The sequence below is a fragment of the Heterocephalus glaber genome, unplaced genomic scaffold (genome assembly GCF_053883595.1).
Source record: "Heterocephalus glaber isolate CG9 unplaced genomic scaffold, H.glaber_assembly_v1.0 deba00001569, whole genome shotgun sequence".
Classification (NCBI taxonomy): Eukaryota; Metazoa; Chordata; class Mammalia; order Rodentia; family Bathyergidae; genus Heterocephalus; species Heterocephalus glaber.
Window position 1 is genome coordinate 1,264,865 of NW_028258354.1, and position 72,089 is coordinate 1,336,953.

At 37.0% G+C, this 72,089-nt stretch overlaps 2 protein-coding genes and 1 pseudogene across 2 annotated transcripts; all 3 read left to right on the forward strand.

Moving 5' to 3' along the window:
* Positions 1–9,795: 9,795 nt before the first annotated feature.
* LOC101704875 (olfactory receptor 6C2-like) lies at positions 9,796–10,749 on the forward strand. The gene has a single exon (XM_004861386.2). It carries the CDS (start codon positions 9,811–9,813, stop codon positions 10,747–10,749), a length of 939 nt encoding a protein of 312 aa, XP_004861443.1. The 5' UTR covers positions 9,796–9,810.
* A 29,651-nt stretch (positions 10,750–40,400) lies between these two features.
* On the forward strand, positions 40,401–41,333 carry LOC101726225 (olfactory receptor 6C2-like; annotated as a pseudogene).
* Positions 41,334–50,640: 9,307 nt separating this feature from the next.
* LOC101725865 (olfactory receptor 2AP1-like) lies at positions 50,641–51,600 on the forward strand. Its single transcript, XM_004861404.2, has one exon. It carries the CDS (start codon positions 50,665–50,667, stop codon positions 51,598–51,600), a length of 936 nt encoding a protein of 311 aa, XP_004861461.1. The 5' UTR covers positions 50,641–50,664.
* Positions 51,601–72,089: the final 20,489 nt, after the last annotated feature.

Here is a 72,089-nt window from a genome sequence, read left to right on the forward strand (position 1 = left end):
GGGTTTTTCTGGGCATCTAACCAAGAAAAAAATATCCCAAGAAAAGAAAATTGCAATCCAATGTTCATGATGAACACACATCTAAATATTCTCAGTACTAGAAAACTTATTTCAAAGGCACATTAAAAGGACCACACACACCATGATCAAGTGCCATTTATCTATGGGATGCAAGAAGTGTTCATCATGTGCAAATCAATAAATGTGACATATCACATCAATAAAATGAAGAACAAAAACCATATGCTCATCTCAATAGATGCAGGAAAGGTATTGGCAAAACTCTAAATCCCTTCATATTAAAAAAACTTCCAATAAATCAAGAAAAGAAAGAATGTAATTTAAAATGATAAAAGCAATATATCATAAGCCATAGCTAAAATCAATCTCAATGGTGAAAAACTGAAAGATATTCTTCTAAGATTAGGAACAGGATAGAGATTCTCATTCTCATCACTTCTCTCAACAAAGTACTAAAAATCCTAGCCAACACAATTAGACAAGTAAAAGGAATTAGCTAAATTGAAAAGGCATAAGCTAAAGTTCATCTCTGACTGAAGATAACATTATTTTTCACATATAAAAAGCCATAAAATCTCCAGACATAAGAAAATCTATTAAAAAATGAACAAATGCAGTAAAACTGAAGTATACAGAATCAACATAGAAATATCATTTACATTACTATGCACAAGAAATTTGCAACAGTGTTTCACCAATGTGAAAAAGAATCCAAAACACCAATATCCTTTACAATAGCATCAAAATGAACACAACACTTACAAATAAATTTAACCATGATGAACAATCTATACACTGAAAGTTGTATGACAAGGAAAAAAAAAGTTGAAGACACAAATAGAAAGCTATTCCATGTTCATGGATCAGAATTAATGTTAAAATAGCCATAGTAACCAGCAATCAATAGATTTTGATCACTATTAAAATTCCAATAACATATTTCACAGAGAGAGAAAAAGAAATGCTAAATTTTATGTAGAACCACAAAAGGTCACAATTAGCATGAGAAATCTTGAGAAAGAATAAAGCTGAGGGTATCACACTTCATAAACTCAAACTGTATTCTAAAGCTGTAGTAATCAAAACACAGTATTAGCATCAAGACATACATATGAGCCAGTGAAAAAGAATGAAGTTTCCAGAAATCAAATTATGTGTGCATATACCAATCAATCAACATTTGACAACAGTACTATATGTGAAATAATGAAAGTGGACCCTGCCTTACATCACTTACAAAAATTAGCTTGAAATGGATTAAAGACTAAATATTAAGACCTTATGCCATAAAACTCATGGAAGAAATATAGAAAACAAATCCCTTAATGTTGATCTTGGCAATGGCTTTTTGATATGATAGCAAAAGCACAGACAATGAAAGAAAACATGGATAAATGAGAATGTGTCAAAATAAAAATCTTCTGCACAGTGAAGAAAGCAATCAATAGAGTGATAGGAGGGTGTGGACCAGAGCCACACAGCTGCCAGGAGATTCCAAGCAGGGCCCCGCCCCAACCAGAGAGCACTGGGCACACAAGCCCAAGCCTAAGGGCCACCCACAAAAGAGCTGCACAGGCATACATGCATCAGCCAGAGGCCCACCCCATATCATCAGTAAATGCATGGAGACCCTAGCCAGAAGCCTGCTCAGACAACAGGGTCTGGGGTGCACAGCCCCCAGCCAAAGGCCCTCACAGACAACAACTACATAAGGGGGCAGAACCTAGCCAGAGTTATGCCTAAATACCATCCCAAGTGTGCACAGGCGCCAGCCAGAAGCCCACTCAGACAACAAGGTCAGCTCAGGAACCCAGAAGTCAACCATGCTGAACCCAGGAATTGATACACTGCTGGGTAGAAGACAAACAGTTGCTCAGTAGCTTGCTGACAATTGAACACCACTGGGTGATCCAAAAGTTGCCTCAACAAAGGAACATCAGGCTGCATCTGTTGAAATGAAAATACAAATAAATAAAACTCAAAACCAGACTTTCAGATCACCAAAGGCAACCTCAAAGGGAAAGAGATGGAACAATCTGATACTCAACCACATGGACTCCCTGAACAGGCAATGAAAGAGGATATGGAAAAAATGAAATCAGAGATAATTTCTCAGGTAACAGCAGAAATTGTGCCCATAGTGCAAGATATGATTAATAAATCTAGAGAGGACACAGATAGAAAATAGAGGAGCTAAGGAACATGATGGAATCTCAACATAGGAAACAAAAGGAATCCTTCAAACAGATTTTCAGGAAATTAAAAACTCCATTGAAAGTTTACAAAGCAGAATGAGCAAGAGTGAGGATACAATATCAGATACAGAAGATAGGATTGCAGTTAGTGATCAGGAAAAGAAAAATTTCTCAAAAATAGTAAGGGATCGGGAGAAATCAATCCAGCAGCTGCTAGATGATGCAAAGAAGAATAACATATGCCTGATCAGAGTCAATGAAGAAACAGGAGAGAGTGCAGATGACATTAAAAAAACTGTTCACAGAAGTAATGGCAGAAAACGTCCCAAGCAGGGGGAAAGAACTTGACATACAGATAACTGAGGCATACAGGACTCCAAATAGCCTTGATCAGAAAAAATCTATACACAGGCATATAGTAGTAAACATTCCAGAAACCCAACAGAACAAAATTCTACAAGCAGCTGGATAAAAGAAACAAATCAAATACAAAGGAAAGCCCATCAGAATCACAGAAGACATTTCAACACAAACCCTCAAGTCAAGAAGACCTTGGAGTGAAGTATTTCAAGCCCTAAGAAAAAACAACCTCCAACCCAGATTGATGTACCCTGCAAAACTAGATTTCAAAATTGATGGAGAAATAAGATACTTTCATGACAAAGAGCACCTTGGGAAATTCATAAATACAAAACCAGCACTCCAAAGAATTTTAAGCAATATCCTAGGTAAAGACAATGAGAATGAAAACCCCAGGAAGCCCAGCAGAATGAATCCCTTAGCAACAGTGATTAGACAAGAGAAAGAAATAAAAGGAATAAAGATAGGAAATGAAGAAGTCAATTTGCCATTATTTGCAGACCATATGTTACCCTATATAGAAGACCCCAAGAACTCCACCAGAAGTCTTCTAGACTTAATAACCAAATTCAGTAAAGTAGCTGGATACAAGGTCAACACACAAAAATCAATAGCTTTCCTCTACATGAACAACAGACTCACTGACAGAGAAACAGGGCAAATAATTCCATTCACAACAGCATGCAAAAAGTTGAAATACCTATGAATCAACCTAACAAAAGAAATCAAAGATCTCTAGTCTGAAAACTATAGCACTTTGAAAAAAGAAATCAAAGAAGATAAAAGAAAATGGAAAGGCATCCCCTGTTCCTGGGTAGGAAGAACCAATATAGTTAAAATAGCCATACTTCCAAAACTACTATATAGATTCAATGCAATCCCAATTGAAATTCTAGCAGCATACTTCACAGACCTTGAGAAAACAATCCAAAAATTCATTTGGAACAAGAAAAGACCTAGAATAGCAAAAGCAATTCTAGGCAATAAAGAAAAGGTAGGAGGTATCACAATCCCCAACTTGAAACTATACTACAAAGCTAATGTGATAAAAAGTAGCATAGTACTGGCAAAAAAAAAAAAAAACAGACCTGAGGATCAGTACAACAAATTAGAAGATGCAGAAACAACTGCAGACACACTCAGCCACCTCATGTTTGACAAAGGAGCCAAACACCCTCACTGGAGGAAAGATAGCCTCTTTAATAAATGGTGCTGGAAACACTGGGTTTCAACTGCCAACAATTAAAACTAGACCCCTATCTTTCACCATGCACTAAACTAAAATTAAAATGGATTAAAGATCTAAATACTAAAACAAAAACCCTAAACCAGCTGGAAGAGAGGTTAGGTAGAACTCTTGAAGAAATTGGCATAAGAAAACATTTCATAATCAAAACTTCAGTTGCATGTGAACTAGCACAAAGAATCAACAAATGGAATCTCTTCTCATGAAAAACCTTCTGCACAGCAGAAGAAACCACCAACAGAGTGAAGAGACAACCCACAATTGGGAAAAAAATTTCATCAGTAGTTCCTCAAAGGTCTACTATCTAGAATCTATAAAGAACTTTAAAAAATCAGACTTCCCAAATTTAAAGATCCAATCCAAAAATGGGCATCTGAATTGAACAGACATTTCTCAGACGAAGAAGTGGATACAGCAAATAAACATATGAAAAAATGTTCAACATTACTGGTCATTCGAGAGATGCAGATGAAAACAATGCTGAGATTCCACCTCACCCCAGAAAGAATGGCTGCTATCATGAAATCAACCAATAACAAATGCTGGCAGGGGAAGAGGGACACTGCTCCACTGCCAGTGGGAGTGTAGACTTGTGCAAGCACTGTGGAAATCAGTATGGAAATACCTCAAAGAACTAGGATTGGAAGTCCCATTTGACCCAGCTATTCCCCTGCTGGTTATCTTCCCAAAAGAATTAAAAGAATCATACCACAGCAATATATGTTCATCCATGTTCACAGCACCACAGTTTATAACAGCTAAAATTTGGAAAAAACCCAATTGCCAATCAACTGGAGACTGGATTAAAAAAAATGTGGTTTTTCTAGAAAATGGAGTACTATTCAGCCATAAAGAACAAGAAATTAGTGACATTTATACTTAAATGGATGCACATTGAGGGAATACTCTGAAATAAATAGAGCACACATGTAAATACAGAATAGTTCCTCTGGTTTGAGAAACTGAAAGTGTAAATAAGGACTAAAAATTAAAATAGATAATGTGATATAGTAAGAAAAGGAGAAAAGGGGAAGGGAAAATGAGAGGGGTAAGGAAAAGGAAAGAAGGGAATGGAATTAATATGAGAAAAGCAAAAACACGGAAACAAAGTCTTTGTAAACAGGGAGGGGTGGAGGGGTTGAAGGGAGAGCAGGGAAATGAGGGGGAAAATGAGAACCAAGTTAGAGTATGTAAAGATGCAAATTCCCAATGATAAATATCATATTATATACCTAAAATGTACCAATAAAATTAATGTAACAAATTTTTAAAATAGAGTGAAAAGACAACCTATGGAATAGAAGAAAATAATTGCAAAACATTAATCCAAGAAAAGGTTGACATCCAATATACATAAGGATCTCATGCTCCTCAATGGCAAAAGGTTTTTTTTTTAATGGGCAAATACTTGAGCAGATATTTCACCAAAGAATTATCCAAATGTTCAACATGTATATGAAATGGTATGCAACTTCACAGAGCATCAGGAAAATTAAATCAAAGTCACAATAAAATACCACCTCATACTTGTTAGAATGGTACTATCTGAAAGACCTATGATAGCAAGTCTTGGAGAGCATTTGGAGAAAGAGAATCATTGTATAGCACGGGGAGTGTGAATTGGCTCAGCCTTCCTGGAAAGCAGTACGGAGTTTCCTCAATAAGTTAGAAATAGAACTAACTTACACTCCAGCAATCCACATTTGAATATATATCCACAGAAAGAATATCAGTATAAAAAAATCTATACACATGTTTATTTCAGCATTTTCATAATAACCAAGATATGAAAGCAACCTAAATATCTGTTAGTGGTTTATGGATAAAGAAAAGGTGATACATGGATGGTTGGTTGAAAGAAAGGAAGGAAGGAAGGAAGGAAGGATAGGAGCACACCTGTTAGCCGCTTCTCCATCATCTCACAGGATCAGCATGAGCAACAGGAGGGAGAGTATTCAGCAATGACAACAGAAAAGGTCAAAGAAAAAGCTTTACTCACATTCACTGGGTTGGGATAAGTCAAAGAAAAATTGAAACATATCTGGGATCCAAGCAATTTTTTATTCTGTTCTTAAGGATGCAAAACTCTGTTGTTTCAAAAACCAAAAGTAGTTTGACTACCTAGCTGAAAAGATAGAAGTAAGAGGGTGAATGATGAAAATTTAGACCAGGTAACTTTAGGAGAATATCAAGTTTGAAATTTACATACTGGTGAGCCTCTTAAGTATAGGAAATAGTATAACATGCTAATAAGAAGAATATTTGAATTGAAGTAAATTTTTGTTCAAAAAATCTGCACTACCACTTGAGAAATTCTGACAGATTAGAATGCCTTGGGATTTTAAAATTTTTATTTGAAGAAAATATTTTTATTTTATGTTAAAATTATGCCAAAGAATATATAAATATATACATATATATGAAGGTACCCCAAATAATTGCAAAATTAAATCAAACAGAATTCAGATGACATCAAACCACCTTCAAGGTCTCTGAGGAGGTTGTCCCCATTGCTACATGTGTTCTTACATTGTTGATTACACTGCCACCAATTTGTTAAGCAAAGAGTCGCCAAGGAATTTTTTGTTGCTCATGCAGATGTTCCCTGTGCACTAGTGACAACATAAAACAAATGTTCCTATAACAAATTGCAGGAAACCCTGCCTCCCTGTCCAAGGAAGATCAGATGTGCTCCTCTGACAAAGCTACAAAGAAATTTTCCTTTTTCTTTACACTGCTCTAACAAGACAATTGGTAAGTCTTGTGTAAGGTGTCCTTTTAGATGTGGTAAAGGAAAAAGAGGTGCAACTGGTCTCATACACAAAGCAATGAAAAATCTAGGCAACAACAGTCTGATGTCAGACTTCCCTGGGAGTGTATGTGACCATGTGCATATGTGTGTACCTGTGTGTGTGCATTTGTGTGTGTGTGTGTGTATGCTATTAATGCTTGTGCTTGTGTGGAGGCTGAGGTTGGGGTTTGAGACAAGTGAAATGTAGCAGTAGGGAGAGATTCCCACAAACCTTATCAAATTGAAATTTAGAAATGATTAGAACCGATGTCACAAGAAACTTTACCTTGTTATCAAACAGTAACTTAAACCATTTTTTCCAATTTTAGGGACATACAGAATTTAAACTCTTCTTAAACCTAAGCCATCCAGTCCATGAGCAGCCTCTGTCCCAAATGAAGTGAATCACCTTTGTCTCAAAAAGAAGATCAAAGGGCCTGAAACACATTTTTAAATTCACTAAATAAAGAGACTATGCTGCCTCTATGTCCATGAACAGATAATGGATAAAGAAGATGTGGTATTTATACACAATGGAGTACTACTCTGCTTAAAAGAAAGATAAATTTGAGCTATTTGTAGGTAAATTAATGCTCTTTGAATCCATAAAGTGAAATAAAGCAGACACACAAGATTAAATATTATATGGTTTCTCTTATATGAGAAACCCAAAGTAAAATAAATTAAAGAACAAAATAAATGACAGATAATAGCGTACAGGGAGATGGATCTTTTGCCATTTGGAAAGGAACCAAGAGATGAAGGTAGGGAGAGAAGATATAAAAAGAATTAAAATGTGTCACATACATGTTCCAACTACCCATAATGAATGTATTCATTATGTACCACAAATATGTACTAATAAAAAAAGAAGAAAGAGTCTGTAAGAAAAAAACTGAGTCTTGCTCACTCTTTTTTACCACATTGATTGATGATAGGTAGTTTAGCATAGGTTAAAACTATGTTAGGGTTTTAGGACTGTTAGGGTTAACTGTAAGCACTACTTAAGTGAGGAAGATGGCAAAAGTGTATTATATATTTAATAACATTGTTTCAAACTTTAATTTGTCCAAAATCAAATAATAAATAACACTCAGGCTCCCAGGAAAATTTCCCAATGTAGCGTAGAGCATTGGTGTTGTTGCTGGTAGATAAAGGTCAAATGAGGTAATCTTACATCTAAATGATCTGCCACCAGGCTTACTAGCATTTATTTAAGAACCTTCATGAATCAAAACACAGTGTTCTAACAGATTATTATCTTAGACACTTTAAACATTAAATTAATAAGCATTCAAGTCCTACTATGATTAAGTTCACCAGTCTATCCTAACAATATACTTTAGAAGAGTAAGAGTTCTGATAAGAGAAGGGGAGAGGCTAGAAATATCGTAAGAGAAGAGCAGCTGAAGTGAGAATGTAAGAGACTGTTACAAAGATTTAAAACATTCTACAGTGGAAGAAGAAAGGAAGGAAAGAGTGAAGGAGGGAAATTAGGGCTGCAGAAATGAATCTGACCTGTTGCTGGGGGTGCTGGCATACACCTGTAATCCCAGCTCTTGCGAGTCTGAGACAGGAGGATTTCCATTAGTTCAAGGCCAACCTGGGCTACATAGTGTAAGGCCAGCCTGAGTCGCTGATATCATGCTCTGTAAATAATAGATGGGCATTAATATTTATTTGAATAAATGAATAAATGATTGAATGTTGATTGTTTAGTTGAACAGTAAGAAAGAAGAAATACTTAAAGTGTCTTTGATTCTCAGAGACAATTCTTGGGTACATACATATTGGGTACAATGGGAGCAGTTGTTTAAATGCACAAGGAACTAGGGTTTTTTTCACTGATATAGAAGTTTGCATAGTTTTTCTGTGAAACCTTGGGTTATACCTAAAACTGCTTTTTTAACAATTTCCCCTAATAACACAGAAACATATTATAGAGGAATATAGTATTATTAACTACTAATATCCTTGTGACATTTACTTACATTTTCTTTTACAAGGTGGATATCTGAAAGCAACTGCTTGAAATAGGAATTTAATGAGGATTCAGTTTTAACACACACACACAAAAAAGGAGAATTCTTTGATCCTGTACCTGAGTCCTGAAAAACATACAAATTTTAATACAAGGAGGCTTAAAACTCCTGGAAGTGCTGGAATGGAGAGTAATAAAAGCCAAAGGGAAAGGTAGGGTACTTTTTAACTTCAGTTGGATTTGTATTGGGTCCCTTTGTTCCTAGATGTTTCTTGAACAAGTTATATGCATCAAAAACCCAGAGAATATAGCAGTAGGCTTTGGGAGATTATTGGTAAATTGCTGGGGAGAGTGATGTGAGGAGGGATGCTGCAGAAATTATTCAAAGAGGTCAGGGGCAGACTCTGAAGACTGAGTGCTGCTAAAAGCACAGGGTTGATCAGACTGGCAAAGAAACAACTCTGCACATCATTCCTCCTGGGCTCTGTCCTTGACTCAAAGCCTCATAATAGGACTATAAGCTTATGCTCAGCTTCCAGAGAAATGTTTCTTTACCTGGCTTCAGAGGGTTCAGGAAACTCTCTGCCTCATCCAAAAACTGGCTTGGAAATCCTCTCCATTCACCAAATGCAGGAATAACAAAACAAAGATACAATCTTGTGTTTTAAACTTTTCACCTCCTTATTTAGAAATAATTTGTAGTTCAAAGAGTAAAATTAACACTTTAAAAGGAATAAGCTACTGTTAAAATTCACCATGAAAATATAAAATGATCAACATAAAATCCTCTTTAACAGATACTTCTTGATTTTTAAAATGGAGCATTTCAGTAGGGTAGGAAAACTAAAGAAAGATGGAGAGAAAAGAACTCCAAAGATATCATAATTTCTTATAGAATAAGGAGAATTAAAATCTGCACCTCAAGGCAATATTGTCGAGAAAATACAAACTGGGCATATGATTTATGTAGTGTTTGTTTTTTGACATCTTCATGAATATGACTTCTAATGAGCATTAGATCTATATTGGATATTTCCTATAGTTGCCCCCAGTAAGATGTAGATAGCATGCTATGTTAACAAATTGATTATCAAGTAAAATAACAATAAATGCATGTGAGCAGGCTGGCTGAGATGACTCCAGTCAGGTTCCAATTCCAGTTTCTCATGACACTTTTCTCTTCAGGTCCAATCGCTTGTGACTTGGCCAGGCAGTGATGAGAAATCATACAGCAGTAACAACATTCATCCTGCTGGGACTGACAGATGATCCAAAACTACAAATTCTCATTTTTATATTGTTGTTTCTCACCTACATGTTGAGTGTGGCTGGGAACCTCACCATTATTACCCTCACGCTTTTGGATTCCCATCTTAAAACTCCCATGTATTTTTTTCTCCGAAATTTCTCTTTCTTGGAAGTCTCATTTACCACTGTCTGTATTCCCAGATTCCTATACACTATGGCAAGTGGAGATAATACTGTTAGCTATAACGCTTGTGCTATCCAATTATTTTTTGTTGTCTTCTTTGGAGCGACAGAATTTTTTCTCCTTGCTGCCATGTCCTATGACCGCTATGTGGCCATCTGTAAGCCCCTGCATTACACAACCATCATGAACATCAAAGTCTGCACTATACTTGTTCTCTGCTGTTGGTTTGCTGGTCTGTTGATTATCCTCCCACCTCTTGGCATAGGCCTTCAGCTGGAATTCTGTGACTCAAATGTGATTGATCATTTTGGTTGTGATGCCTCTCCCATTCTGCAGATCACCTGCTCAGACACAGTGTTCATAGAGAAAATTGTCTTGAGTTTTGCCATCCTTACACTCATTATTACTCTAGTGTGTGTTGTTCTCTCCTACACATATATTATCAAGACCATTCTAAAATTCCCTTCTGCCCAACAAAGAAAAAAGGCCTTTTCCACCTGCTCTTCCCATATGATTGTGGTTTCCATCACCTATGGCAGCTGCATCTTCATCTACATCAAACCTTCAGCAAAGGAAGGAGTGGCCATTAATAAAGTGGTGTCTGTGCTCACTACTTCAGTTGCTCCTTTGTTTAATCCATTCATTTACACACTTCGAAACAAACAAGTAAAAGAAGCTTTCAAAGATACAGTACAACGGATTGTATTTCTCACAAGGAAGTAAGAGCCTACTGATGTTTTTTAAGCTAATTTAAAGTAAATTTAAATCTGAATAACCGTGAGTAACATTTATGAATTTAACAAATACATAGTTTCTCCCTATTCTGTAGATTCATCAAGCTAATCTCCCAGAAACATTTTTCTCTGAAAAAAAAATCAAAATCAAACAATTTATTTCACCTTTTTTAAATTTAAACTTTATTCAGAATGTTTTCTTTAATTACAGTATGCTCCAGAGATCAGATTCCCTCAATATTCAATATCATAAAAAGGAAATGCAAATGAAATAAAGTCACATCTCTGGCCATAGGATCTTCTCATGATGTGGAATCTATAAATGCAGAGACCACTTCTCAATTCTTGGAAACATTTCAGTATCTAGCCCCAATTGCTCAAGAGTAATTAAAGATCCTTTAGTGAAGCTTAAAAGTGTTGTAAGACAAAATGGTACACTCCAGAGCTCTTCCTTATTTTAACATGTCCATTTTTCAGATATATATAAAAGATATTAATGGGGCAACTTCAAAATTAGTGAAGATAATTATTCTTTCTTTTCAACTAATATCCACAAAAGTGTTTCCACTAGCTTTTCTGGAAATTATTTGGGAATACTGCATCTTAAAATATTACACAACTAAGAAAGAGAAAAAATAACTTCCAAGTGTTGAATGTCTTCAACAGCATTGCTACTAAAGATGTTTAGACATAGATTCCAAGAGTACAAGCCCTGAACTTAGAGGCAGGGTAGCAAAATCCTGATTGGGTACATTGTCTTTTGACTTGCTTCATCTCTTGGCTCAAGAAAAATGTTAAAGCTTAGGAGGACTGATGAATATATCATAAAAGTTCATAATTTGGGAAGAACACTATAATGTGCATTTCATGACCTGGCATAGGCTAACTTGTAAGATCCAGGTATAGCATAAAATCATACGGGAGTTGATCAAAATATATCATGTGTGTTTACATTTCAACAAATTTATTACAGTAAAAGACATATTGCCATTAAGTCCCCTCAAAATACTCCCCTTTGTTCCTAACTCACTTATCCCATCATTCTTGCCACTTGGTGAAGCAGTCTTGGAAGTTGTCTTTCATGACTGTTTTTATGAAGTTTGATCAAAAATACAGTGAATGTTGCTAGCAAATGCCATTCACTGGCGAGGCAGGCCCTTCAAAACATTCTGGTGTATCTTCATCTACTTTATTCATGAAATCCGGTACCATGTGACTTCTGACTTGTCCCCAAAATCAAAATGACTATGAAAGGCAGACATTTTGAATTAATTCAGGACATCAAGACAGCCACAACAATGCAACCAAGGCACACCTAGAATGGTCCAGAAAAGAGAAGGAAATGCAAGCAATAGTTATTCAGAAAAATTGAACCAAATAATTGGGATTCTTCCTATTAAATGATTTTTTTTAAGTTTTTTATTGTTTGCATGATTTGTGATTGTGAAAATAGTTTTATACTCTCAGTGCATATACAACTATTATCAATATTCATTAAGCATCATCCAGCTGCTGAAATACACTTTAAATTTTAACATAATTTTAATTGTTCATATGAAGTCATGGCCTTAGCTTCTTTAATACTTCAAAATATTTGGAAATAATAAGACTATTTCTCAGGCCTTTCTTTTTTTCACTTTTAAGATTTCAAACACACACACACACAAACCTCACAATTAAATGTTCTCTAGCTTCTCTTCTGTTAGTTAATTTAAGCATAATTTATGATGTATGTATTAACTCAATAATTGGATTAATAACTTCCTGTGAAATGTGAGTCATTAACAAGCACAGTTTATGCCTATTAATCTCATTTTTTGCTTTGAATGATGATGGTGAAAGTTGAGAACATTCTGAAGATTTTTTTATAATCCTACTCAGTTTACTATCCAAGAATCAAATGCATCTGGGTGGGACAAATATTTGAAATGAAGTAGGCTCAGAAAAGTTAATGATCTACTCTGTTCTGGGTAATGAGGCTATTCTCCTCATTTTCACTTACTGACTAAGAAGTAAATGAAGTGAGTGGCACTATGTGACTAGAGCCTCAGCATGGAGCAGGGACCAGTGTATCAACTAAACAAGGTCACTGGTGGGCCAAATTTGGTTCCTAAAAATGATCCAAATACTATTAAAACTAATACTATTAAAACTAATTTTAACTTTGCAAAGTTTGGTCAATAAAAAATGTTCAGAACTTTCTGAAGTTTAATTTTATATGTAGATTAGAGGAATTTGACATGAAGTGATAAACGTTTTCCACATATGTACAAAAACGTGTATATCTGTGCCACTCTGCTCTCAGTTCTTCCTTTTAGATCTGCTATTTCAGTCTCTCAGCATTACTAGTTTCTGCTAACAAAAGTTCATGCTTGCAACTCATGATGCTGTTATTGCTATCAGAGTCTTAAAATTTCAATCTCTCAGCTAGAATTATATTCACAGCTAACTGAAGATACACTACTCCTACTAGACACAGTGGTACACACCTGAAATGTCAGCTACTCAGGAGATGAGGCAAGAAGATGGCAAATTTCAATCTAGCACCAGCAACTTAGTGAGACATTAACTCAAAATAAAGTTTAACAAACAAAAAGCTGGGGAGGTGGCTCAGTGGTACAGTGCTTGCCTAGTGAGTACAAGGCCCTGGGTTCAATCCCCCATACCACACATAAAAGATATTTTTGTAATTCTTTATTAGTATATGTTTCCAGTACATGACTGCATTCCTTGTGTGGAGTTCATACATGTACATAACACAACTTTGTTATTTTTTCATCCCTTCCTCCTCTCTCTCCCTCCCTCCATCTCTTGGTCCTCTTCTCTTTTGCAAAACATCTATATCACTATTTCTTATTATCTATGGGTTTCTTTGTTTGTTTTTTGATACCAGGGATCAAACTTGGGACCTTGTGCTTGCGAGGCAGGCTGCAGAACCACTGAGCTAAATCACCAGCCCTCTAATTATCTATGTTTTATAGATGATATAGGAGGGGAAAAAAGAGGAGGAGAAGGAGATGTAAAAAGAATTAAGATGTGTCATGTATGTGTTTCAACTACACACAATGAATGTATTCATTATGTACCACAAGCATATACTAATATGAAAAATAAAATTTGAGAATCTCTCACAACCAAAAGAAGCCTAAAACTATGTAACAACTCAGTGTAATGTGGTATCCTACATGATTCTGGAATATAAAAAGGCTTGGGGTAAAAGCTTTAAAAACCTGAATAAGGCTGCCATTCCACCCCTCACAGCCCAGAGGTAGGGGCTTCTGGGCTGCCATTCAACCACTCCCAGCCCAGAGGTAGGGACTTCCAGGCCACCACTCCACCACTCCCAGCCCAGAGGTAGGGGCTTCTGGACCGCCATTCCAAGGCCGACAGCCCAGAGGACTTGAGCCATGTGGGCACCAATAGCACCCCAGCTCCCCCATTGAAATGAGAAGACACATAAACAAGTCTCAAAAACAAACTTCCAGATCACCAACAGCAACCCCTAAGGGAAATGAGATGGAATACTCTGATACTCAAACAACTGGACTCCCTGAACTGGCAACAAAAGAGGATCTGGAAAAAATGAAATCAGAAATAATTTCTCAGATAACAGCAGAGATTGGGCTCATAGTGTGAGACATGATTAATAAAATTAGAGAGGAGCTGTGGAACATGATGGAATCCCAATATAGGAAACAAATGGAATCCATAAAACAGATGCAAACAGACTTCCAGGAGATCAAAAACTCCATTGAAACTCTACACAGCAGAATGAGCCAATGTGAGGACAGACTTTCACATAAAGAAGATAAGATTGCAAGTAATGACCAGGAAAAGAGAAATCAATCCAGCAGCTACTAGATGATGCACAGAAGAAAAACATAAAATGGACTGGAGGCAACAAAGAAACAGGAGAGAGTGCAGATGACATAAAAAAAAATGTTCACAAAAGTAATGGCAGAAAACTTCCCAAGCAGAGGAAAAGAAGTTGACATACAGATGAGTGAGGCATATAGGACTCCAAATAGACTCCATCAAAAAAAATCTACACATAGGTATATAATTGTTAAATTTCCAGAAACCCAACAGAAGAACAAATTACTACAAGCAGTTAGAGGAAAGAAAAAAATCACATACAACGGAAAACCCATCAGAATCCCAGCAGACTTCTCAACACAAACCCTCAAGGCAAGAAGAGCTTGGAGTGATGTATTTCAAGCCCTAAAGGAAAACAGCCTCCAACCCAGACTGATGTACCCTGCAAAACTATCTTTCAAAATTGATGGAGAAATAGGATACTTTCATGACAAAGAGCACCTTAGGAACTTCATGAATACTAAACCAGCACTCCAAAAAATTTTAAATAATATCCCAGGAACAGACAATGAGGATCACAACCACAGAATGCACAGCAGAATGAACCCATTGGGAGTGACAAGAAATTAAATGTAAAGGGGGAGAATTCAACAAAATGAAAAAGTCATGACAATGATGTCAATATGTATCAGTTATAACCATCAATGTTAATGGTGATAATTCACCAACCAAAAGAAATAGAGTGGCAGAATGGGTCAAGAGGCAAAATCTAACAATATTCTACATATAATAAACACACTTAATTCAAAATGAAACTCATAGACTGAAAGTTAAAGGGTGGAAAACAATGCTCCAAGTGATGGGAACACAAAAAAAAGCAGGAGTAGCTATCCTCTTGGCAGATCAAGTAGATTCCAAACCAACACTGATTAAGAGAGACAAAGAAGGAAACTACATCCTTGTAAAGGGAACAATCCAACAGGAAGAGAAGACAATCATAAATATCTATGCATGAAACATTAGTGCACCCAACTATATGAAACAAAAACTAATGAACATGAAAAGTCATATATGCACAAATACAATTCTACTGGGGGACCTCAATACCCCACTGTCACAAATAGATCAACTAGACAAAAAAATAAGTACTGAAATACTAGAACTCAATCAAACTCTTGAACAAATGAACTTAACAGATGTTTACAGAGTCTTCCACCCCACAAAATCAGAATACACATTCTTTTTCAGCTGCACACAGGTTGATCTCTAAAATAGACCACATACTCGCTCATAGAACATGTTTAAGTGAATGCAAAGGAATTGAAGTTATCTTCTGTATATTATCAAACCATAGTGCAATAAAATTGGAGATCAATAGCAAAAGAAACTGCAAGAATTTCATAAACACATGGAAATTGAACGGCACGCTTCTGAATAACCAGTGGGTCACAGAGGAAATTGAAGAAATCAGACAGTTCCTTCAATTAAATGACAATGACAATACATCATATCAGAATCTATGGGACACAATGAAAGCAGTCTTAGGAGGGAAATTCATAGCAGTGAATGCACATATTAGGAAAACAGAACGAGCCCAATTAGCAACCTGATGCTGAACCTCAATTTTCTAGAAAAAGAAGAGCAGGACAAACCCAAAGCTCATACAAGGGAGGAAATTATAAAGATCAGAGCAGAAATCAATGGAGACTAAGAGAATGGAACAAAAAAATTAATGAAGCCAAAAGTTGGTTCTTCAAAACAATCAACAAAATTGACAAACCCTCAGCCAACCTTGTCAGAAAAAGGAAAGAAAAGGCCCAAATCCATGCAATTAGGAGTGAAAAGGGTGAAATTACAACAGACCCAGCAGAAATCCAGAGAATCATCAATACCTACTTCCTGAACCTATATGGCAATAAGATGGAAAACACAGAAGAAATAGAGATTCCTAGATACATATGAATTACCAAAGTTGAACAAAGAAGACCTAAAAATTCTAAACAACCCAATATCAAGCAATGAAATTGAAAATGTAATTAAAAGCTTAACAACTAAGAAAAGCCCATGTCCTGATGGCTTTATTGCTGAATTCTACAAGACATTTAGAGAGGAACTACTGCCACTACTGTTTAAACTCTTCAATGAAATTGAAAAGGAAGCAATACTCCCAAATTCCTTCCGGAAAGAAAGCATCACCTTGATTCTCAAAGCAGGGAAAGACCCAACCAAAAAAGAGAACTATAGGCCAATCTCACTAATGAACATAGATACAAAAATCCTTGATAAGTTACTGGCAAATAGAATACAGAAGATCATCAAGAAGATCATACATCCTGATCAAGTGGGATTCATCCCAGGGATACAGGGATGGTTCAACATATGCAAATCAATCAATGTAATACACTATATCAATAGACCTAAGGACAAAAACTATATGATTATCTCCATAGATTCAGAAAAAGCATTTGACAAAATCCAACATGCATTTATGATAAACACCCTACACAAATTGGAATAGACGGTCTCTACCTCAATCTGATAAAAGCCATCTATGAAAAACCAACAGTCAGTACACTAAATGGTCAAAAACTGAAATCAGGAACAAGACAAGGATGTCCACTGTCACCACTCTTCTTCAATGTAGTTTTGGAACATTAGCCACAACAATTAGACATGAGAAAGGAATAAAAGGAATAAAAATAGGAAATAAAGAAGTCAACCTGTCATTATTTGCAGATGACATGATAATCTATATAGAAAACCCCAAGAATTCCACCAAAAGTCTTCTAGACTTAATAACCAAATTCAGTCAAGTAGCTAGATACAAGGTCAACACACAAAAATTAATAGATTTCCCCTACACGAACAACAGACTCACTGAGGCAGAAATATGGCAAATAATTCCTTTCACAATAGCATCCAAAAAACTGAAATACCTAGGAATCAACCTAATGAAAGAAATCAAAGACCTTGTCTCTGAAAATTATAGCACTCTGAAAAGTGAGATTGAAGATGATATCAGAAAACAGAAAGGCATTCCATGCTCCTGGGTAGGAAGGATCAATATAGTGAAAATGCCATACTTCCAAAACTGCTGTATAGATTCAATGCAATTCCAATTGAAATCCCAGCGGCATACTTCATGGACCTTGAGAAAACAATCCAAAATTCATTTAGAAGAAGAAGAGACCCAGAATAGCAAAAGCAATTCTAGGCAAAGTGACATGGCAGGGAATATCACAATTCCCAACTTGAATCTGTACTACAAAGCTACTACAATAAAAACTGCACGGTACTGGCAAAGAAACAGACCTGAGGAACAGTGGAACAGATTAGAAGATGCAGAAACAACTCCAGACACACTCAGCCATCTCATCTTCAATAAAGGAGCCAATCACCCTCACTGGAGGAAAGATAGTCTCTTTAATAAATGGTGCTGTAAAAATTGGGTTTCAGGACCAGGATTTAGCTCAGTGGTTTTTCCACCTGCTGTGCAAGTGCAAGGACCCGAGTTCGATCCCTGGTACCAAAAAAAAATAAATTGAGTTTCAACTTGTCAAAGATTAAAACTAGACCTATATCTCTCATCATGCACTAAACTAAAATCGAAATGGATTAAAGATCTAAATATTAAAAGAGAAACGCTGAACCAGTTAGAACAGGGGTTAGGTAGAACTCTTGAAGACATTGGTGTAGGAAAAGATTTAATGAACAAAACCTCAGTTGCCCCTGAACTAGCACAAACATTCTACAAGTGGGATCTCTTCTCATTGAAAAGGTTCTGCACAACAAAAGAAACCACCAACAATGTGAAGAGACAACCCACAATTTGGGAAAAAATCTTCACCTATTGTTTGTCAGACAAAGGTCTACTATCTCGAATCTATAAAGAACTTTAAAAGATCAGACCTCCCAAATTTAAAGACCCAATCTGAAAATGAGCATCTGAAATGAACAGGTATTTCTCAGACAAAGTAGAAATAGCAAGTAAACATATGAAAAAATATTCAACATCACTGGTCATTCGAGAGATGCAAATGAAAACAATGCTGAGATTCCACCTCACTCTGGAAAGAATGGCTGCTATCATGAAATCAACCAGTAACAAATGCTTGCAAGGCTGTGGGGAAAGAGGAACCTTGCTCCACTGCTGGTGGGAGTGAAAACTGGTTCCACCACTGTGAAAATCAGTATGGAGATACCTCAATGAACTAGGACTGGAAGTCCCATTTGACCCAGCTATTCCCCTGCTGGGTATCTTCCCCAAAGAATTAAAAGAGTCATACCGCAGTGATATATGTGCACCCATGTTCACAGCAGCACAATGTGTAATAGCTAAAACTTGGAAACAGCCCAAATGCCCATCAACTGGAGAGTGGATAAAGAAAATGGGGGGTGTTTTTATTAAAATGGAGCACTACCCAGCCATAAAAAATGAGAAACTAGAGACATTTATAGCTAAGTGGATGCACATTGAGGCGATACTCTTAAGTGAAATAAATAGGGCACACATGTGTAAATACCAAATAGTTTCTCTAGTGTGAGAAACTGAAAGTGTAAATAAGGACTAAAAAGTATCATAGATAATCTGAAATAGGAAGAAAAGGGGCAAAGGGGAAGGGGAAGTGGGAGGGTAGGGAAAAAGAAAGAAGAGAATGGAGTTCAATTGAGAAAACTGAAAAATTCTAACAAAATCTTCATAAATGGGGAGGTATGGAGTTGTTGAAGTGAGGGCAGGGGAAGGCGGAAAAATGAGAGAGAAGAGAGATTTTGTAAAGTTGCAAATTTCCAATGATGAATGTCATTATATTGTATACCTAAAATGTACCAATGATTAAAATGAATAATTGATAATGCAAAATAGGAAGAAAAGGTCCAAAGGGATAGGGGAAGTGGGGGGGGGGGAGGAAAGAAGAGAAAGGAAAAATTATGAGAAATGGAAAAAATGGAAACAAAGTCTTTGTAAATAGGGAAGGGTGGAGAAGTGAAGAGAGGGCAGGGAATGGGGAAAAAAATAAGGACCAAGATTTATCATGTAAAAGTACAAGTTCCCAATGAGAAATGTAAATGTATTTTATACCTATAATGTATCAATAAAAGAATTTTTTAAAAAAACCTGAAGAAACTATGAGTTTTATTTAATAATCATGTGACAATGTTGGTTCACTAATGCATCACAGTACTGTAAGATTTTAATAATAAGGGAAACTGAACATAGGAGATTGAACATCCTTTGTATTATCTTCTCAGCTGTTCTGCAATATAAAATGTTCTTTTTATTTAACAAAAAAAGGTCTACTAAAAATAAATGCAATCTTCTACCTAAATGACCACTGCTTTCTCCATGATGAAAAACATCTGTGGTAACCTAAATGATACATTTGAAAGAAAACTTAAATATCTGTTTGTAGGCCACCAGATGTATAGATGGTGTTCAATCCCACTATTCCATCTCTGGTGCTCTTCTCTTTAGCCTGCTGATGACCTGTGTTTGAGTCTCCCATTGCAGCTTCCTCACCAGTCTCTCTGGGATGAGTTTTCTTAAATATCTATTCAACTTTTGTTTTTGAAAATGGCAACAAAAGATTTTTATATGTCCCTAGTACCGAGGACCCCCCCCTTCCAGGAACATACTATTTATTAGCAAATTGATCCCAAAAAGGCTGTTCTGAAGAAGAAAAAAATGTGCCACTTCAAATATTACAAAATCTCCAAAAAGCTAATGTATTTATTGCTTTGATAATCATTTCTCTTGGCAACAGGCCCCTAGAAAGTCTCTGGCCTTCAACACATTTTTTCACAGTTTACTAAGTATTTGAATGATTGTTCAGCTTTTTGTGATGTAGTATGAAAACATAAAAAAATAAATCTTCCTCAGAGCAATAAAATAATATATAAGATATGCAACCATGAAGGGTTAACACTAAAAGACACCACACAAGACAACAATAGTGAAATACCAGGAGAATGGCAAACACCATGAATATTTTCAATTCAGAAGAGAAATTCCTGTAGACAATTGAAATAATAAAAGCATGTATGCTATTTACTATGTTCTAGAAATTATTCTAAATAATACATATGGCAAAAATAGAACCACTAAATATTTTATGAGTTATATATTATTATTATCAACATATTTTGTTAATAATTAATAATAACACACTATTATCATTCTTATACTGTAGACAATGTAACTGAGACACAGAACCTAGATCACACAACTAATAGGTGGAAAAACTGAGGCTTGAACCCAAGTAACTGGATCCATACACATGATCAGAACTCAATACTGCTTCCTATTCTGGAAGATTCTGTGAAGGAGCAGAATTTTCCTTAGACCAAGAAGAGATTTAGAAAAGATAACAAATATGCAGAGAGCATGTCATCCAAGGGAACAGGATCAAAAAGTGGGGGTTGGGGATTGTGCTTCAAAACCCTTTGAATAAATCTTTGTATTTGGGCAAAAGATTACCTAAGGCAGATATACAAGTTATAAATACTCAGTGATATTTCCTGACTGATTAATAATTTGAAGTCTTAGTCACTCATAGAGTTTAAGTCTAGATGACTGGAAGTACACCACCTTTAACTCAAGGAGATAATTTGGAAAATCAGTACTGTGCTTTTTTATCATTTCTCCAAATTGTTCTTTCTGTCTCCTTTCAAACTCTTATTTCTTAAATCCAAGCATACCCCTTCCAAAATAATCTTTCAAAAGGGAATATGAGTTCTTTTCTTCACATTCCTCCTCTACCACCAAAAAAAGTCTTTAATGACTGCCTACTGAGGACGGATTAAAGTCAAAGCTCCTTAAAATAGCATTCCAGAACTTTAGAAACCTGGTCTCAAATATCCCCCTACTGTCCTCTCTTAATACCTCTCCTAAGTTTAGTTCAGTCACATGAAGTCTCTCACTAGGTCTTTGCAATGCAGTCTCCTCAATCTAAAAGATACTTTCTCTTTATCTATCATATGTATCATTCATCAACTTCTACAAACTCCCTCCATCACTTGGCATCCATGAGAGCACACACTACTTTCCCTCATGTAACTACTGAGGTATTATTATAAATAAATTGCCCTAAGGTAGAAAAACCAACAAAAGGACAGTGACAAACCCTACAAAACACTAATCTATTATATATTTGTCAGTCTTTCCAGACAATCAGGAAATAATCAAGTGTTTTACCTGATAATTGAACCAAACTTGCAAAGGGGTAGCTACGCACACTGGCTCACATGGCATGAAAGGCTTTCATGTAGTCAGATAACTCAATGGGAAAATCTGAAATTCATTTCTCCTTGAAGTCAAGCTATACTTGTTTGTAGATGACATGATCTTTGACATAAAAAATATCAAATCTCCAACAGAAGACTCTTAGAACTGATGAACAAATTCAGCAAAATGGCAGGATACAAAATAAATACATTAAAAAATCAATAGTGTTCCTATACACCAACAATGAACCTAATGAGAAAGAGATCAGGAAAACAATTCCATTCAGGGTAGCTTCAAAAAAATTAAATAACTAAGAATTAACCTATCTAAGGAAGTGAAAGACTTCTCTATAAAATGAATATACTCTAGAAAATGAATTGAAGAGGACATCAGAATATGGACAGGCAAAACCAGTATTGTCAAAATGGCCATATTAACAAAAATTATATATAGCTTACATGAAATTCCAAGCAATATACCAACAGTATTCATCACAGAACTAAAAAGAGGCAATCCTAAAATTTATATGAGACAGAGACCCAGAACAGCCAAAACAATCTTGAGCAACAAGAGCAAACCAGAAAGCTTTATAATCCTGTATTTCAAGTGATACTACAAAGCAACAGTAATTTTTTTTAAAGCATGGTACTGGCACAAAAAATAGATACACTGACCAATGGAATAGAACTGAAGATGTATAAACAATCCCATGCACTTTCCGCCATTTAATTATTGACAAAAGAGCCAAAAATGTACTCTGGGAAAAAGACATATTTTTTACATATGATGCAGGGGAAACTGGTTTTCCATATGCAGAGGAATGACCTGGGATCCATACCTCTCACCTGACAAATCAAAATAGATCAAAGAGCTGGATATTAAAACAAAAATATTTAACCTGCTGGAAAATAAAACAGGAAAAACTCTTTTAAGATGTATGCCTAGCAAGGGCTTTCTGAACAAAACCTGAATTGCACAAGAAATAATACCAAGAATCAACACATGAGACCATATCAAATTTAAATTCGCCTGCACAGCAAAGGAAACAGCCAACAGAGTAAAGAGACAACCTACAAAATGGGGGAGGGGGGTTTATTATCTTCTCTTTGGAAGAGGACTAATATATAGACTATATCAATAACAAAAATAGACACCCCCTCAAAGTAAAGCACCCAATTAAAAATGGACAGTTTAATGCACTTGTCAAAAAAAGTTCTTTAGAAAGTTCTTGCCACTTTCTAAAGCAGTCTGGAAGCTCTTTCTATGTGTTTTTAGTTGCTTTGTTGTGGCTGTTTTGATGTCCGGTATCATTTCAAAATGTTTACCTTTCATGCCCATTTTGACTTTGGGGAAGAGCCAGAAGTTTTAAGGTGCCAGATCTGGGGAATAAGGTGAATAAGGACACACCATAATGTTTTTACTGGCTTGCTTTTCCACTGGAGGACTCTAGGCAGCAACATTCACCATAATTTTCATAGCACCTCCTAAAGACTCTCACAAAAGAGGACTTTCAGAGTTGCTTTAGAAAGTGGCAAGAATGATGGGATAAGTGTCTTCAAAGTGAAGGAGAGTATTTCAAAAGGAATTAATGGCAATGTGTCTTTTATTGTAATAAATTTGGTCTCAGTTTAACACCATTTATCATCAGTACAAAAAAGAAACAAAAACTGAGAACTTGAGGGTGTAGCTCAGTGGTAGAGCCCTTGCCTAGCATGTGTGAAGACCTGAGTTCAATTCCTAGCACAGGAAGGAAGAAGGTTTTGAAAGAAAAAAGAAAACTGAAAGACAATCCAACATAGGGGCTGATATACCAAATTCTAAATAAAGCATTAGCAAATTATAATTGACCTTTGTTTCCGTTTTTTAAAATGATAACCAAATTTGAGTTTATGTCAGAGACACAAAGGTGGTTTAGTATTAACCTATGAACATCACTTACTCATAGACAAAGAAAAAATTCTATATTTACTAGATATACTAAAATTTTTACTAAATATGCTACTTTACTACATATAATTTTTAATACAATTTAATACTCATTCATAAAAACTCTTAATAAGCGATGCATGAAAGTTAATCTTAAAGTGTCCAAGTAGATCCAAATTAATTGGCTCTGTTGGCTTTTGCCCAAGAAATAAGTTAGGAAATAAAAGGTTATTATGAAAGATGAATGAGAAAGTGTTTGATCCTTAGATTATTTATAATAATGAGTCATACAGTTGTACAAAACATATATCAGGCTAAGGAACCCCCAGAACCAAGGGGAAGCTGTTTTGCCTAAGGTCAATGTGTGCATCCACACATATCCAGCATCTCCCAGGGCATCCCTGAGAGACTTCTATGAACTAGACTAAAGAAGCAATCCCTCAAGCAATGAGAAGTCAAAGGAAAAGAAGCCACACTTGTGCATTGTCATCTGACACATTGTTTGCCATGTGACCTATTATATCACCCCTTCTCCAAGGACACCATCTTAATTGATAACCATTTAACATTTTCCTCACAAATTTCATTACACAATAGGTTAATTAGTGACTTTTGAACCTAGTATCCCAAAGGGGCGTCTGTTTGATTAATCCTTAAATACCTATTGAGGACAAGAGAGATATAATTTATACCATTCTCATTAATATAGAAATCACAGGGAAGGGCTGGGGATTTAGCTCAGTGGCACCGCACCTGCCTTGTAAGCTCAAGGTCCTGAGTTCAATCCCAGTGCCAGAAAAATAAAAAAAAGAGCTCACAGGGAAACCTGACTTTCTATAGAGAAGTCAAAATACCAATGTTGCCCAAATCAAAGTGAGTGTCTCACCATCACAACGGCCCCAAATTACTGCAATTCTACAGAATATAGGAGTATGGATATAGCTCTGTGATAGAGTGCTTACCTAGCATGCTTAAGGCCCTGGATCCAACTCCCAGCACTAAGGGGGAAAAAAAGGAACAAGAAAGAAACCCAGAATGAGCGTTTTTCCCAGACTTAAACTCAGAAAATATCTGACTTATGGTGTCCTTAAAAGACTTGTTAAAAATAAAGGATATTGGAAGTCTTGGGAAGTTGGACAATGGGAACCTAAGAGACCTCTGCCCAATGAAAAACTTCCCAGTGAGAGCAAGTGCATAGATGCATGAGAAGTACTGTGCTAACATCATAACTAACAAACTCCTGCTCCTCTGAGATACTCTATGAATCCTTGTGATTAAATTGCCCATAAACACTGTGAACTGCAATCTGAATGGTGAGTATGATTTACTTAGTCATGCTAATTGCTCACCCTGGAGAACCCAAGTAGTTCAAAGTTACAGGACAAAACGCCTTAATTTATGTATTTGAAAACCCAGCTTCTAAATAACTATAAACAATGTTTCTTCATGGGAATAACTAAATGGAAATCAATATGTTGCTCTATTCTATAACAAGTGACATTTGAATTCTAATAAGACTTTAGAAAGGTTGTTCTTGGGAGTAGTCTCAAGTACAGGACAGGACATTTTTAGGAAGAGAATATAGTTTCCCTTGTATAAGACCCTGGAAAAGGTTCCTATTCTCTCAATCCAGCAAAAATATCTCATTAATGTTTATTTTTTGCTACACAACTTGAATATCTTCCATAAAGATAATTCTATTTAATGAGCAGTACCACAAATCTGAACTTCCATATGCTTTCCTGCACAAGTTTACCTGTGGTGTTCCAGGTGAGACTAGGACACTAACAGATGATGATTTTTTCAAAAACATCTTAGAATATTATGGGAACACAGAGCTTAAGCCAGGTTGAGGACCTTGGTGAATACTACATGGGGGCAGCTGGACCCTGGATCAGAAGACAAGGATAGTAGGGATACTTTGCAATTTCAACATTTGGTCCAGTGTGATCATTTCCTGAGTAGTTCCACAGTATCCAAAAAGCAGCTATTGCTCCAAACATTTTTACACACTCAAGTCAGATTCCAGGTCAGAGGTCCTCTGAGTATATGTTGGAAGTGGACACATCTTTGGCAGAAAGGAAAGGACTGCGCTTCCCCAGTCTCAGAGAAAACACATTTCAAGATTATGGAGGGAAATCTGTTGAAATAGACAAGGGAAAATCATTCATATGAAAAAATAATTGAGGAATCCTGAAAAAATTCTGTTCTATCCCAGTAACAAGAGAAATTGAGAACCCTAGAGAAAGTGAGTGGGAAACATTTCAGCTGCTAAAAATGTAATTATTATTGAAGAACAACCATCTCTCTGCAAATATCCTTAACTCAGAAAGAAGCCCTGGACAATAGCTCATGTAGTTCCTAAAGTTTACTTGACAGATAATGCTGCAAAGAGGATGTCCATCATTTTCTAAAAAGCTAAAGAGGCAAAATCCATTAGTCAAATGAATAGCTGAGTAGTCCATGTTCTGTAGTGGCTGTGAGTTGAGTTTCTGTAGTCAGACTGCTTGGATTCATATTCTTGCTTTATCATATCCTAAGCAGTGACCTCAGGTGAGAGTTCTAATATTTCTGGGCCTTGGTTTCCTAATCCATAAAATAAGGATTAAACTATAAGTAGTCTTAGATAGTTGCTTTGAGAATTAAATGAGGTAATATAACTATTTAACATGGCATCTACCTTCTAAAAGTTACTATCACTGCCATTTCTTAGGTATATGTTAATTAAATTGAATACACCAATATCATTGACATTATTAAAGTAATATTACATGCAATACAATATAATTATTGTTAATATATTGTGTTGCTTATATTAATATAGTGATATTTTTTGTACGTTTGTTTTTCAAATATTATTTTATAGGTACATTTTAGGTATACAATATAATGACATTCATCATTGGAAGTTTGAACCTTTACATAATATCTCTTGGTTCTTATTTTTTGCCTTTCCACTCCCCTCCCTTCAAAACTCTATCCCTCCCTATTTAAAAACTTTGTTTCCATTTTTTCATTTTCTTATATTAATTTCAATCCCTTCTTTCCTTTCCCCTACCCTTCCCACTTCCCCTTCCCCTTTGCCCCTTTTCTTCCTATTTCACATTATCTATGATACCTTTTAGTCCTTATTTACACTTTCAGTTTCTCACACTACAGAAATGATTTGGTATTTACACGTGTGTCCTGTTTATTTTGCTTAAGAGAATCACCTCAATGTGCATCCATTTATCTATGAATGTCTCTAATTTCTCATTTTTTATGGCTGAGTAATACTCCATTTTAATAAAAAAAAACACATTTTCTTTATCCACTCTCCAGTTGATGGGCATTTGGGCTGCTTCCAAGTTTTAGCTATTACAAATTGTGCTGCTATGAACACGGGTACACATATATCACTGTGGTATGACACTTTTAATTCTTTGGGGAAGATACCCAGCAGGGGAATAGCTGGGACAAATAGGACTTCCAGTCCTAGTTCATTGAGGTATCTCCATACTGATTTTTACAGTGGTGGAACCAGTTTTCACTCCCACCAGCAGTGGAGCAGTGTTCCTCTTTCCCCACAGCCCCACCAGCATTTGTTATTGGTTGATTTCATGATAGCAGCCATTCTTTCTGGAGTGAGGTGGAATCTCAGCATTGTTTTCATTTGCATCTCTCGAATGACCAGTGATGTTGAACATTTTTTCATGTATTTACTTGCTATTTCTACTTTGTCTGAGAAATACCTGTTCATTTCAGATGCCCATTTTCAGATTGGGTCTTTAAATTTGGGAGCTCTGATCTTCTTAAGTTCTTTATAGATTCTAGATGGTAGGCCTTTGTCTGACAAATAATAGGTGAAGATTTTTTTCCCACATTGTGGGTTGTCTCTTCACACTGTTGGTGGTTTCTCTTGCTGTGCAGAAGCTTTTTAAGGAGAAGAGATCCCACTTGTTGATTGTTTGTGCTAGTTCACAGGCAACTGACGTTTTGTTCAAAAAATCTTTTCCTACACCGATGTCTTCAAAAGTTCTACCTAATCTCTGTTCTAGCCAGTTCAGGGTTTCTCTTTTAATATTTAGATCTTTGATTCATTTTGATTTTAGTTTAGTGCATGGTGAGAGATATAGGTCTAGTTTTAATCTTTGGCAAGTTGAAACCCAGCTTTTCCAGCACCATTTATTAGAGAGCCTATCTTCCCTCCAGTGAGGATGTTTGGCTCCTTTATCAAAGATGAGATGGCTGAGTATGTCTGGAGTTGTTTCTGCATCTTCTAATCTGTTCCACTGTTCCTCAGGTCTGTTTCTTTGCCAGTACCATGCTGTTTTTATCACAGTAGCTTTGTAGTATAGTTTCAAGTTGGGGATTGTGATATCCCCTGCCATGTCTCTGTTGCCTAGAATTGCTTTTGCTGTTCTGGTTCACTTCTTGTTCCAAATGAATTTTTGGATTGTTTTCTCAAGGTCCATGAAGTATGCTGCTGGGATTTCAATTGGGATTGCATTGAATCTATATAGAAGTTTTGGAAATATGGCCATTTTCACTATATTGATCCTTCCTAACCTGCAGCATGGGATGTCTTTCCATTCTCTGATATCATCTTCAATCTCCCTTTTCAGAGTGCTGTAGTTTTCAGAGAAGAGGTCCTTGACTTCTTTCCTTAGATTGATTACTAGATATTTCAGTTTTTCAGATGCAATCGTGAAAGGAATTATTTGCCCTATTTCTTTCTCAGAAAGACTATTGTTCCTGTAGAGGAAAGCTACAGATTTTTTGTGTGTTGACCTTGTATCCAGCTACTCTACTGAATTTGGTTATTAAGTCTAGAAGACTTTCACTGAAGTTCTTGGTGTCTTCTGTATAGAGTATCATGTTATCTGCAGATAATGACAATTTGACTTCTTCATTTCCTATCTTTATTCCTTTTATTTCTTTCTCTTCTCTAATTACAATGGCTAATGTTTCCAAAATTATATTGAACAAGAGTGGTGATAGTGGACATCCTTGTCTTGTTCCTGATTTCAGTGTGAAGGATTTCAGTTTTTGACCATTTAGTATGATATTGGATGTTTGTTTTTCATAGATGGCTTTTATCAGATTGAGGTAGAGACCATCAATTCCAATTTTGTGTAGGGTGTTTATCATAAATGCTTGTTGGATTTTTTCAAATACTTTTTCTGCATCTATGGAGATAATCACATGATTTTTGTCCTTGGCTCTACTGATATAGTGTATCATGCTGATTGATTTGCATATATTGAACCATTCCTGCATCCCTGGGATGAATCCCAGTTGATCAGGGTGTATGATCTTCTTGATGATCTTCTGCGTTCTGTTTGCCATTATCTTATTAAGGATTTTTGTATCTATGTTCATTAGTGAGATTGGCCTATAGTTCTCTTTTTCAGTTGGGTCTTTCTCTGCTTTGGGGATCAAGGTGATGCTTGCTTCCAGGAATGAATTTGGGAGTATTCCTTCCTTTTCAATTTCATTGAAGATTTTAAACATTAGTTGCAGTAGTTCCTCTCTAAATGTCTTGTAGAATTCAGCAGTGAAGCCATCAGGACTTGGGCTTTTCTTAGTTGGTAAGTTTATGATTGTTTTCAATTTCATTGATTGGGTTGTTTAGAAATTTTAGGCCATCTCTGTTCAACTTTGGTTATTCATACTTATCTAGGAATCTGTCCATTTCTTCTGTGTTTTCCATCTTATTGGTGTATAGGTTCTCAAAGTATGTATTGATGATCCTCTGTATTTCTTCTGGGTCCATTGTAATTTCACCCTTTTCACTCCTAATTGCATGGATTTGGGCCTTGTCTTTCCTTTTCCTGATAAGGTTGGCTAAGGGTTTGTCAATATTTTTGTTCTTTCAAAGAAACAACTCTTGACTTCATTGATTTTTTGGTATCATTCTCTTAGTCTCCATTGCATTGTTTTCTCCTCTGATCTTTATAATTTCCTCCCTTGTATGAGCTTTGAGTTTGTCCTCTTCTTTTTCTAGAAGATTTGAGTTTCAGCATCAGGTTGTTTAATTGGGCTCGCTCTGTTTTCCTAATATGCATATTCACTGCTATGAATTTCCCTCAGAGACTGCTTTCATTGTGTCCCATAGATTACAATATGATGTATTGTCATTGTCACTTATTTGAAGAAACTGTCTGATTTCTTCTTTAATTTCCTCTGTGACCCATTGGTTATTCAGAAGTGTGCTGTTCAATTTCCATGGGTTTATGAAATTTTTGCAGTTTCTTTTGCTATGGATCTCAAATTTTATTGCACTATTGTCTGATAATATACAAGGAATAACTTCAATTCTTTTGCACTTACTTAAACCCATTCTATGAGCGAGTATGTGGTCTATTGTGGAAAATGACCCATGCGCAGCTGAGAAGAATGTGCATTCTGAATTTGTGGGGTGGAAGACTCTGTAAACATCTGTTAAGTTCATTTGTTCAACAGGTCGATTGAGTTCTAGTATTTCATTACTTATTTTTTGTCTAGTTGATCTACCTACTTGTGACAGTGGAGTATTGAGGTCCCCCAGTACAATTGTATTTATGCATATATGATTTTTCATGTCCATTAGCATTTGTTTTATATAGTTGGGCACACTAGTGTTTGGTGCATATATATTTGATTGTCGTCTCTTCCTGTTGGATTGTTCCCTTAACAATGATGTAGTGTTCTTCATTGTCTCTCTTAATCAGTGTTGGTTTGAAATTCACTTGATCTGCAAAGAGGATAGCTACTCCTGCTTTTTTTCAGGTTCCTGTCACATGGCATATTGTTTTCCACCCTTTAACTTTCAGGCTATGAGTTTCTTTTTGAATTAAGTATGTTTCTTTTATGCAGCATATTGTTGGATTTTTCTTCTTGACCCATTCTTCCACTCTATTTCTTTTGGTGAATTGAGACCATTAACATTGATGGTTATAACTGATACGTGTTGATTTATCATTGTCATGACATTTTTTTTGTTGGATTTTCCCCCTTGGCATTTAATTTCTTCTCATGCCAGATGGATTCATTTTTCTGGAGTTCTTGGGGTTGTGATCCTAGTTTTCTTTTCCTAGGATATTGTCTAAAATTTTTTTGGAGTGCTGGTTTGGTATTCACGAAGTTCCTAAGGTGCTCTTTGTCATGAAAGTATCTTATTTCTCCATCCATTTTGAAAGATAGTTTTGCAGGGTACATCAATCTAGGTTGGAGGCTGTTTTCCTTTAGGGCTTGAAATACATCACTCTAAGCTCTTCTTGCCTTGAGGGTTTGTGTTGAGAAGTCTGCTGTGATTCTGATCTGTTTTCTTTTGTATGTGATTTGATTCTTTTCTCTAACTGCTTGTAGAAATTTGTTCTTCTGTTGGGTTTCTGGAAATTTAACAATTATATGCCTATGTGTAGATTTTTTTGATCAAGGCTAGTTGGAGTCCTATAAGCCTCACTTCTCTGTATGCCAAGTTCTTTTCCCCTGCTTGGGAAGTTTTCTGCCATCACTTCTTTGAACAGTTTTTTTTTATGTCATCTGCACTCTCTCCTGTTTCTTCATAGACTCCAATCACTCTTATGTCATTCTTCTAGCATTGTCTAGCAGCTTCTGGATTGATTTCTCATGGTCCCTTATAATTTTGAAGCAATTTTTCTTTTCCTGGTCACTATTTGCGATCGTATCTTCTGTATCTGAAATTCTGTCCTCACATTGGCTCATTCAGATGTGTAGACTTTCAATGGAGTTTTTAGTCTCCTGGAAATCTGTTTTTATCTGTTTTATAGATTCCATTTGTTTCCTGTGTTCAGATTCTATCATATTCCTCAATTCCTCTATTTTTTTAATCTGTGTCCTCTCTAGATTTATTAATCATGTCTTGCACTATGGGCACAATCTCTGCTGTTATCTGAGAAATTATTTCTGATTTCATTTTTTCCAGATCCTCTTTTCTTGCCAGTCCAGGGAGTCCAGGTGGTTGAGTATCAGAGTGTTCCTTCTCATTTCCCTTTGGGGTTGCTGTAGGTGATCTGGAAGTCTGGTTTTGAGACTTGTTTACATGTCTTCTCATTTCAGTGGGGTGGGGGGTGTTGCTGTTGGCACCCACATAGCTCACCTCCTCTGCACTGGGAGTGGTGGACCAGCTGGCCAGAAGCCCCTTCCTCTGGGCTGGGAATAGTGGAATGGCTGCCCAGAAGCCCCTTCCTATGGGCTGGGCATGGTGGAACCAATATAATAATATTAAATTAATAGTATTATCTATTATATGTTATTAATATAAAAATTATTAATATAGGTCTATTGTCTCTCATTAAAATATTGTTATTCTCTTAAATTCCTCATTAGAAATTTACATAAAAGCCTGAGGTGAGAAGTGTGCCAATGTACATCAAGATGCCTGGGGTGAGAAGCACAAATGCAGTTATTAGACTCTAAGTCATTAAGTGAATTTGTTTTCTAGACCTCAGTATTAATGGTAAGTGTTCCAAAAGTAGAGACTAAAGAAAAAGCAGGAGCAGACTGGATACTTCTGGTAGACAAAGAAACACAATAGAAGTGACAAACTTTGGAACTGGTGAGTGAAAACTCAAAAATCAGGAAAAACATTCCTACATATTTTTTTCTAACATGATACGGAAAGAGGTATGAGGATTTAGGAACTTAGAATCTTTATTTACCTTTGTTCCTAACAAGGATTTGACTGCTGACTCTGATTTTTCATCTTCAAAAAATTAGCAAATTACCTAAAATGATCTTTAAGGTCCTTTGCATGTCTTAATTTATATAGCTCTTTTAAGCCATTGATCACTTTATTTACAGTAACTTGGCACGCATTTTGTTAAGATTTTTTTCTTTCTTGTTCCTGTATGACCATTAAAGAGAAGAAGATAAGGCAATATGTATAGAGCATGAGAGAGATTAGTTGTTAGGGAGAATTAAAAGAAAGTATCCCAATGTAATCAAAGAAGAGGCCTAAGACAAGCCCAGAAAAGAACATGAAACCTGTGATCACTGAGATGAGAACCGAATATCCCAAGGAATAATGTTTGAATTTTAAAATTTTGGCAGGAAATTACATCAGAAAATGTGAATGTAGATTATAACTGGAAAATTAAAAAAGAACAAGTCACTTGTATTTAGTTGGAATACACATCAATAAACACCGCCTTTGTAGAATTCAAGATGTCCTTATAATTTTGTAATTAATGGTGAGGATAGCAGAAAAGTTAAAATACATAAATGTGTTATACTAAAAGAGGCAAATCCAGGGATAAAGTAAGAGAGAGTATAAGAGAGCAGGCAAATCTGCTCATATGGGAAGAGGAAGCAAGGCCCAGAAGAAGAATTAGAAAGAATAAATAGAATTTATATAATATTGGCTCTGTAGTGGGCATAATGCTAACACCTTAAAGAATTTTGTAGCTAGATGTGATGATGCAAACCTGTAATCCCACACTCTAGGGAGGTGAAGCAGAAGTATTGCAAGTACAAGCCCAGTCTAGGCAATTTAGTGACTTAGCCAAACCCTGTCTCAAAATAAAAGGTAAAAAAGTTGGGGATGTAGTTCAATGTAAAAGCACTGGATTCATTACTCAGTATCACACACTCACACACACACACACAGAATAATTTGTTTAATATTTAAAATAACACATGAAGAAGTTAAAAATTATATTTATTGTGAAGAACACACAATTAATATTTTCATTTCACAGACAGGAAAATGGAGTCCATTGCTGAATTTTCCAAGATTTCATGGTCATTAAATGGCTGACTTAGGTCTCAAAACCTAATAATCACCAAACCCCACACTATTAGCAATTATCTCTTATAATCAACCTAAATGGACCCACTCAGGAAACTCAGGGAGTAGGTTCGAGCAGCCTCTGCCACACTTCTTCGAAGAAAAAAAGGGTAAAATGATGAACACAACTGGAATCCTCACTTCCAAGCTACCCCTTTCTACTCACAATCCCCCCCGCTCGACAATATCACTCTTAGCTTCAAATAACTTCCAAAATAATTAATTCTTATTTACTCTTAAACACATATGAAATAGCCTAGTGTAATTTGGGAAGATTTAACTAAAAGTGACTATTTTCCAATTCCTAAAATTGCCTCAGTATGAGATCCTTACTTGATGATTTAAAGCTCAAATTCTAAAGGAACTGATACTGTAACATTCTAATTATACTTTAAATGCTATCAGTCAATTAACTATCAAGAACAAACTGGTCTCCATATATGTGTGGTTCTATTTCTAGATTCTCTGTTTTATTCCAATGATCTCTATGTCTTTCCTCACACCAATACTGCCTTGATTACTGTAGCTTTAGAGGAAGTCTTAAAATTAGGTAATAAATGTCTTCCAACACTGTTCTTTTCTTTTTCTTTTTACTTTTCTAGGTCCTTTGTACTCCTACATAACTTTTAAATTTCAACATCCAATTCTTCATCTATACCAAGTATACATAGACCTGAATTAGTATATATACCTTGTGTTTTCTAATCCTGCTAAATTCAAATACAAGTTCTAGGGGCTCCTAGAGATTTCTTAGTATGTTCTCTGTAGATGATCATTTCATCTACATATAAAGATTATACTTCTACCTTGTCAATCCTATCCTAACTGTGTCATTTTATTGCCAGACTATTTTGGTTTGGGTCTATGTTTCAAAGTTTAATGGACAGATGAAGAGTACGCATATCTGCCCTTGTTCCCCACCTTAGGGAGAAAGCATTGTATCTTCTCCATTCATATAAGGCATTTTTGCTGGAAGTATGGAGTACATGGCTTATCTGTTGAGACGGTTCTGTTCTACTTCTGGTCTCCAGATAGCTTTTATGATGAACAGCTGTAGAATTTAGTCCAATACTTTTTCTCCAACTACTGACATGATCACATGGCTTTTTCCTTTCCTCTGTTAAAATGATGACTTATGAGGGTGGATCTTCCAATGCTGAACCAACACTGCCATCCCTACAATAAAACCATTTTCTTCATATTGCCAGATCTGACTTTAATAGTTTGTTTTATTAAACAAATTTTTACCTATGTTTATACGTTTTTCTTCTATCATCTTTATCCAGTTTTAGGATTAGCACATGCTGATTTCCTAAAATGAGGGAAGAGGTGTTCCTTCTTTTTTCTGCTTTAAATGTTTGATATAATTTATCAGTTAAAATATATATGAGCCTGTTGTTGTCATATAGGTAGGATTTCAAGCTAGGAATATAGTTTAATAATTGCTATTCAAATTTTATATTTCCTCCAGAGTCAGTTTCATTAATTTGTCTTCCAAGGTGCTTCTTTGAAGTTGTCAAATTTATTCCAAAAAAGATTTTTGTAAAATGCTTTCTATATTCTTTTAAATTCTTTTTTTTTTGCACTTTATTAAATTCTTTTATTGGTATATTGTAGGTATACAACACAATTACATTTCTCATTAGGAATTGTACCTTTACATAATGCATCTTGGTTCTTGTTTTTTCTCCATTCCTAGCCCTCTCTTCACCCCCTCCACCCTTCCCTATTTACAAAGACTTTATTTCCATTTTTTCTATTTCTCATCATTTTTCCTTTCCCTTCTTTCCTTTTCCCTGCCCCTCCCACTACCCCTACCCCTTTGGACCCTTTCTTCCTAGTTTGCATTATCGATTATTCATTCTAATCATTGGTACATTTTAGGTATACAATATAATGACATTCATCATTGGAAATTTGCACCTTTACATAGTCTCTCTTGGTTCTTATTTTTCACCCTTGCCCAGCCCTCCCTTCAACCCCTCCATTCCTCCCTATTTACAAAGATTTTGTTCCTATTTTTCCATTTTCTCATCTTAATCCCATTCCCTTGATATCCTTTTAAATTCTATAAAATTTGTGGTAATGTCTTCTAGACCTCGATATTGTAATTTTAAAAATGTATAATTGATATTTGGGAACTCTACAGGCAATGTAGGGCCAGGCAGGTGAAAGTGACCTGAGTTTTAGCGAGAGCAATTTTTTTCCTTTTTCTTTTTTTGAGACAGTCTTGCTATGTAGTTCAGGCTGGCTTTGAACTCTCGGCGATCCTCCTGCCTCAGCCTCCTAAGTGGTGGAATTACTGGTGTGCACCACTATGCCTACTTTAACAGATCATTTTGATTCTGGAGGGGAAGAAAGCTAGGAGCTGTTTATGAAGATGCAGAATTTTATGAAGGACTACTGTGAAATACTGTGCTTCACTTTGTACAATGTAACCTTTTAGATTTTTATAACAAGCCCAGGAATAAGTTATATTATCATCTCTCTTCTCTAAGTTTCATTGTTTTGTTTTGGGGTTGGGGGGGGGGGGGTTGGTACCTGGGATCATCTAAGTTACATTGCTCCCTCCCCTGTTTGGCTGAAGAACTGAGGTAGAGAAACTTGCTAAGATGAAAAGCGTGGTGACTGATGGATTGGATGGAGGGGCTTGGGAAAGAACCTGACGGCAGAAGACATGGAGGAAGAGATCTGGACCCAAAGGAGACACCAGGAAGGCAGCAGAGGAGAAGGAATGTGTGAGGATGCAGTACACAGTGCCCGTCATCTGCAAGCCCAGGAGGGAGGCCTGAGGAGGTGCTGGCCCTGCCACACCTTGACCTTTAATTCCCCAGAACCGCATGGAGAGAGAGGGGAGACCCACTTCCCACTTCCATCTGTGAGACACCCAGGGTATGGTATGCTGTTAGCAGCCCGAGCAGGCTGATACACTCACCTGTTTCCCTGGAGAGCTAAGGAGAAAGCCTGATGACAAGAGGAAACAATTTCCCGTGGCTGGAGATCTGGTTTCCAGCGCACATCAGTCAGGACCTGAGTAGCTTCAGACATTCCTCCTGTGGCTTCTGCCTACAATCAGCCTCTGTTTCCCAGGTGCTGTGTTCATGTGCGTCTGCCACTGGCTCTTTTTTGGTTTGCTTTGTTTTAGAGACAGGGCCTTACTACGAGGCCCAGGCTGGCCTTGGATTCATGTCCCACCTCAGCCTCCTGAGTGCTGGAATTATGGGTGTGCACCACCACTCCTGGCTTCTGTCTCCACGGCTACTCATGGTCTTCTTCATTCTGTGCCCGAGGATGCAGATTTAGGAGCAGCGGCATCAGAGAACTGGCACTGCAAGGTTTGACGGGAAGGCTGGCCTCAGGCTTTCTCCGGGCCTGTGTAAATGCACAGAATCCTTCTTTTCCTGTCCAGAATTCTTTCCTTAACCTTATTGCATGTATTGAAATATCCATGAGACTTTGAACGTGTTTCTTAGTAGAAAGAGTTTAGTTTTCTATAAAACTCATTCGTGCTAGACAGGGATGGTGACCAATCAATCAGAAGGGACGGTGCCAGGCCACGTGACCTGGAGCTGACTTCCGGCTCTAAGACCAACCAGTCTGTGGCTTCCTGTCTGAGGTTTCATCCATTCTCCATGGGAGACATCTCACGGGTTGGAAGGGAATTTGGACCAGGTTAGTCCTAAACTGGTGAACTTCAGGAGCAGGTAAATCGCTTCGCCAAGATGCTGCTTTCTCACAAAGGTCAACAAAACAGGCATAGATGCCTCAAGGAGCTGGGTATGGTGGTGCACGCCTGTGATCCCAGCACTCAGGAGGCTGAGACAGAAGGATTGCTGTGAGTTCAAGACCAGCCTGGGCTACATAGTGAGTTCAAGACCAGCCTGAACTACATAGCAAGACCCTATCTCAAAAAAACAAAAATGACAACAACAACAAACCCAAAATAAGTAAATAAAAAGCCTCAAGGAAAATGACATCTCCTTAGAGACTTTTGGAACTTCCTGAACATGTGTCTGTCTCCATACTGGCCCAGACCCAGAATTCACTGAAGAGAGGAAAAAATGCAAAAGACTACGATACACCCAAGGATTATCGTCTTGGCATTCCCTAGAACAGCTGTCTGGCAAATGTTACACTCTGTCTGAGATTATTTTATAAACTGTTTTGAAGAAGAACATGCAGGGAGAATACACACAAATTTGCCTTCCTTTCTGTTTTTCTATCACAGAATGATTTCAAGGACATGTTTACTCTCGATACCATCAATGGTCTTGAAAGTTTTTGAAAGTTAAATCATGTCATATCTAATAAGTTTATAGCTACATGCAGCATCAGCAATGGGTTGATTCCATTAGATACTTATGCCTTCCTTCTTTTCTTTTTGTTCCTTTTCCTCATTATTATGATAAATAGAATATTCCACAGATGTTTTAAATAAAATAATGTCACCAAGTAAAAAAAAATGTATAATTGATATCGTGTAATAGAAAGAAAAGGTCTAAAGGAGTAGGGGATGTGGGAGGGGTAAGGGAAAGGAAAGAAGGGAAAAGAAAAAATATGAGAAAAGGAAAAAATGGAAACAAAGTCTTTGCAAACAGGGAAGGGTGGAGGGGGTGAAGGGAGGGCAGGGAAAGGGGAAAAAAATAAGAACCAAGATACTCATGTAAAGGTACAAGGTCTCAATGATGAATATAACTGTATTTTATACCTAAAATGTACCAATAAACTTAACAGAAAAAAGGGGGGGCCTTGCTGAGATCTGAAGAATTCCCCTTTATTTCTGGTAAGTTCAAAGGTACTTGAATAATCATGATATATTTCTACCATGAGCCCAAAATTAATAAATCTCCATGTTTCACTACTCACAAAAAAAAAAAAAGAACAAACTGGTCTCATTCATTTAGCAACAATTTCTTGAGTACCTATTATGTACAGAGGAGAGATTTTCCTGGATTTCTGACAATTTATACAATAGATATGGTCTATATTCTCATAAACCTTACTAAAGAGTAGAAGATGAAAGTTAAAAGAAAATCAATATTTAATTACAAGTTATAATAAGTATTCTAAAATAAATAAACAGTAGTGTTTTTGTAATGTTCAGAGTAGATAGAACTTCCAAAGAAGGTACTTTTGATGGGATTATATTTAAGTGGGAGCCTCAAAAATAAGATCTATTCATGAAAGAGTACAAACAGAGCATTTCAGAGTTAGAGGAAACATTGCAAAACCCCTGCAGTAGAAAAGAGTTTTAGTATCTTCAAGGAACTGAAGACTTGTACAACTGGACAGGCAGCAAATGAATTAGGAGCATCACACAGTGATGTGACAATGAGGGATCTTATAAACCACAAGAGGAGTTTGCATTTTGTTCCAAGGGAAACTGACTTCCACTGAGTGGCTTTACACAGAATTCTGGCAAAATAAAAAGGGATGGAAGGAAAAGGGGAAAAAAGAATTCAGATGTGTTATACACATGTACTGACTCCATGCAATGAATGTAATCATTCTGTACTGCAAACATGTACTCATAAAAATTAAAATTAAAATATCAAATAAAAAATAAAGTACAAAAAAAACATAAAACTAGATCTCAAGTGTTGTTTTAATTATTTTTTTTCATTCATTAATTTTATTGGTGCATTTTAGGTATACAATATGCTGACATTCATTATTGGAAATTTGTACCTTTACATAATATATTTTGGTTCTTTTTTTTCTTGATTCCCCTGCCCTCCCTTCAACTCCTCCACTCCTCCCTATTTACAAAGATTTTGTTTCCATTTTTTCCTTTTCTCATATTTATTCATTTCCCTTCTTTCCTTTCCCCAACCCCTCCCATTCCTCCTCCCCTTTCAACCTTTTCTTCCTATTTCACATTATCTATTATACATTTTGATCCTCATTTACACTTTCAGTTTTTCACACCAGAGAAACTATTTGGTATTTACACATGTATGGTTTTAAAAGTCACTATGGAGAAAAGGAAAAAATGGAAACAAAGTCTCTGTAAATAGGGAAGGGTGGAGGAGGTGAAGGGAGGGTAGGAAAATGGGGAAAAAATAAGAACCAAGATACTCATGTAAAGATACAAGATCCCAACGATGAATGTAACTTTATTATATACCTAAAATGTACCAATAAACTTAATGAATAATAAAACAAAAAAGTCACCAAGAATCTGCCTTTAGAATTGACTTGTGAGAGTGGCTTTGTGCTTTGGAAAGAAGAAAGCAGAAACTCATGAGATACTTTATAGGACAGTGTGAATTGTCATAGCAAGGAGGAAACAGGATGACAGCAGAATTTTTTTTAACTTCACAGTTGTAGCTGTAATCGGTCCTATTTACCTCACATGAAATGAAAATGATGATCATACCTAATGCTATTATTGTCATTAAATTATGAACTATGCCTATTTTAGGATAATGTTTCATTTGCATTCTCATGGATTGTGTAAAACAGCTCCATTTCCCTGGAGTTGTTAATCACAGAATGCCTTCTCTATGGAATTTAAGGGGCTTTTGGGGGGGGAGGGTCCCTTTTTACACTTTTCCTTTTTGGTATCCGGAATTGAGCCCAGAGCCTCGCGATTTCCGTGCAGGTGCTGTGCCACTGAGCTACATCCCCAGCCCTGCTATGGAATTTAATACTATGTCAAAATTAGAAATAAGAATCTTTGATAGATCCTTCAGGCTGGTCTCTAGCTATACTGCTCTGCAATGATAATCCACTAGTATCACTAATAGCACTCTTTTTTAACAGATAACAAGTAAAATAAAACCTGTTTTAGCTAATATTTTCACCTAATCTTACCTTAAATAACTCATGCTGACAATCCTTGCTCCAATCTAACTTTTCTGTTACCTTTACACACAGACCAGGCCACAGTCTGGGATGAGAGATGAAAAATTATACAGCAATAACAACATTCATCCTGATAGGACTAACAGATGACTGAAATCTACAGATTCTGCTTTTTATATTTTTGTTTTTAACCAATTTGTTGAGCGTTGCTGGCAATCTGACCATCATCACTCTCACACTGGTGGATTCCCAACTTAAAACACCCATGTACTTTTTCTTACACAGCTTCTCCATCTTGGAAGTCTCGTCTACCACTGTCTGCATTCCTAGATTGCTCTACACTATGGCATCTAGGGACATCTGTTACCTACAATGCATGTCCCACTCAATTAGCTTTTGTTATTTTCCTGGGAGTGCTAGAGTTTTTCCTCCTGACTGCCATGTCCTATGATTGCTATGTGGCCCTCTGAAAATCCCTGCATTACACCATCGTCTTGAACAACAAGGTCTGCATCAAGTTCCTTGTTGGTTGTTACATAATTGCTCTAGCCATCATCATCCCACCATTTGGCATGGGCTTTGAGCTCGAGTTTTGTGACTCCAATGTTACAATGTTGGCTGTGATGCTGCTTCCATCCAGAAGATGACCTGCTCTGGCACAGAGTTTACAGAGTAGTTTGTATTATTCTTGGCTGTGTTGACACTACTGTTCACATTAATAGGTGTGATTCTGTCCTACTCATACAACATCAAGACCATTCTCATATCCCCTTCTGCTCAGCAGAGAAAAAAGGATTTTCCTACTTGTTCTTCCCATACAAATGTGATTTCTATCACTCATAGAAGGTGCATTTGTATCTATATTAAACTATCTGCAAAAGAAGGGGTAGCTCTTAATAAGATGGTGTCCCTGCTCAACACGTCAGTGGCCCAAGTTGCAAATCCCTTCATCTATACTTTCAGGAACAATTAAGTGGTACAAGCTTTCAAAGACCTGATCAAAAAGATCACCTCTGTCAATATGAAATAAAGACTTCTAAGCACAAAATGGCAAATTATAAAAGAATTCCTTACCTCCATTTTACTTACACCCACTTCTACATTACATGTGATTTTACCATATTACAACCCCACTCTGTTACATCTGAATCCACTATTTCAATATAGGTAGTAACTAATCTTTTTTAGCTTAATTTATTTCCAGAAATACATGGGAATAAGTCCAGCAAACATATATAACATACCTGTTATTACTGACAGAACCAAGAAATGCAGATACCATCAGTTTACTATCTTATTAGTGTTCATCTATTCCTCTTGCACTGACTGATATGTTCTGATTTGAGTCTCAAATTTTCAAAGAATGCCAGCAATCATGATATATGTCTACAGGAATGACCTTATGAGGACTTTCTTTGATAAAATTCACTATCTACCTCTCCCACTTTTCAGGGAAGTATAAATGTAGACTGAAATTTTTCTCTTATTCCATTTGCATTGAAACATTTTTATAAAATTCCTAACAGCATAAAGAGGATTTCATGTTCCTATCATGTGTGTGTGTGTGTCTATATGCATTTGTTGCCTTTCTTAGAAAATCAATTTTTTTTGTATTAAACTCTTCTATTGGTACATTGTAGGTATACAACACAATTACATTTCTTATTGGGAATTGTACCTTTACATAATGCATCTTGGTTCTTATTTTCTTTCCCCATTCCTAGCCCTCCCTTCACCCCCTCCACCCTTCCCTATTTACAAAGACTTTATTTTCATTTTTTCTATTTCTCATCATTTTTCCTTTCCCTTCTTTCCTTTCCCTTGCCCCTCCGACTACCCCTACCCCTTTGGACCTTTTCTTCCTATTTTGCATTATCGACTATTCATTCTAATCATTGGTACATTTTAGGTATACAATATAATGACATTCATCCTTGGAAATTTGCACCTTTACATAGTCTCTCTTGGTTCTTATTTTTTACCCTGCCCAGCCCTCCTTTCAACCCCTCCATTCCTCCCTATTTACAAAGATTTTGTTCCTATTTATCCATTTTCTCATATTAATCCCATTCCTTTCTCTCCTTTCCCCTAGCCCTCCCACTTCCTTCCCCTTTGCCCCTTTTCTTCCTATTTCACATGAACTATTATACATTTAGTCCTTATTTACACTTTCAGTTTCTCACACCAGAGAAACTATTCGGTATTTATTCATGTGTGTCCTATTTATTTCACTTAAGAGTATCGCCTCAATGTGCATCCACTTAGCCATAAATGCTTCTAATTTCTCATTTTTTATGGCTGAGTAGTACTCCATTTTATAAAAAAAAAAAACATTTTCTTTATCCAGTCTCCAGTTGATGGGCATTTGGGCTGTTTCCAACTTTTAGCTATTACAAACTGTGCTGTTATGAACTTGGGGCACATATATCACTGTGGTATGATTTTTTAATTCTTTGGGGAAGATCCCCAGCAGTGGAATACCAGGGTCAAATGGGACTTCCAGTCCTAGTTCTTTGATGTATCTCCATACTGATTTCCACAGTGCTTGAACCAGTCTACACTCCCACCAGCAGTGGAGCAGGGTTCCTCCTTCCCCACAGCCCCACCAGCATTTGTTATTGGTTGATTTCATGACAGCAGCCATTCTTTCTGGAGGTCTGATCTTTTTACAATTATCTCCATAGATGCAGAAAAAGCATTTGACAAAATCCAACATGCATTTATGATCAAAACCCTACAAAAAATTGGAATAGATGGTCTCTACCTCTGACTGATAGAAGCCATCTATGAAAAACCAACAGCCAATATCATACTAAATGGTCAAAAACTGAAATCATTCACACTAAAATCAGGAACAAGACAAGGATGTCCACTATCACCACTCTTGTTCAATATAGTTCTGGAAGCATTAGCCACGGCAATTAGACAAGAGAAAGAAATAAAAGGAATAAAGATAGGAAATGAAGAAGTCAAATTGTCATTATTTGCAGATGACATGATACTCTATATAGAAGATCCCAAGAACTCCACCAAAAGTCTTCTAGACTTAATAACCAAATTCAGCCAAGTAGCTGGTTACAAGGTCAACACACAAAAATCAATAGCTTTCCTCTACACCAATGACAGACTCACTGAGAGAGAAATAGGGCAAATAATTCCTTTCACAATAGCATCCAAAAAAACTGAAATACCTAGGAATCAACCTAATGAAAGAAATCAAAGACCTCTTCTCTGAAAACTATGGCACTCTGAAAAGAGAGATTGGAAAAAAAGAGAGAGAGATTGAAGATGATATCAGAAAATGGACAGACATGACCTGCTCCTGGGTAGGAAGGATTAATATAGTGAAAATGGCCATACTTCCAAAACTGCTATATAGATTTAATGCAATTCCAATTGAGATCCCAGCAGCATACTTCATGGACCTTGAGAAAACAATCCAAAAATTCCTTTGGAACAAGAAGAGACCCAGAATAGCAAAAACAATTCTAGGTAACAGAGACATGGCAGGGGGTATCACAATCCCCAACCTGCAACTATACTACAAAGCTACTGTGATAAAAACAGCATGGTACTGGCAAAGAAACAGACCTGAGGACCAGTGGAACAGATTAGAAGATACATAAACAATGCCAGAAATACTCAGCCATCTCATCTTTGATAAAGGAGTCAAACACCCTCACTGGAGGAAAGATAGCCTCTTTAATAAATGGTGCTGGAAAAATTGGGTTTCAACTTGCCAAAGATTAAAACTAGACCTATATCTCTCACCATGCACTAAGCTAAAATCAAAATGGATTAAAGATCTAAATATTAAAGTAGAAACACTGAACCACTTATAACAAAGGTTAGGTAGAACTCTTGAAGACATCGGTGTAGGAAAAGATTTTATGAACAAAACCTCAGTTGCCCATGAACTAGCATAAACAATCAACAAGTGGGATCTCTTCTCCTTAAAAAGCTTCTGCACAGCAAAAGAAACCACCAGCAGTGTGAAGAGACAACCCACAATGTGGGAAAAAATCTTCACCTGCTTTTCCTCAGACAAAAGTCTACTATCTCGAATCTATAAAGAACTTAAAAAGATCAGACCTCCCAAATTTAAAGACCCAATCTGAAAATTGGCATCTGAAATGAACAGACATTTCTCAGACAAAGAAGTAGAAACAGCAAATAAATACATGAAAAAATGTTCAACATCACTGGTCATTTGAGAGATGCAAATGAAAATAATGCTGAAATTCCACCTCACTCCAGAAAGAATGGCTGCTATCATGAAATCAACCAATATCAAGTGCTGGCATGGCTGTGGGGAAAGAGAAACCCTGCTCCACTGCTGGTGGGAATGTAGACTGGTGCAACCACTGTGGGAATCAGTATGGAGATACCTCAAAGAACTAGGACTGGAAGACCCATTTGACCCTGCTATTCCACTGCTGGGGATCTTCCCCAAAGAATTAAAAGAATCATACCACAGTGATATATGTGTGCCCATGTTCACAGAAGCACAGATTGTGATAGCTAAAAGTTGGAAACAGCCCAAATGCCCATCAACTGGAGACTGGATAAAGAAAATGTGTTTTTTTTATCAAATGGAGTACTATTCAGCCATAAAAAATGAGAAATTAGAGACATTTATATCTAAGTGGATGCACATTGAGGCAATACACTTGAGTGAAATAAATAGGACACACGTGTATAAATACCAAATAGTTTCTCTGGTGTGAGAAATTGAAAGTGTATATAAGGACTAAAATGTATAATAGGTAATGTAAAATAGGCAGAAAAGGGGCAAAGGTGAAGGAAGTGGGAGGGGTAAGGGAAAGGATAGAAGGGAATGGAATTAATATGAGAAAATGGAAAAATAGGAGCAGAATCTTTGTAAATAGGGAGGAATGGAGGGGTTGAAGGGAGGGCTGGCCAAGGGTGAAAAATAGGAACCAAGAGAGTTTATGTAAAGGTGCAAAATTTCCAATGATGAATGTCATTATATCGCATACCTAAAATGTACCAATGATTAGAATGAATAGTCGATAATGCAAAATAGCAAGAAAAGGTCCAAAGGGGTAGGGGTAGTGGGAGGGGCAGGGAAATGGAAAGAAGGGAAAGGAAAACTGATGAGAAATGGAAAAAATGAAAATTAAGTCTTTGTAAATAGGGAAGGGTGGAAGGGGTGAAGGGAGGGCTAGGAATGGGGAAAAAATAAGAACCAAGATGCATCATGTAAAGGTACAAATTCCCAATGAGAAATATAATTGTGTTGTATACCTAAAATGTACCAATAAAAGAATTTAACCAAAAAAAATAACTAATTAAAAGAGAAAAAAACAACTAAACCTTCCACCCCATTGATTTAAAGTGGAGGGTAGTAATCTGTGTCTCCAGTGTTTCCAAAGCCCATAAAACATTTCCAGGTGTCAGGTGGACTGCCTCTTAGTACTCCAGAGATTTCTGAGCTGCCAAAAAGGTAGCTATCAGCATCCAGAGTGAGGCCAGGAGACTCATATCAGTAGCTTCCCAGGGTTCCCTGTTACTACTGGGAGCTGTCTCTGCAGATGCCATGGAGACCTCCACCTTTGTATCCTGCTGACTACACCAAGTGTTGGGGTTGAGGGGCTGAAGGGGTAATTTTTTAGGTGAGAGTCCCAAAGAGAAGAAAGCAAATGAGGTAGACATTGGCAATAGCAGTTACAAAATTCTTTATTTCATGGCAGTTATAGTCCCCATTATCATATATTGAGCCATACTGAAAAACAATAGCTGTGTAGCTTTGCATGAACATACTGCATAGGCATAGTTGATTTATAGTTATACAAGGATGCCTGTCATGCACCTGCACTAAGGATGGGGTCATGTCTTCCAGGAGTCCCTAGACACTTGGGCTTTGACTGACATATCTTGCAATGGCTCCCAGAGCAATTCTCCTCTAAAGAAAGACACCAACAATGTATGGTGTCACCCACCTGTATTCATAGCTACTCCATTTCCTGAGGCAGGAGGATAACAAATTGAAGGCTACCCTGGACAACATAGCAACACTTTGTCTCAAAATTAAATTTTAAAAGGACTGGGATATAGCTCAGTGGTAGGGTGTTTGCCTAGCATGTGTGCAAGGCCCTAAGTTCAATCCTCAATACCACAAAATGTCAGAATGAGTATTATCAAAAAAAAAAGTTCAATATGGCAGTGCACACCTGTAATCCCAGCTGTAGCAGACACCTCTGCCCAGTATTAGCTGGCTATAATGGCACAAACTTCTTGCCCCTCCATAATTTGGCTGTTACACTGAAAGTAGTCTAATCAGCTGAGTTCACTTTCAGCCAAGGTCAACTGACTACAACTACATTCTTCCCCACTGAATTAATCATTTGTTCTTTTCTGCAAAGTTGTGCTAGTGCCCTCATTCTACAGTCCTGCCCACTTGACACTTGTCAGCAAGTGTCACAAGGCCTGTCCAGCTTCCCTTATTCCCATGCTTGCAATCAATAAACACTGGGTGTTCTTGATGTCTTTATCTTTGATGCTCAGACCAGCTGAGATCAGCCCAAGGCTCAGTTTCTCTCAAGTCTCTGTCTCTGTGTCTTTATTTCCATCTTTCCTATCTTGTGGATGTCATATTGGCTCACAGGAGATCAAGACCCATGGCCGGGGTTTTCAGTAATATCTCTTATACCCAGCTACTTAGGAAGCTGAAGCTGAAGATCACAAGTTCAAGGCCAATCTGTACAATTTAGCAAGACCTTGTCTCAAAATAAAAATATAAAAAGTGCAGGAGACATGGCTCAGTACTCCCTGGGTTCAATCCCCAGTACCACACAAATAATAGTGAGGAGAAGGAGGAGGAGGAAGATGTGGAGGAAAAAAATACACTGTTACTGGACATGTAAAGACATTATGAAAAATAGTGTAAAGATTTCTCAAAAAATTAAAAATTGAATTATCTATCCCACTCCTGAATATACATCTAAAGAAAATGAAGTAAGCATACAAAATACATACCTGTATTCCCATGTTTATTGTGGCACTGTTCACAATAGCCAAGATATGGAATCAGCCTGAGTGCCTGTCAACAGATGAATGGATAAAAGAAATATGGTATACCTACACAATGGAGTATTAGTCAACCATAAAGAAAAATGAAAGTCTTTCTTTTGTAGAAAAGTGGGTAGAATTGGAGGACACTATGTTAAGCCAGTAAGGCAGACATAGAAAGACACACATATCACACTTTATCTCTCATATGTGGAAACAACGACAACAAAAAGATGAGCTAAAAAATCAGAAGTAAGATTACCAGGGACCAGGAAGGGTGCTAGGGGAAAAGGGAGGAATGGGGTGAGAGTAGAAAAAAAATAAATGAACAAGATCAATGCAACATGATCAATGTAAGCCTGTATGGAAATACCACTGTTAGTCTCATGAATTTGTACAATTAATATGTGTTAATAATTATAATTATAAAAATAAATTTTTCTAAGAAAAAATATAGCCAATAACATTGTTAATCTTCATAAAAAAGGAATATCTGTCTAACATTAGTAACATTTTCACAATACTGACAGTCCTAGGAGTGCTGAGAATGCTTAGCTTTACAAATGGGCTCTGAAGCTCATTATGCCTTTAAGAAAGTCATCCAAATATTTGTCAGAAATACTAGCTAGATATTTCCCAGTCACTGTTCTCAACACACCACACATATGAACACACTTAGTGCACATGAAAAACATATGCCAGAGGTACTCTTCTTACTCCCCTTTTTTATGTATGAGGCATCTGAGGCACAGCTAATTTGCTCAAATCACACACTTAATAAACAGGTGATCTAAGAGCCTAACAATAACTGCCTCAAGTGTATAATGATAAAGAACAGAAATTGATAAACACTCTGCCCATTTCAGGTGAACTCCTCAAGAAAATGATATTGTTTTGTTTTTTTACTATTGTTATTGCATCAATTCCCACAAGGACTTTATCCTGTTACTGGCATCCTATGGCAGCTTTCTCATGGGTCTGTTTGGAACATCTTCCCTAGCCACCTATTAAAAGCTAATTGCCAGTATTTCTTTTAAAAGAAGCCAATTAACAGTTTTGAACATAGGTCCCATGGCAATAATTTATCTCTCAATTTCTCTGCTGAGTAAACTAGATACAATGTGTATCACTGAAATTGATATAAATTTACAATGAAGTCTGTGACCAACTTTCAGACAAAATGGAGGAGATGAGACTTTAAGTAGTATAATGTTTCTCTGCTCTTTGACTTGCTTTAAAAAGGGAGAATCTTCAGGAATAGGTCCAGCTCCAATTTGAATCAGTGAAGAAAGAGCTATAGAAAGTGATTGGATAAAGGCAAGAAGAGCTAGAAAACTACTTCTTTTCAAACTAGTGCCCAAGAAGCCTGCCTGTATGCTTTGTGAGCAGTCATGGCAAAAATTAATATTAGGAAAGAAAATACTTTATACCTCTTCATCCACATCTGACTTCTCAGTTCTGGCTCACCTCACATAGCATCCAAAGGTAAAATCCCTCATCACTTTTCCTGTATCAAAAATGAGTATGTTGGGCCAGCAATTTAGCTCAGTGGTTCCACCGCCTGCCTCACAAGCACAAGGTCCCAAGTTCGATACCCAGTACCAAAAAAAAAATATATGAGTATATCCACAGCTCACCAATATTGAGGATAGATTATTAGATCCATCTGAATGTGAATTTATAATATTCTTTATGGAATATTTTGTTAACTAAAAGGTCACTTAAGCTTGTTTATAAATTTTTAAGTGACCAAACAAGCATCAAATAAAAAGGATAATCTTACACCCTTTTCAGAGTGATACTCCAGAAATAACTATCTCTGACTATTTGATATTCTTCCAGATATTTGTGAATAGACACATAGGTAAAATCATACTATATGTAATGGGCTTCAACCTGTCTAAATCTAGCAAAATATTATAATCACATCCAAATCAGTACATTTAAACTTCCAATTTTATTCCACAAAAGAAATTAATTTATTTAGCCAATTACATTCTGGTGAATTTTTTATTATTTGCAGTGTTTTATTTTTACAAGCAATGATGAAATTAACATCTTTGAATAATTATCCATGTACACTTGTGCTGGGTTTTCTGTAAAATATTAATGTGAATTTTTTAATGATAAAATAGAGAAATTCTCTAAAAACAAAGGCTAGGGAACAGGAAGGGATTGAGAAGCTTGAGCCTCCCAGGTGCTGGGTAGCATGGCCATGGATTTTCAATCCATGATTATGATGGTACAGAGGCATGGGTGAACCTCTGTTGACCTAGGTAGGCACCTAGCTCAAAAGGGACTTTGAGGCTTGTTAGTTTCAAGGATTCTTAGTGATCAGAACACAAGATAAGTACCCAAAAGGATCCTTGATTCTAGCAGGTACTTTTCTATAAGAAACCCTTGTTAGCATGCAAGGCCAACCCTTCCCTAATTTCATATAACACAGTCATGTCTTTGTTCTGCACCCTGGAAAAGCATAAGGGATCCAAGTTCAGATAAACGTATCTCATTATATTTTTAAGCAACTAAAAAAAAACTTCTAGAATTATTGGCTATCTATATAGCTAGAAGTATATAGTGCTATTGGCTACCACTAGATAAAAATACAGAAAGGCCCAAGCACAGTGACGCATACCTATAATTTCAGCTACACAAGAGGATCCCAAGTTCCCTGGGAAACTTAGTTAGATCCTGTCTCAAAATAAAAGATAAAAAGAGCTGTAGGTGTAGCTCATTGGTAAAGCACTTGCCTGGCACAAATGAGACCCTGAGTTCTATGTCCAGTATCAGGAAAAATGGAGAAATGTATCCATACAGAACTCAATATTTTGAACCTTTCTCAAGCTCTGCTTCCAGGCACAAAATCTAAAATGCATAAAAACAGTGATTTGCTTCTGCACTGGCAGGTTGGAGATTGTTATTAGACAAAGCAAAATGATGGAGGAGACACCCAATATGTTGAAGAGGGCTACAAGAAAGCAAATCACAAAGGCATTAGGGTGAGGAAACACATTCATAAAAGGGTTTCATAGATAAAAAAAGAAAACAGAGAATAAAGTGGTAAAATTTAAATTCAGGAGAGTCAAGTGGTCATTATACTGTTCTGAGAAGTATAGGCCCCAGAAGCAAAGTCTCCTTCCTAGATGGGAATTTACAAACATATTTTGTGAAGAGTCAGATTGAGACCAACAGACATTCTGTTTGGGTCAGATGGGGCAGAAGATTTTCCCATGAAGAAATTTTAAGGAAAATCTACAACTTCTACTCAATATTCCCGCATGCCACTCTCATGTATTTCTCTTTCTCAGTTTCACAGGCAGAAGTTAGCAATGAAAAACCAAACTTTAACTGAATTCATCTTGTTGGGACTAACAGATAGCCCAGAACTTCAAATTATCATTTTTGTTTTTCTCTTCCTCACATACTTGTTAAGCATTTTAGGTAATCTGACCATTATTATCCTCACCCTACTGGATTCCCATCTCCAGACTCCTATGTATTTTTTCCTTCAAAATTTCTCCTTCCTGGAAATTTCTTTTACATCCACTTTTACTCCTAGGCTGCTGTTCAGCATCTTAACTGGGACTAAGACTATCAGCTTTGCTGGATGCTTCACTCAATATTTCTTTGCCATCTTCTTTGGGGCCACAGAGTTTTACCTTCTGACTGCCATGTCCTATGACCGTTATGTGGCCATCTGCAAACCCCTGCATTACACCACCATCATGAACAACAAGGTCTGTATACAGCTGGTACTCTGGTCTTGGGTATGTGGATTCCTAATCATCTTGCTCCCAATCATCCCAACCAGTCAACTAAAGTTCTGTGCTTCCAATGTACTAAATCATTATTATTGTGACTATGGACCCCTAATGGAAATATCTTGTTCAGATACTAGTCTACTGGAACTGGTTGACTTTATCTTAGCAGTTGTGACCTTAGTGGTCACCCTAGAGCTGGTGATTCTCTCCTATGCAAATATCATTAGAACCATTCTGAAAATTCCTTCAGCTCAAAAAAGGAAAAAGGTTTTTTCCACATGTTCTTCTCACATGATTGTCATCTCCCTCTCTTATGGAAGCTGCATCTTCATGTACATAAAGCCTTCAGCTAAAGAAGGAGTTGCCTTCAATAAAGGAGTAGCTATGCTCAATACCTCACTTGCCCCTTTACTGAACCCATTCATTTACACTCTGAGGAACAAACAAGTAAAACAAGCCTTCAAGGATATGACTAGGAAAATATTGCATCTTTATTCATTTTAGTGTTCTCAAAATAAATGGAAATTTGATTGATGTTTATGAAGTTCCTCTTTTGTTAAGATGATGTCTCAGATAAATTGAATGTGAGCATATGTCAAAAAGTTTATTCAAATTTTCTGGCAAGAGAAAGGTACTGCAAGAAGGACAGTTCAATTTTTTTCTCATAAGTATCTTTTAATAAAGGGTAAAAGCAGAAAAATAATACTGTCTGACTACATATAGAAAATTATCTTAAAACTATTTGCTTATCCTAAGTCTGATGGTCTCCTGAAAAATTGTATCTGTCTACTCACAAGGAGCTCAGTCTTATCAGTAACTATCAAAAACTTATAAATACTGTACAATGTGTCAGAAATGATTGGCTACATCTCAGAAGAAATTATTCCTGATTTTATGCAAAAACAAAAATCCTATTCCAGATAACTGTTCCCTGAATTTTAAACAATTTGATTTCTGAAGTATCTCCCTCTGAGATGCCTCTTTCTGGCATCTCCTACAGAAGTGTCTTCCTATTGTACAGTGCTAGGTTCTATGAGTTCTCACAAGGACATTTCTCACTGTCTAATTGAAGGGTTTAAATCAGAATGAAAGCTCTTATAAGGGAATCATCTAGGCAATATTTAAAGACTCAGAAAAGAATACATGTTAGGCATTTTTTATGAAAAGCTATCAAGAGCTAGAATGTGGCAAAGATGGGCCTGACTTTTAGAAGATGTATTTGAAGGCAATTCTGGGGCAGTCATGATGAAGGACACTATTACTGTATTAACTATCTCCACAACTTCTTGCATTCAAGGTACACTAGATATCACTCTGACCTTGCCAATCTTGTGTAGCCCCTGGATTCTGTTCTTAAGTGGAGCCATTTAGCATCTAATATTTTAGGCCCTATTATCTCCATTAACATCACTCCCACAATCATCCTTTGTGAATGAGAGGCATCACCAAACTTTTGTGACACTGGTGAACTTCTTCAAGGCAAAACTCTCATGTCCTTGAATATAGACCCACATGTGGAACAAATCATTTAATGAGTCTTATGCTCTTACAGTATCTATACATTCCATTGTGCCCACCTTCCTCAGCCTAGATTCACTTATCATCTTCCAGGAAATACGGGTATTCCTACATCACTAAGTGTGGCACATCACTTTTTCCAGCCAACCAGGAATGGAGTGAGGTTCTTGCTAGGGTATTAAATCCCATACCTTGAGATAGTGCTCTCAAGCCAATAAATTCTATCACAGTCAGGCTTACATACTGGACCCCTTATCCCACGAACATGCCTCTGACCCTGGCCAGCACAAGTTACCTGGTTATTGGTACATCAGTGTATGGATTATTTCCTTCCTTATGTATCCAGCTGGGTTATATAGATTTAACCCTAACATATCAGCTTAACATTGAGGTAGGGAGTTGAGAACAGGTCCTGAGGGAGGCATCTAGTGCAATGATGGTGGAACATTTATAGACAACTGCCCAAACTATAACCCAAAACCCATTTATTTATTCCAAAGTACCAACACTGTAATTAAACCTGAATACTGAGGTTTTAGTTTACAAAACACAACATATACATTAATGTCTTTTGTCTTAAAAAAAAATAACACAAAGCTTCATCACCACTGATCTAGTTGTGCCTTGTGGAGGAAAGAGCTCTGAAACATCTTCCAGGTAGTGCTTACTAGGGATAGTAGCTATATCTGCAAATCTAGTGTGTTTATAGAGATTTTCAAAGTCAAAATACTTGGACAAATCCATTAATGTTGCCCCTTTTACATATTTGCAGTTCCAATTTCCCCACATCAGAGTCCAAAACTTTATAACAGAACTGACTTGCTAATGATTCAAATGTCTCTGGAGCTTTATAACTTTAAAAAGTAGATGAATATGCCACTCAGTTATGTCTGTCCTTCCATTAGAGGAGATAAATTCCTCTTTTATAAGGTACTACATGGGCTCTCTGGATCTCACAATTACATTTAACTGCTTGTTAGCAGACTTCAGACTCTCATTCTCCCTATTTAGGGCATCAATACAACTTATAACTGACTGTTCAATTCTATTTTCTTTGATCACATTTATTCTACTATATTTTTCAAAGGGCTGCTTCATTATATCTCCCACTGCATTTCCCTACAGTGAGATATTGTCCTTATAAACAATAGTGAAATAGGCACCACAATAAACACAAGATAGTAACAATTGGACATTAAGGAATTTTTTAAGACTTTGGTGCAGCACAGTTTGTGATAGCTAAAACTTGGAAACAGCCCAAATCCCCATCAACTTGAGACTGGATAAAGAAAAAAATTTTTTTATAAAATGGAGTATTAGTCATTAAAAATGAGAAATTAGAGACATTTATAGCTAAGTGGATGCACATTGAGGCAATACTCTTAAGTGAAATAAATAGGACACACATGTGTAAATACTGAATAGTTTCTCTGGTGTGAGAAACTGAAAGTGCAAATAAGGACTAAAATGTATAATAGAAAGAAAATGTGACATAGAAAGAAAAGGGCCAAAGGGGAAGGAAGTGGGAGGGATAGGGGAAAGGATAGAAAGAAATGGAATTAATATGAGAAAATGGAAAAACAGGAACAGAATCTTTGTAAATATGAAGGAATGGAGGGGTTGAAGGGAGGGCTGGCCAAGGGTGAAAAATAAGAACAAGAGAGATTATGTAAAGGTGCAAATTTCCAATGATGAATGTCTTTATATTGTATACCTAAAATGTACCAATGATTAGAATGAATAATCGATAATGCAAAATAGGAAAAAAAGTTCCAAAGGGGTAAGGGTAGTGGGAGGGGCAGGGGAAAGGAAAGAAGGGAAAGTAAAATTGATGAGGAATGGAAAAAATGGAAATAAAGTCTTTGTAAATAGGGAAGGGTGGAGGGGGTGAAGGGAGGGCTAGGAATGGGGAAAAAATAATAACCAAGATGCATCATGTAAAGGTATAAGTTCCCAATGAGAAATGTAATTGTGTTGTATACCTAAAATGTACCAATAAAAGAATTTAACAAAAAAAATTATCAGAATCTACGGGATACAATGAAAGAATTCTTACAAGGGAAATTCATAGCACAGAATACTCATATTAGGAAAACAAAGTGAGCCCAATTAAACAACCTGATGCTGAACCTCAAGCTTCTAGAAAAAGAGCAGGACAAACCTAAAGCTCATACACAGGGGGAAATTATAAAGATCAGAGCAGAAATCAATGGAATGCAGACTAACCAAATGATACAAAAAATCAATGAAGCCCAGAGTTGGTTCTTCGAAAGAATAAACAAAACTGACAAACACTTAGCCAACATTATCAGGAAAAGGCACAAATCTATGCACTTAGGAATGAAAAGGATGAAATTACAACAGACCCAGCAGAAAGCCAGAGGATCATCAATACCCACTTCCAGAACTTGTACACCAATAAGATGGAAAACACAGAAAAAATAGACATATTCCTAGATACGTATGAATTGCCAAAGTTGAATGAAGAAGACCTAGATTCTAAACAAACCAATATCAATGAAATTGAAAACATAATCAAACATAGCACAACCCCCACCTTGAAACTATACTACAAAGCTACTGTGGTTACAAACACCATGGTACTCACAAAGAAACAGACCTGAGGAACAGTGGAACAGATTAGAAGATGCAGAAACAACTCCAGACACACTCAGCCATTTCATCTTTGACAAAGGAGCCAAACAGCCTCACTGGAGGAAAGATAGCCTCTTTAATAAAGGGTCCTGCAAAAATTGGGTTTCAACTTCCCAAAGATTAAAACTAGACCTATACCTCTCACCATGCACTAAGCTAAAATCAAAATGGATTAAAGATCTAAATATTAAAACAGCAACATTAAACTGACTGAAACAGTGGTTAGGTAGAACTCTTGAAGGGATTTGTGTAGGAAAAGACTTTATGAACAAAACCTCAGTTGCCTGTGAACTAACACAAACCATCAACAAGTGGGATCTCTTCTAATTAAAAAGCTTCTGCACAGCAAGAGAAACCACCAACAGTGTGAAGAGACAACCCAAAATGTGGGGGGAAATTTTCACTTGCTGTTCCTCAAAGTTCTACTATCTAGAATATATAACGAACTTAAGAAAATCAGACCTCCCAAATTTAAAGACCCAATCCAAAAATGGCCATCTGAAATGAACAGACATTTCTCAAAAAAAGAAGGAGAAATAGCAAATAAACATATGAAAGAATGTTCAACATCACTGGTCATTCGAGAGATGCAGATGAAAACAATGCTAAGATTCCACTTCATCCCAGAAAGAATGGCTGCTGTCATGAAATCAACCAATAACAAATGCTGGCAGGGCTGTGGGGAAAGAGGAACCCTGCTCCACTGCTGGTAGGAGTATAGACTGGTGTAACCATTGTGGAAATCAGAATGGAGATACCTCAAAGAACTAGTACTGGAAGTCTCATTTGACCCAGCTATTCCCAAGCTGGGTAACTTCACCAAAGAATTAAAAGAATCAAACCACAGTGATATATGTACACCCATATTCATGGCAGCATAATTTGTAATAGCTAAAATTTGGAAGCTGCCCAATTGCCCATACTGTACACTGGATACATAAAATGTGTTTTTTTAATAAAATGGAGTACTACTCAGCCATAAAGAATGAGAAATTACAGACATTCATAGCTAAATGGATCCACATTGAGGCAATACTATGAAATGAAATAAATAGGACACACAGGTGTAAACACCAAATAGTTTCTCTGGTGTGAGAAACTGAAAGTGTAAATAAGGACTAAGAGGAATAAGAGATAATGTGAAATAGGAAGAAAAGGGGCAAAGAGGAAGGGGAAGTGTGAAGGGGAGGGGAAAGGAAAGAAGGGAATGGAATTAATATGAGAAAATGAAAAAATGGAAACAAAATCTTTGTAAATAGGGAGGGATGGAGGGGTTGAAGGAAGGGCAGGGGATTGGGGAAAAAAAATAAGAACCAAGCGAGATTTGTAAAGGTGCAAATTCCCAATGATTAATGATTACTCAGCCACCTCATCTTTGACAAAGAAGCCAACCATCCTCCCTGGAGGAAAGATAGGCTATTTAATAAATGGTGTTGGAAAAACTGAATTTCAACCTGCCAAAGATTAAAACTAGACCCCTATCTTTTACCATGCACTAAACTAAAATTGAAGGGATTAAAGATCTAAATATTAAAACAGAAACACTAAACTTTCCAGAAGATAAGTTAGATTGAACACTCAAATACACTGCCATAGGAAAAGACTTTATGAACAAATCCTCAGTGGCACAGGAACTAGCACAAAGACTAAACAACTGGGATCTCATCTTATTAAAAAGCTTCTGCACTGCAAGAGAAACCACCAACAGAGCTAAGAGATAACCTAAAATGTGGGAAAAAAATTTTACCAGCTGTTCCTCAGACAAAGGTCTACTATCTAGAATATAGAAAGTACTCAAAAAAGTCAGACCCCCCCCAAACATAAAGACCCAATTCAAAAATGGGCATCTGAAATGAACAGACATTTCTCAGACAAAGAAGTGAAAGCAGCAAATAAACATATGAAAAAAATGTTCAGCATCACCGGTCATTTGAGAGATGCAGAAGAAAATAATGCTGAGATTCCCCTCACACCCCAAAGAATGGCTGCTATCTTGAAATCAACCAATAACAAATACTGTCAGGGTTGTGGGGAGAAAGGAACCCTTCTCCATTGTTGGTGGGAGTGCAGACTGGTGCAACCACTGTGGAAATCAATATGGAGATACCTCAAAGAAATAGGATTAGAGTTCACATTTGACCCTACTATTTCTCTGCTGGGTAACTTCCCAAAAGAATGAAAAGAATCATACTATAATGATATATGTGCACCTATGTTTATAGAGGCCCAGTTTGTTAATAGCTAAAACATGGAAACAGCCCAATTGCCCATCAGTTGGAGACTGGATAAAGAAGATGTGGGGTTTTTATATAAAATGGAGTACTACTCAGCCATAAAGAATGAGAAACTAGAGACATATATAGCTAAGTGGATGCACATTGAACCCATACTCTTAAGTGAAACAAATAGGACACACATGTGTAAATACCAGTTTCTCTGGTGGGAAAAACTAAAAGTGTAAATAAGGATCAAAATGTATAATTGATATTATGAAATAGTAAGAAAAGGTCTAAAGGAGTGGGGGACATGGGAGAGGTAGGGGAAAGGAAAGAAGGGGAAAGAAAATATATGAGAAAAGAAAAAAATGGAAACCATTTCTTTGTAAATAGGGAAGGGTGTAGATGGTGAAGAGAGGGCAGGGGAATAAGAAAAAAATAAAAACCAAGATAGATCATGTAATGGTACATGATTCCAATCGTGAATGTACCTGTATTGTATACCTAAAATGTACCAATAAACTTAATGAAAAAAATTAGGGCAAAATAAACACTTTTGAAGCAAATAATCTAAGACAGTATGTTGGCAACAAACCTATGCTAGAAGAAATTATATAGAAAGTCCTTTAGGTAGAAGAAATATGACACCAGACAGAAATTTGGTTTCCACAAAGAAATGAAGACTACCAGAAATGATAAAAATGAAAATGAATATAAAGACAGGGTCTTATTTTTAATCATTTTTGTCCAAAGAAATTAATTTACTGGTACATTGGAGAAGCAAAGTGCTTTTTATTTTCTCATTTAAGAGCTTATATCCATTTCCTGAAGGGCAAAATAACTGATCAACTGATAACCCTCTTCTTATTTCAGGTACCACTGAGGACATCTCTGGCCAAACTCCAGGACCTGGAAGTGCTGTCACAGGTAAGAAATTCTGAACATGGCCTTTTGGGCATGTATTGTATATAACAGCCTATCCAGTCTTTATACCTTCCAGTTTTTGCTTTCTCAGAGGACACAATTCTACCAAGAGGCAGCAGGAAGAGGTAGCAGGAAGACACAAGCAGGGCTACTAGGAGGCGAGCTTTTCTGTCTCAGACCTGGGGCTCTCTTCTTTCTCTATTTGCCTCACTGATGTGAAAAAAATAATATGAAGGAATATGAGGGAAGAGCCTTATTTTCTCTAAGGCCACATTATGTTATAATCTGTGCTATTATTCTGTTTGGAAATGATTTCAGATGTCTCTGCCAGGCTGTCCTCTGTCTTGGTTTACAGAGATGATTTTCCTCTTTAGTGAGCCACCACAATGAGCTCAGTTCTTTCATGTTTCAGTCACCTCTGGGATATACTCCAGCACAATAATAGCTCCTGGAAGTTCTGGCACTGGTGAGTTCATGGTTGGCAAAAGAATTCTCTCCAAGAATTTCTTACAATGATATGTCTTCCTCTTTAGTGTACCACAGTTTCATTCCAAACTCCTCAAATCTGTTCCTTGAATATATTTTCTTTCTTAACACCCACAACTTCCCATTTCTTTTCTCTCTCTTCTGGAACCCACAACTTCCACAGAGTCAGGAGAAACCCACTTCCCTTAAGGTAGCTTCTGGCACCACATTTGCACAGGGTTTCAAACATGGTTGAGCTGATTACCTGATGAGAACCCCCACAAGATCTCCTCTAGTTGTGAAGTATCCCTCATAACACAGCTCTCAACAAAAGTATGTTCTTCACTTTCCTCAGATGCTAAATCCCTGTCACTTCAACTTTTTCTATCTTTCTTTGCTCATTAGAAGTTAAAACATCCTCATGACAGGATGGCCAAGAAAGGCTTTCTGCTGCTTTCAATTCACCAAAGCATTGTTGGCCACACTCTTAAAAATATAAATACATCATTACTTTGATTTTCTCTCTTTCCCTCTGTAAGATATCACTTCTGATTTATTCAAAGCCAGGGGTATTTAAGTATACTGTAAGGACATGACCCCACTGTCAGGTGCATGCACATAATGAGACACAGTTATGTAAGCATAATTTAGCATAGGCAACACCACATGTGCAACACAGTCATGTCAGGAACCATGATATAATGTCTGTAATATCTGATAATGGCTAACATAAAGGCCAAAGAAATAAAGACAAGGGGCTCTCTTGTTCTTTCTGCTTTTATGGCTCTTGGATTTGTGTCCTTTTCTTTACTCTGAACCTCACTCATGAGTGAACAGACCCCTTCCACTGCACTCTGAGATGCTCAGTCCTGATACTTTCTCTGCTATTTAGGCACCACAGGGATAGTCCGTTGCACAACATTTGCATCCACTTTGACAAAGGCTGCAAGATCTTCCTTCACTCTCCTATTACCAGCTTTTGGGGTGCTGGAGTCTCTGTCTAGAGGTGGTTTCTAAGTTCTTTCTGTGCTGAGCAAATGACTGGTCAAAAGTACAAGCAGTAGCAGTGTTTTATGTTTAGTAAAGGTAAGAAAAAAAACAGGCTCTGCAGAATGAGTTTGGGCCAAGTAAAAGTAAGGGGAAAAAATACACTACAGTATGAGAGTGGACTACTATGGAAGAGCACAGTATGCTTTAATCACTTTAAAAAGTAATTGAGTATCTAAAACAAAAATATGTCCTGGACTAGAGGAAGGGGCTTCTAGGACGCCATCCATCCCACCCCTCCTAGCTCAGAGGAAGGGGATTCTGAGCCACCATCCCACCACTGCCAGCTCAGAGAAAGGTGCTTCTGGGCCACTGTCCATCCTACCACTCCTGTCCTAGAGGAAGGGGATTCCAGGCCACTGTCTGTCCCACCACTGCTGGCCCAGAGGAAGAGGTTTCCTGGCCACTGTCTGTCCTGCCACTCCCTGCCCAGAGGAAGGGGCTTCCTGGATGCCATCTGTCCTGCCACTCCAAGCCCAGAGGAAGGGGCTTCTGGGCCACTATCCACCCTGCCACTCCTGGCCTAGAGGATGGGGCTTCCAGGCTGCCCTCCCACCCCTCCCAGCTAAGAGGAAGGGGCTTCCAGGCCACTGTCCATCCCACCAATCCTGGCCCAGAGGAAGGGGATTCCAGGCCACTGTCTGTCCTGCCACTCCTGGCCCAGAGGAAGGGGCTTCTGGGCCACCATCCATCCTGCCACTCCCAGCCCAGAGGAAGGGGCTTCTGAGCCACCATCCCACCACTCATAGCTCAGAGGAAGGGGCTTCCAGGCAACCATCTGTCCTGCCACTCTCACCCCAGAGGAAGGGGCTTCCTGGCCACTGTCCATCCCACCACTCCTGTCCCAGAGAAAGCGGATTCCAGGCTGCTGTCTGTCCTGCTGCTCCCAGCCCAGAGGAAGGGCCTTCCTGGCTGCCATCCATCCTGCCGCTCTCACCCTAGACAAAGGGGCTTCTGGGCCACCATTCATCCCACCACTCCCAGCTCAGAGGAAGGGCCTTCCAGGCCTCTGTCCTTACTGCCACTCCAGGCCCAGGGGAAGAGGCTTCCAGGCCACCAGGCATCCCACCACTCCCAGCCCAGAGGAAAGGGCTGGGAGCTACTATCCCACCACTCCCAGCTCAGAGGAGATGAGCTGTGTGGGTACTAAAAGCACCCCCCAGGTTGAAAAAAGAAGAAAAGTAAACAAGTCTCAAAACCAGACTCCCAGAACACCTACAGCAATCCCAAAGGGAAATGAGATGGAACACTCTGATACTCAACCACCTAGACTCCCTGAACTGGCAACAAAAGAGGATCTGGAAAAAAAGAAATCAGAATTAATTTCTTAAATAACAGCGGAGATTGTGCTCATAGTGCAAGACATGATTAATAAATCTAGAGAGGAGCTCAGGAACATGATGGAATCCCAACATAGGAAACAAATGGAATCCATAAAACAGATGCAAATAGAGTTCCAGAAGATCAAACACTCCATTGAAAGTCTACACAGCAGAATGAGCTAATGTGAGGACAGAATTTCAGATGTAGAAGACAAGATTGCAATTAGTGACCAGGAAAAGAAAAATTGATTCTTTGTAGGGAACCATGAGAAATCAATCCAGCAGCTGTGAGATGATGCATAAAAGAATAACATAAGACTGATAGGAGTCAATGAAGAAACAGGAGAGAGTGCAGATGACATAAAAAAAAAACTGATCACAGAAGTAATGGCAGAAAACTTCCCAAGCAGGGGAAAAGAACTTGACATACTGATAAGTGAGGCATATAGGACACCAAATAGACTCCATCAAAAAAAATCTACACATTGGCATATAATAGTTAAGATTCCAGAAACCCAAAAGAAGAACAAAGCTCTACAAGCAGTTAGAGAAAACAAACAAAACACATACAAAGGAAAGCCCATCAGAATCACAGCAGACTTCTCAACACAAACCATCAAGGCAAGGAGAGCTTGGAATGACATATTCCAAGTCCTAAAGGTAAACAGCCTCCAACCCAGATAAATGTACCCTGCAAAACTATGTACCAAAATTGATGGAGAAATAAGATACTTTCATGACAAAGAGCACCTTAGGAACTTCATGAATACCAAACCACCATGCCAAAAAATTTTAGACAATATCCTAGGAACAAAAAATGAAGATCACAAACCCAGGAAGCACAGCAGAATGAAGCCATGGTGTGTGACAAGAAATGAAAAGTAAAAGAGGAGAATCCAACAAAAAGAAAAAGTCACAACAATGATAAGTCAATACGTATCAGTTATAACTATCAATGTAAATGGTCTCAATTCACCATTCAAAAGAAACAGACTGGCAAAATGTGTCAAGAAGCAAAATCCAACAATATGATGCATAGAAGACACACACTTAATTCAAAAGGAAACTCATAGACTGAACGTTGAAGGGTGCAAAACAATACTGCATGCGATGGGAAACTGAAAAAAAGCAAGAGTCACTATCCTTATTGCAGATCAAGTAGATTGGAAAACATCACTAATTAAGAGAGACAAATACGGACAGTACATCCTTGTAAAGGGAACAATCCAAGAGGAAGAAATGACAATCATAAATATCTATGCACCAAACACTAGTATGCCCAACTATATAAAACAAATACTAATGGACATGAAAAGTCATATATGCACTAATATAATTGTAGTGGGGGAACTCAATACTCCACTATTACAAATAATAGATCAACTAGACAAAAAACAAGTGATGAAATACTAGAACTCAATCTAACTCTTGAACAAATAAACTTAACAGATGTTTACAGAGTCTTCCACCCCACAAAATCAGAATACATATTCTTCTCAGCTGCACATGGGTCATTCTCCAAAATAGACCACATACTCACACATAGAACATGTTTAAGTAAGTGCAAAGGAATTGAAGTTATCCCCTGTATATTATCAGACCATAGTGCGATGAAATTGGAGATCCATAGTAAAAGAAACTCAAAATATTGGATAAATACATGGAAATTGAAACAACACAATCATAAATAACCAATGGGTCACAGAGGAAATTAAAGAAGAAATCAGACAGTTCCTTCAATTAAATGACAATGACAATACAACATATCAGAATCTATTTGACATGATAAAAACAGTCTTATGAGGGAAATTCATAGCAGTGAATACACATATTAGGAAAACAGAACAAGTCCAATGAAACAACCTGATGTTGAACCTTCTAGAAAAAGAATAGCAGGACAAACCCAAAGCTCATACAAGTGAGGAAATTATAAAGATCAGAGGAGAATTCAATGCAATGGCGACTAAGAGAATGATATCAAAAAATCAAAGAAGCCAAGAGTTAGTTTTTCGAAAGAATAAACAAAATTGACAAACACATAGCCAACCATATCAGAAAAAGGAAAGAAAAGGCCAAAATCCATGCAATTAGGAATGAAAAGGGTGAAATTACAACAGACTCAGCAGAAATCCAGAGGATCATCAATATTTCCTTCAAGAACCTATATGCCAATAAGATGGAAAACACAGAAAAAATGGACAGATTCTAAGATACATATGAATTACCAAAGATGAACAAAGAAGACCTAAAAATTCCAAACAACCCAGTATCAATCAATGAAATGGAAAACTTAATTAAAATCTTACCAACTAAGAAAAGCCCAGGTCCTGATGGCTTCACTGCTGAATTCTACAAGACACTTAGAGAGGAACTACTGCCACTACTGTTTAAACTCTTCAATGAAATTGAAAGGGAAGCAATACTCCCAAATTCATTCCTGGAAGCAAGCATCACTTTGATCACCAAAGCAGAGAAAGACCCAGCTGAAAAAGAGAACTATAGGCCAAACTCATTAAAGAAAACAGATGCAAAAATCCTTAATAAGATACTGGCAAATAGAATGCAGAAGATCATCAAGAAGATCATACACCCTGACCAAGTGGGATTCATACCAGGGATGCAGGGATGGTTCAACATATGCAACTCAATCAATGTAATATACTATACTAATAGAGCCAAGGACAAAAATCATATGATTATCTCCACAGATGCAGAAAAAGCATTTGACAAAATCCAACATGCATTTATGATAAAAACCCTACAAAAAATTGGAATAGATGATCTCTACCTCAAACTGATAAAAGCCACCTATGAAAAACCAACAGCCGATATCATACTAAATGGTCACAAACTGAAATCCTTCACACTAAAATCAGGAACAAGACAAGGATGTCCACTATCACCACTCTTGTTCAATATAGTTTTGGGAACATTAGCCATGGCAATTAGACAAGAGAAAGAAATAAAAGGAATAAAGATAGGAAATGAAGAACTCAAATTGTCATTATTTGCAGATGACATGATACTGTATATAGAAGACCCAAGAACCCCACCAAAAGTCTTCTAGACTTAATAACCAACTTCAGTAGAGTAGCTGGACACAAGGTCAACACACAAAAATCACTAGCTTTCCTCTACACGAATGACAGACTCTCTGAGAGAGAAATAAGTCAAATAATTCCTTTCACAATAGTATCCAAAAAACTGAAATACCTAGGAATCAACCTAATGAAAGAAATCAAAGACCTCTTCTCTGAAAACTATAGCACTCTGAAAAGAGAGATTGAAGATGATATCAGAAAATGGACAGACATCCCCTGCTCCTGGGTAGGAAGGATTAATATAGTGAAAATGGCCATACTTCCAAAACTGCTGTATAGATTCAATGCAATTCCAATTGAGATCTCAGCACCATACTTCACAGACTTTGAAAAAACAATCCAAAAATTCATTTGGAGCAAGAAGAGACCCAGAATAGCAAAAGCAATTCTAGGCAACAGAGACATGGCAGGGGGTGTCACAATCTCCACCTTAAAACTATACTACAAAGCTGCTGTGATTAAAAACAGCATGGTACTGGCAAAGAAACAGACCTGAGGACCAGTGGAACAGATTAGAAGATGAAGAAACAACTCCAGACACACTCAGCCATCTCATCTTTGATAAAGGAGCCAAACACCCTCACTGGAGGAAAGATAGCCTCTTTAATAAATGGTGCTGGAAAAATTGGGTTTCAACTTGCCAAAGATTGAAACTAGGCCTATATCTCTCACCATGCACTAAGCTAAAATCAGAATGGATTAAATATCTAAATATTAAAATAGAGTGGGCAGGGGATTTAGCTCAGTGGTTTAACTGCCTGCTGCACAAGCTCAAGGACCCGAGTTCGATCCCCAGTACCTAAATAAATAAATAAATAAATATTATTAAAATAGAAATGCTGAACTGGCTGGAACAGAGGTTAGGTAGAAATCTTGTAGACATTGGTGTATTAAAAAAATTTATGAACAAAACCTCAGTTGCCTGTGAACTAGCACAAACAATCAACAAATGGGATCTCTTCATATTAAAAAGCTTCTGCACAGCAAGAGACACCACCAGCAGTGTGAAGAGACAACCCACAAGGTGGGAAAATATCTTCACCTGCTGTTCGTCAGACAAGGGCCTACTATCTCAAATCTATAAAGAAGTTAAAATGATCAGACTTCCCAAATTTAAAGACCCAATCCATACCGGGGATTTAGCTCAGAGGTTCTGGTGCCTGCCTCACAAGTGCAAGGTCCCGAGTTCAATCCCTGGTACCAAAAAGAAAAGAAAAGAAAAAGACCCAATCCAAAAATGGGTATCTAAAAAGAACAGACATTTCTCAGACAATGAAGTAGAAATAGCAAATAAATACATTAAAAAATGCTCAACATCACTGGTCATTTGAGAGATGCAAATGAAAACAATGCTGAGATTCCACCTCACTCCAGAAAGAATGACTGCTATCATGAAATCAACCAGTAACAAATGCTTGCAGGGCTGTGGGGAAAGAGGAACTCTGCTCCACTGCTGGTGGGAGTGTAGACTGATGCAACCACTGTGGAAATCAGTATGGAGATACCTCAAGAACTGAGACTGGAAGTCCCATTTGACCCCGCTATTCCACTGCTGGGGATCTTCCCCAAAGAATTAAAAGAATCATACCACAGAGATATATGTCCACCCATGTTCATAGCACCACAGTTTGTGATAGTGAAAACTTGGAAACAGCCCAAATCCCCATCAACTGGAGACTGGATAAAGAAAATATTTTTTTTTATAAAATGGAGTACTATTCAGCCATAAAAAATGAGAAATTAGAGACATTTATAGCTAAATGGATGCACATTGAGGTGATACTCTTAAGTGAAATAAATAGGAAACACGTGTAAATACCAAATGGTTTCTCCAGTGTGAGAAACTGAAAGTGTAAATAAGGACTAAAAGGTATAATAGATAATGTGAAATAGGAAGAAAAGGGGAAAAGGGGAAGGAGAATTGGGATGGGTAGGGGAAAGGAAAGAAGGGAATGGAATTAATATGAGAAAATGGAAAAATGTAAACAAAGTCTCTGTAAATAGGGCAGGATGGAGGGGTTTAAGGGAGGGCAGGGGTAGAGGGGAAAATAAGAACCAAGAGAGACTATGTAAAGGTGCAAATTTCCAAGGATGAATGTCATTATATTGTATACCTAAAATTTACCAATGATTAGGATGAATAATTGATAATGCAAAATAGAAAGAAACGGTCCAAAAGTGTAGCAGAAGTGGGAGGGGCAGGGGAAAGAAAAGAAGGGAAAGGAAAGATTATGAAAAATGGAAAAAGTGAAAACAAAGTCTTTGTAAATAGGGATGGGTGGAGGGGGTGAAGGGAGGGCTAGGAATGGGGAAAATATAAGAACCAAGATGCATCACATAAAAGTACAAGTTCCCAATGAGAAATGTAAAAGTATTGTGTACCTAAAATGTACCAATATAAGAATATTTTTTTAAATAAAATAAAACAAAAATATGATACTATATTACAGAGTTAATAGTGAAATAAAATATATAACCATGGTATAAGGCCAGTTGAAAAATGAAAGCATAGTACTGTGTTACCTTGGTTCAGAAACTTAATTCATTTCACAATTCTGCCCCTGAACTGAATTTGTATAGAACCAAATCAAATTTTTCCATAAAATTCAATGTAAATAAGGTTAATCCTCTTTTAACCATAAAAATATGAAACAAAGTACAATACAGTACACTATGAAGAGAGAGAGCAGTAACCTTACTTAACTCATTGCTCTGCCCATTCTTATCACCTTCATTACTGCTCTGCTCTTTCTTTTTACCACCATGCTTGCTATGCAATTTCTTTGGACCCATACTGGATTGAATAATACTGTACCATACTGTGTGTGCTAAAAAAGCACAAAAAGCCTTCATGACAAGTGTGAATAAGTCTGTCTATGACTGAGATCTCAACTAGAGGAAATCATGACTACATGCCAGAGCAGGGAAGATCATTACCTGATACCCAGTTCAGGAAGAGAAGCAAAATTTTGCTGAATGTTTCTGTTCACACACTGAATTGTTTGCAAACAGAAGTGTTCATGAACTGATATATTACTGTATTGTAAGTTTATGCACAATTATTTAAATTGGGTCCTGATAATATTAAGAATTTTAGGGGCCGGGGACTTAGCTCAGTGGTTTCAGCACCTGCCTCGCAAGTGCAAGGTCCCGAGTTCAATCCCCAGTACCAAAAAAAAAAAAAGAATTTTATTAGGACATAATCTTATATTTAGAAAATCCTGAAGGCCATCAAAACACTGTTAGAACAAATAAATTCAGTAAACTTGTGAGATACAAAATAAATATAGAAAAATCAATTATGTTTCTATACACTAACAAATATTTGAAAGAGAAACTAAGAAAACAATCTGATTTACATGTCAGTGTGTAGAAATTGAAATTGAAATTCTTAATCTACAGAAATATAATTGACTTTTGTATGATGATAAAAGCAAATAAAATTGAAATGGATCAAAGATCTAAATATTAAAAGAGAAACACTAAATCTGCTGGAAGAGAGAATAGGTGAAACTCTTGAAGACATTGTTGTAGGCAAAGACTTTAAGAACAAAACTCCAATCACACAGGAAATATTAAAAAATAATTAACAACTGGGACCTCATCTTATTAAAAAGCTTTTGCACAGTACCACCAACAGAGTGAAAAGACAACCCACAGAGTGGGAAAAAACTTTTGCCAGCTGTTCCTTAGACAAAGGACCAATATCTAAAATATTTAAAGAACTCAAAAAAAATTAGAACACCAAATTTAAAGACCCAATCCAAAAATAGGCACTTCTCAGATGAAGAAGTACAAACAGCAAATAAATACATGAAAAAATTTTCAACATCACATCATTTGAGAGATACAAATTAAAAAAACACTGAGATTCCAGTGTTTTTCATTCCAGACAGAATGGCTATTATCAAGAAATCAACTGAATGACAGCCTGCCCATGAGACCTGAGCATTGGCCCATGGGGCATGAGGGCTGTGATGTGCCAGGGCAGTGCAGGGATCTGGACCCACACAGGGCCTAGGGCCAGACAGCAGTGGAGCACAGAAAGGCATTGTTCTGAGCTTGGGAAGATGGCACAATGGTGAGCAGCAAAGAGAGGGCCTCTCTGAGGCTTGTTGTTGATAATTGAAGGCCACTGGGAGAGCAAAGAGAGTTACTGGAATAAAGATGCAGTGGGCTGAAGTGATCAGTGAGTTATTGAGGTCAATACCTCCTACCAGAGCACAGACTTGCTGAAGGGCAAGGGTGGCTCAAACCTGCAGTGAAACTGTGCAGAGGCCAGGGAGCTCAGTTCCAGCCTCACAAACAGAAACAAGCCTGAACTTCAGTGGGCTATGGCTGGCTTACTGAGATTAATCAACTTGGATCTGTACACAGCCCATATTTTTCTACCAATGACAACAGGGACACATCTTGAAGGGGACATTTCTTCTTCTTCTTCTTCTTCTTCTTCTTCTTCTTCTTCTTCTTCTTCTTCTTCTTCTTCTTCTTCTTCTTCTTCTTCTTCTTTCTTCTTCTTCTTCTCTCCTTTCTCATTTCTGTTTATGTAATGGTTTGTTTTTTCTTGATTGTTCTTTTTTCTATAGGAGCATGAATATGATTTCTAGTTTTCTTGTTCCTGTTGGTTTATTCTGTTCTTGTTTTTATTCCTTCCTTCTCTCTTTTCCTCCTGTCTTCACCAGTTTCTCAAAGTTTTCATGATTTACTCTAGCCTTACCTCTAATTTTTCCCTCCTCTTCTATTTCTCTACCACCCCCCAAACTCCTTCTAAATCTTCTTCCCAGATGGTAAATTCACTATATTGAAGGACTTATTTACTGCAAACATATTTCTGGTCTGTTGTAGATTTTGTTATATAACCACAAATCTAGCTCATACAGTTAAAGGTATCAAATTAATAGTTTACACAATTTATCATTTTCTGGGCTGTATTTGATGCTATTGTTAATGCTGATTGTATTACTGTAGCCAAGGTGACATAATTGTTCTAATAAGTTGTTCTTCCTGGTGTACCAAGGCTGAGAATGCCTAGGGGTCCTTTAAAATGCTATAGGCCAGGGACAAAGAACCAGGGGTTAGCCCAAGGAGGCAGCAACTTCTCATCCCCAATAAGATAAAGAGGTAGGAATTTGCAAGAGACTTAAAACCCAAAAGCCTGCTATGCTGGGAAGACACATCTGAGAAGTAGCCTTCTCCTAAGGGCTCTAAATACAAAAATACAAAGATACTCCACACAGACAAACTATAAACATCAGCCCAGAAATTAAATCAAAAACATCAACAACAAAAAATAGAAATTACAAGACACTTAAGATGCAAACCCAGAATTCCAACTCACCAAAGGCAAGCCTGGGGGCAACAAGGTGGAGCAATCCAAAAGTCAACCACCTGGACTCTCTGAAGTAGTACCAATGGAAGTAACAAAATAGATGAAAGAGGCTCTGGAAAAAAATCAAATCAGAAATAATTTCTCAGATAATTACAGAGATGGTGACCATATGAAAGACATGTTTAGTAACTCTAAAGAAGACACAGATTTTTTTAAATAGAGGAGCTGAAAAAAATGATAGATACTATGACTGCCTAGCATAGAAAAGAAATGTAATACATGAAAGACATTCAAACAGATATCTAAGAGATTAAAAACTCCATTGAAAGTTCCCACAGCAGAATAAGTGAATGTGAGAACAGAATTTCAGATATAAAAGACAGGATTGCAGTTAGCAAACACAAAAAGAAAGATTTCTTTAAAATAGCAAGGGACTATGAGAAATCAATCCAATAACTCCTAGATGAGGCAAAAAAAAAAAGAATAATTTAAGATTTATTAGAGTCAATGAAGGAGTAGGAGATAGCACAAAAGACATAAGTAAACTATTAACAGAAGTAATCACAGAAAACCTTCCAGACAGGAAAAAAGAATTTGACTTAAAGATAAATGAGGCATATAGAACTCCAACTAGCCACGGTCAAAAAAAAAATCAACACCTAGGCATATAATAGTCAAGATTCCAGAAATTCAACACAAGACCAAAATGTTAAAAGCAGTCAGGAAAAAAAATCACATACAAAGGAAAGTCCATCAGAAACACAATAGACTTCTCAACACAAACCCTAAAGACAAGGAGAGCCTGAAGGGACTATTTCAAGCTCCAAAAGAACACAACCTCCATTCCAGATTTACATATCCCACAAAACTATCTTTCAAATTTGATGGAGAAATGAAAAGTTTCCACAACAAAGAACACCTGAGGAGCTTCATGAATACTAAATCAGTACTCCAAAATATTCTTTTTTTGTTTGTTTTTGTTTTGTACCAGGGATCAAACTTGAGTCCTTGCACTTGCCCAGCAGGTGGTGAAACCACTGAGCTAAATCCATGGCCCAGTACTCCAAAACATTCTAAAGAATATCTTAGAAGAAGACAATGAGAATTACAACTCCATTAATCCCAAAAGAATGATTCTGTCAGGCAAGGAAAGAAATTAAACTGGCAGGGGAATCAAACAACAGGAAAACATCATGACAAAGATAACAATGCGTATCAGTTATAACCATCAATGTTAATGGTCTAAATTCACCAATCAAAAGAAATAGACTGGCAGAATACATCAATAAGCAAGATCCAACAATCTGCTGCATACAAGAAACACACTTAATTAAAAAGAGAAATTTATAGAAGTCAAAAGATGGAAAACAATGCTCCATGCGACAAGTACCCAGAAAAAGGCAGGGGTAGTTATCCTATTTGCCAACAACGTGGATTTCAAGCCAAAACTAATTAAGAGACAAAGAAGATGACTACATCCTTGTAAAGGGAACAATCCAAGAGGAAGAGATGACAATCATAAATATGTAGGCACCAAATACTAGTGCACCCAACTATATAAAACAAATATTAATGGACATACAAATCAAATAAGCACTAATACAATTGTCATAGGGGGCCTCAATACCTCACTGTCACAAATAGACAAACCAACTGGACAAAGTATCAACAATAAAATATCTTTTGATCAAATGGACTTAATAGTTGTATACAGAGTGTTCCACCCCACAAAAATCAAAATACATATTCTTTTCAGGTGCCAGGTCATTCTCCAAAATAGACCACATGCCAGTTCATAGAACATGTTTAAGTAAATGCAAAGGAAATTGAAGTTGTCTTCCATATATTATCAGACCATAGCACAATGCAATTGGAGAGCAATAGCAAAAGAAACCACAAAAAAATTCATAAACACATGGAAATTGAATAACACCCTCCAGAACAATCAATGGGTCACACAGGAAATTAAAGAATTTAGATAGTTTCTATAATTAAGTGATAATGCCAATATGACATAGGGACACAATGAAAGCAGTTCCATGAGGAAATCTCATAGCAGTGAATGCCCATACTAGGAAAACAGAACAAGCTCAAATGACCTAATGGTGAACCTCAAGCTCCTAGAAAAAGAAGAACACAAGCCCAAAGCCTCTACAAGGTGGAAATTATATAGATCAGAGCAGAAATTAATGCAATGGAGACTAAGAAAACAACACAAAAAATCAATGAAGCCAAGAGTTGGTTTTTCAAAAGAATAAACAAAATTGACAAACCATTAGCCAATCTTATCAGTAAAAGGAAAGAAAAGGCCCAAATCCATGCAATTAGGAATGAAAAGGGTGAAATTACAATAGATCCAGCAGAAATCCAGAGGATCATCAGTACCTACTTTGAGAACCTATATTCCAGTAAGATG

Excerpts from the sequence above, each read along its gene's own strand:
- LOC101725865 (XM_004861404.2), top strand. The coding sequence starts at position 50,665 with ATGAAAAACCAAACTTTAACTGAATTCATCTTGTTGGGACTAACAGAT.
- LOC101704875 (XM_004861386.2), top strand. The coding sequence starts at position 9,811 with ATGAGAAATCATACAGCAGTAACAACATTCATCCTGCTGGGACTGACA.